Source organism: Paroedura picta, chromosome 1 (assembly GCF_049243985.1).
Source record: "Paroedura picta isolate Pp20150507F chromosome 1, Ppicta_v3.0, whole genome shotgun sequence".
NCBI lineage: Eukaryota > Metazoa > Chordata > Lepidosauria > Squamata > Gekkonidae > Paroedura > Paroedura picta.
The window spans coordinates 195,305,546-195,361,059 of NC_135369.1; the positions used below are offsets into that span (position 1 = coordinate 195,305,546).

Genomic DNA, 55,514 nt, shown 5'->3' on the forward strand with positions numbered 1-55,514 from the left:
ATCGCCAACATTTTTGTCAACATTCCCTGTACAGATTCAAGTGGGTAGCCGTGTTGGTCTGAAGTCGCACAATAAAATCAGAGTCCAGTCAGGCACCTTGAAGACCAACAAAGATTTATTCAAGGCGTGAGCAGAACTGAGCATCGTAACAGTAGGAATATGATGGTCAGTTCTTAGTCTGACGAAGGGTGCTTCCACCTGAAAGCTCACGCCTTGCATAAATCTGTTGGTCTTAAAGGTGCCACCGGACTCTGATTCCCTGTACATTTTGTGAATAATGATTTTAAGGTGCCATTGGCCTCTCCTTTTTTATTTTTTCAGCTCAAACAGTGCTTTGCAACAAATTTATACACACAATGTTTGCCTAAGGAAACCGATTCCTGTTCATTATCTGAAACTGTTTTAGACCAAGGATGCATTTTTCAAAATAATTTCCACAAGGTGTGAGAACTGAGACAGATTCAGACCACACAAAGAAAGGACAGGCTGACAGGTGGGGTTATAATTTAAATGAAACATTGTGGCCTGGAGTATGTATAGAACTAATGACTGACAGATGTGGTGGAATCCCAAATATTAATGAGGGCTGAATCCCAAATTCAGTGGCCACATTAACCTACTGGCCAGCTGAACGATCGTAGCATGCTGGATGTGAAGCAGCCTTTGAGACGTTCTGGTATTCCCAGAGCAATCTTGAGGCAGCCTCTTCACCTTCAACAGAACTGAGAAACAGCCTCACGACGTCCTTTAACTGTGCTGGGCACGTGCTCATGGCAAGGCCCCTCAGGACCAAGGGCTGGGCCTCGTTTAGAATCCTGTTTGCAGAGGCCTTTGGCCACTGCTGCCTCTGCAGATCGATCCGGGCGTCTTTGACAATCTGCCCTGCAAGAAGGAAGCAGGCTGAGCTTCCAGGGTCTGATGCGGAGTTTAGCTTCTCAGATCCGACCGGTCCGGGCACAGCGAGGTTTCCACGGCCTGCCTCTGCCGAGCAACGCTGCCCTTCCTTGGGGGCGTCTCCATGCGAGGCCGAACCGGGGCTGATCCTGCTCAGCTTCCAAGATCCGATGGGGCTGGCGACGGGGCTTTTGGACTCGGCTGGTTTGCCTCCCGCGTGAGAAGGTTCCCTTGGACGAGGCCTCGCCAAGGTTTGGGCTCCTTGGGCTTCTGACACGGGGTGGCCGGCAGAGGCGCAGAAAGAGCCCGAGCAAAGGAAGCTTTGGAGCGCGAGAGAGAGCGCGAGAGAGCGTTCCTGAAGCTCCCGGGCCAGAGGTCTGGGCAACAGGCTGCCTTTCCTCCTGCGCGGCCAATCAGGAGCGCCCGCAGCTGTCTGAAAGCCCTTGGCGGGCACCACGTTGGGGAGCGGCGCTTCGGGCTCCGCGAGGCCTGCAGTCGAGTCCATAAGGCCAGGCGGGCGCCGGCCCCTGCCTCCCTCCCTCCCTCCCTCGCGCCACCCTCCGTCCGTCTCGCCAGCCAGCAGCCAGCAGCCAGCCAGCCAGCCGGCGCCCCCCCCCCCCCCCAGCCGTGATGGAAGCACCTGCGCGCGAGCCGGCTTTTGGCGACGGCGGCCCCGGCGAGGGGCGGCTGAAGCGCCGTCCAAGGGTTGGGCGGGTTGGGCGGGGGAGGGTCCCGGGGCCGGCCCTCCTCCTCCTCCTCCTCCTCGTGCAGGGCGCGGGGACGCTGCGCGGTCAGTGCCGCGGCGCGTCGTGTGAGGCGGCGGGGGCAGCCCCACGGCGGGGGTCGGGGGCGCTGATTGGCGGCGGGGCGGGGCGGGCTGAGCCCAGAGCGCCTGGGCCTTGCATCAGCCGGGCGCCGGGGGGCGGGGCGGAGAGGGGGGGCTTCGGCCGGCGGCCGTGCGTAAAAGGCGCGAGGCGCACGGCGCGCTCTTGGGGTTGGTGGTGCCGCGCGAGCGCCGGGGAGCGCCCGTCCGCCTGCCTGCCTGCCTCTCTCTGCGGGTCGTGGTGGTGGTCGGGCGTGGCGGCCATGGCCAAGTGGTGCGCGGGCCAGAACGGCGTGGCGGCGGAGGCGGGCGGGCGGGCGGCGTGCGGGGGCCGCGGGGGGCGGCGGGCGCGGGCGCTGGGCCGGTGGCTGCGGCGGCACTGCCTGGTGCTGCTGACGGTGTGCGGGGTGGCGGCGGGCGCGGCGCTGGGCGCGGGGGCGCGGCGGCTGGGCCTGTCGGGCGCGCAGGTGGCCTACGCGGCCTTCCCGGGCGAGCTGCTGCTCCGCATGCTCAAGATGGTCATCCTGCCGCTGGTGGTGTGCAGCCTCGTCTCCGGCGCCGCCAGCCTCGACCCGCGCGCCCTGGGCCGCCTCGGCGGCGTCGCCCTCGCCTACTTCCTCGCCACCACCCTGGCCGCCGCCGCCCTCGCCCTCGCCCTCGGCTTCCTCGTCCGGCCCGGCCTCGGCGCCACCGCCGCCGCCCTCCACTCCCGCGCCCTCGGCCTCGACGGCCCCGCGCCCGCCGCCAAGAGCACCGCCGACTCCTTCCTCGACCTGGCCAGGTGAGCCCGCTGGCGCGGGGACCTCCGCACACTGGGCGCTCCCGGACCCTCCCGCCGCCCCCCCGAAGCCGGAGACGGCGGGACGGCCGAGGGATCGCCGACCTCCCGGATGCCAAGCAGAGGCTCTTCCGCGGACAGACAGCGCTGCTGAAGGGACGAGGCACCTTCCCCCTCGCTTGGCAGCTGGAGTGAGATCGCCTACATTTGGGTCCCGTAGAGCTGCAGAGACTAGCAAGATTCAAAGAGTCTTTCCTTGGTTACAAGCAGGAAAGGGGATCCCCGAGTCCTTGCAGCCCAGGGGGGAGGTAGGAAGGCACCGCGCCCATTGTGGTCGGCCAGAGTGGAGCAGAGGAGCGGTTTCAGTGTGCATCGCGCAGTTACTGTATCCTGGGCCCCTGTTTGGAACTTGATCTCGCCTTCCAAGAGGGAGAGCAGCCCTTGGCCCTTGGGCATCCCCGTTCCAGTTTGTATCTGATGAAGGGAGCTCTGAGTCTCAAAATCGCTAGCTGGGCTGGAAGTTACTACTGGTCTGGAATCGAGCTGTTCTACTGCAGACCAGCACAGCTGCCCTATGAGCCTAGCCCCACATGGAAAACCCTAAAACCCAGAGGAAGAGAGGAGGAGGAAAAGGACGATGTTAGCCATTCAGTCATGTCTGACTCCTGGTGATCCTCTGGTTCAACCCTTGTCCTCGTTTCTGATCTTGTACCACTTCTTTTAGTTGTTATAATGCTCCGTCCATTTTGATCATATCTAATTGACGCCTTTTACTGGGTCGGGCCAGTTGACACATGACAGCGTGCAAGCTTTCCGAATCCTCCAGGACTCTTCAGGCTCAGAGGCTGTTATGTTTTTAATAATAGTAATAATAATAATAATAATAGAGTGTGTCAAGTCACAGTGAACTCTTTGTGACTCAGTACCATGGTTTCCCCAAGGTAAGAAATGAGCAGGGAGATGTATTATCGCTTTCCTCTTCCTTGGTGGTCGGCTATCCAAGAAGGGGCGGTGGGCTGACCTTGCCTTGCTGCTGAGCTGGAACAGCAAGGAAGGTGCACAGTCTGCAAACATCAAATACAAAAGCAGAAGGCAGCACTGCAGGCAGATGCAAAATCATTTATGTCAGGAGCAGTAAATACCACAAATATACATTGAGTGGAGGTGTGTAAGGTTCTCCAGACTACACTAGGCATCGTTAATCTGAAATGATTGACTTTTCAAAATAGATGCTGCAATTGCTGATACAGAATAGCATCCAAAATATAAAAGTTCAAAGATGGAATTCCAGGAAAAAAAATTGTTTTGATTAAGCTTTTTCAGTTTGCCCGGCAATTATCTTCTTCAAATGAAGTAATTCAAACCGAGGAGATTCATGTGCCTATATGGAAGAGGAGGATTTTCCCCATTTAACATTCAAGGCTTGAATCCTGTTAGCAGATTACTAGGCTTGACTATTCTGTATCGACAGTCGCAGCATCTGTTTTTGCAGTGGGAACTCTGAGGAGACGAATCATTTTGTATTAACCATATCTAGTGTAGGTGTGGGCATGGGACATCGCCAGGAACGGAGTCAAGATGCATAAGTGAGCAATAAATGCTGCTAAGTGAGCAATAAACGCTGGCAGGGGCTCATGGGAATTGTAGTCCATGGACATCTGGAGGGCCACAGTTTGACTACCCCTGTTTTTACAAAACAAAACAATAAAATCTCCATCCCATCCTCCCAACCCCCAATCAGTCCTGACAACTCCCCCCATCCCCCCTGTTTTTCTGGCTCCAGGGAGATGGTCAGCAACACGCTGGAGGAGGAGGGGAAGCTCTCCCGCTTCCTCCTGTCCTCATCCAAAGGTCTGGTGGAAGAGGAAATGCTCTGCAGGGCCCTCAGCTCTTCTGGGAGCTCATTCCACCCACCTGAGGGAATGTTAAATTCTTTGTTTTCTCTGTTAAAAGAGATTCTTGCAGCTAATAAGCTATCATCGGGAAAGCTTTGTTGCCAATTACGAATGGACTAAAATAAGGATGTGGGAACTAGATTCTAGATGGGGTTCTTCTTGCCTTTCTTTTCAGCGTTTGTTCTGTGCTAACAAGCACAACTGCCAACAGCTGCTATCTCTGAAGAAGTGAGGCGTGACTCGCAAAAGCTTACCCTGGGAGAAACTTGGCCAAAACTGTTGTGTGTGAGTTTTGTTTCACCAGATTAGGCCCTGTGAATGTGGCTGTCCTTTTGAAATGATTGGGCACAGTTGGGAGAGGGCTCAGTGGCTGAGACTCCATGGGGCTGATTTAGGCGGGCACATTTCTTTTTGCTGCCTAATACGCGTGTGTGTAAAGCATCATCCAGTCGCTTCCAACTTAGAGCAAACCTATGAATTCCCGACCTCCAAAATGTCCTGCCATGGACAGCCTTAATTAAACCACCCCATCTCCTGTTGGGTCTCTCGCTCTTCCTGCTGCCTTCCGTCTTTCCCAGCACGATTGTTCATCTCCAGGATCTCTGATTGCGTGACCAAAATGCAACAGTCTCAGTTTGGTCATTTTGCAGTTTGGGCTTGATCTGATCCAGATGCCCCCCAGAGGATGCTATAAAGGAAAACACATGGCAGAAATAGGGAGAGCTACCGTGGATCTCAAGGACTGTATCTTTCCATGCCCTGTCTCAGTTTGATTTCAGTCTTCCAAGGCTGGAGCTGCAAATATGGAGGATGACCTTACGCAGCACTGACAGGGGGCTAAGTTTGATAGCACTGAAGGCATCCGCAAGAAACGTCTTCAAAGGTGTACCTTAAAAATTCTTGCAAACCGCCCTGAGCCTCTATGGAGGGGCAGGATATAAATGGAAAAATAAGTAAAATAAAATCACAAATATTTGCAAGTAGGTGTAACAAAGCACTGATGGTTGCTTCTGTTAGGGAAAAGTAGCTCCGGGTGGGGAAAGGGATCGGGAAGTTTGCTCAACTTTTGCTGAGTGACTTCCTCACTGCTAATAAAACCAGAGTCCACTCAGGCACAAAGATTTATTCAGGGCCTGAGCTTTTGAGTGCAAGCCCTCTTCCTCATGTAGGGAGTTCGTAGTCTGAGGAAGAGGGCTTGCACTTGAAAGCTCACGCCTTGAATAAATCTTTGTTGGTCATAAAGGTGCCACTGGACTCTGATTTTAATGTGCTACTTCAGACCAACATGGCTACCCATTTGACTGTTTCCTCACTGCTGTGTTGCAACCCTGGACTTCCTTCGTGGTCTCCCACCCAAGAACCTGATCACGGCCGACTCTTCTTAGCTTCCAAGATCTGCCAAACAATAGCACAGGGATTAAGGTTTAGGGCAGTGGTTCTCAACCTGGGGGTCGGAACCCCTTTGGGGGTTGAATGACCATTTCACAGGGCTTGCGGAAGGGCAAGCAGCTTGGCTGGGGGGTGGCCATCCACACAACAGCCTTGAGGGGTAGATCAAGATAGAGCGTTCGGCTGTCTGAAGCAGCGGAAAACAGCGAGATCGGCCTGGTGGGACAAGAGGCAGAACCGAACCGAGAAACCCTGGGAAAAAAACAATTTATGTACAATCATGAACACTTGCATCATTTTATGGCGGGGGCCACCCCAATGGGAGGAACCGTATTTAAGGGTTGCGGCATAAGGAAGGTTGAGAACCACTGATTTAGGGCGAGGGAGCCACAGGCTTTTAAGCTAGTGACAGGGCACTGTTTCTCTTGGTGGTGGTTATTGTGTTGACATGGTAAAGGGTGCAAAAGTAATTTCCGTGCCCTCTCAATTCCTGGCAAATAGATGGGGAAGAAATGGAGGTAGTGACAGATTTTATTTTCCTGGGCTCCAAGATCACTGCAGATGGGGACTGCAGCAAAGAAATTAAAATACGCTTGCTCCTGGGGAAGAAAGCTATGGCAAATCTAGGTGTAAACTGCACGGAGCTTTTATTCCAACCCCAGATCGATTCAGTCCCTGCCCTCTACACAGAATGTGATTTCCGTTTGGATTTTGGGCGATTTAAATTTTCCTTCTGCAGCAAGAAGGATTGATCCGGAGTGACCCTACCTTGTGCGATATCTTAGAGTGCTTTTAATCCTGAATATATTATAAAATCGCATTGATTTGAATCGGGGCTCTCTTCCGTGGTAGAGGACCCATGATTGGCCACAGGTGGTCATGTGACAAATATGCCTTAAAGGAGAAGCCCCTAATTTCTCTCAACTTCTGTCGGTCCTGGATTTTTTCTCCCTTCTCTGCCTTTTTCGATCTTCTCCCCCTCCCCTCCAAGAAAAGAAAGAGGCTCCCTGCCTGGCTCCTCTCCCCCCCCCTTCAAGAAAAGAAAGAAAGAGCCTTGGCTCTCCCCCCCCCCCTTCTGAACTACCCTAACCACGTGCAGAAGACTTCGCTGTTTCAATGGGGGGGGGAGAAGAAGACCCGAGTTCAAAGCGATCTGAATTCAACAGGATTGACAATGGAATAAACAAAGTAAGTGCAGACTCTGCCCTAGACAGCATCCTAAAAAGCAGAGACCTCACCCTGCCAACAAAAGTGCATCTAGTCAAGGCTTTAGTCTTCCCAGTTGCAATGTATGTCTGTGAAAGTTGGACCATAAGGAAGGCCGAGCATCAAAGAATTGAGGCTTTTGAACTCTGGTGCTAGAGAAGACCCTTGCGAGTCCCTTGGACTGCAAGGCGAACAAACCGGTCAGTCCTAGAGGAGATCAGCCCTGACTGCTCCTTAGAAGGCCAGATCCTGAAGATGAAACTCAAATACTTTGGCCACCTCATGAGAAGGAAGGACTCCCTGGAGAAGAGCCTAATGCTGGGAGCGACTGAGGGCAAAAGAAGAAGGGGACAGAGAATGAGGTGGTTGGATGGAGTCACTGAAGCAGTCGGTGCAAGCTTAAATGGACTCTGGGGAATGGTAGAGGACAGGAAGGCCTGGAGGATCATTGTCCGTGGGGTCGCGATGGGTCGGACACGACTTCGTACCTAACAACAGGAGCAATTGTTACTATTAATGATAGCCCTTTTTGCGAGTTGGTAGCTGGATGTGATAGAATTGCATTTGGGACAGGGGGAACTCCCGGCTGTGTTCCAAGACACGGTTCTTTTCTACAGTGATTTATATGGAGGGACACTGCCTCATATGAATTCACCCAGATTTGCCGATATCCAGCGTGTTCTGTTATTGAGGCTAATACGGTAAAACAGTGAGGGTTTCACTGTCCGTCTCCTCCCGACTGCGTGGTAATGACTGAACTGAGGAGATCTTCATATTTCTACCTATGAATATTTTCCTTGTTCGTTTTTTAAAGAATGATATATGGAAGAAATTCTTTTTCAGAACTTATTTACTTTGTTTTTATGCTCCCTTTCTCCTCAGTAGGGGCCCAAAGAGACTTACATCCTTCTCTGTGTCTCCCTTTTATCCTCACAACAACCTTATGAGGTGGGTTAGGCTGAGAATGTGTGACTGGCCCAAGTCACCAAGTGAACTTCCAGTGGGGATTCGAACCTGGACCTCCCAGATCCTAGTCCAAAATGCTAACCACTATGCAGCATTGGTTCTCAGTCCTGCTGTGGCCCGCTTTGCAAGATACGGGTCTCCTTGTAAACTAAGAAGAACACGAGCCAAAGGGGGAGAACAGTGGCCTCGAAATGACATGAAGACAAGGGGGTGGATGCTTGGCAGCAAAGGGTTGGGGTAGAGACCCTGAGAGGAAGGGAAGATGCTGTCTGGTGAAAAGGGGTTGGAGTAGCCACAGGAGAACGCCGGTGGAGCTTGCCCCAGTTAAAATCTGTCCTGAAAGGCCATTGGGGCTGAAGGCTGCAATCTAAATGGAAACATTGATCGTGTGCTGATTGAAGGGGGAGAGGCAATGAGTTTTCATGGGGTCATGGAACAAGGCCAAGCTTCGTTTGCTGGCGGCGGTATTGCTCATGGTGGTGACATGGAGTTTGAACAAGTTTAGACACGTTTCAGGATTGGGCCTTCCATGGCTGCGGCCTCTACACAGGTGCATTAAGTGCCTTCAAGTCACAGGTGACTCACGTTGACCCCGTAAGGCAGGGGTGGTCAAACAGTGTCCATGGACATCTGGAGGACCACAGATTGGCCACCCCTGCTGAAAGGTATTCAAGGCAAGAGTCAAACAGGTGGTTGACCATTGCATGCGTCTGTGGAATGACTTGGACTTCAGCGGTGGTCTCCATCCCTGTTTCGTTTCCGAGACGTGATGAGATTGGCCCAGCCTGGGCCGTCCAGGTCAGGCCGTTGCCAGGTGTGCCCTTGAGAGGATTGTGGATTAGGGTGCTGCAGCCCTGAGATCACACAAAATTTCAGTCCTGGCAGCGTAATCCTTATCAGAGACTGTCCTTCTAAGTCCATGGAAGGCAGTGGGCCCAGAATGGGCTAACTCTGCTTAGGATCCCTGGGTAAGTTTGCTGTGGGAATTCCAGAACAAGATGTTTCCCTCAGACAGGCAGCTTTTACATCCCCCCCCAACCCCTCCCTGGAAAAGAGGCTTAACGTGAACTAGCCAGGGTTGGTCTTTGATCACAATGATCTATGTACCTTGTGATTTTTCACACACATTTGAATGTTTAACGAAGCATCCTAATCCACCGTGCTTTGCTTGAGGGTCCCCGGGGTTATTGAATAGGCTAAATCATGAGTTGTTTTTGCAGCTCTCATTTTCAGTTGAGCGAGAATTCAAAAGACGCAGACACCGGGTATATTCACTGAGATTGCAATCCACTGGAGTCAGCACTGTACTCACGCCTTGGTGATCCACAATGTGGCAGTGGCCTATTTAGATGTTGCCCTTCTTTCTCGAGGGGGGGAGAACGCTCTGATACGCATTCTTCCCACAATTCATGGAGGCAGGAAATTGATTGGCAGGGCAGTGGCTGCGTACCCTCAGTCTTTTCCCTGCCTTCACCTGAAAGATCTGGGGGTCATAGAATCATAGAGTTGGAAGGGAACTGATCTGAGCATCCCAAGGTTATAATTAAGATCTGGACAGGGGTTCTTGGCTGGAATCAGCAGAGTTGGGGAGATTACCGTTTGCCGCCATCTTATAATTGTGGGATATTGTGATCAATTATGTTTTAATGGGGTTTTATGGGATATACTAGAGCCTCTTGTGGCGCAGAGTGGTAAGGCAGCCGTCTGAAAGCTCTGCCCATGAGGCTGGGAGTTCGATCCCAGCAGCCGGCTCAAGGTTGACTCAGCCTTCCATCCTTCCGAGGTCGGTAAAATGAGGACCCAGCTTGCTTGCTGGGGGGTAAATGGTAATGACTGGGGAAGGCACTGGCAAACCACCCCGTATTGAGTCTGCCATTAAAAAGCTGGAGGGCGTCACCCCAAGGGTCAGACATGACTCGGTGCTTGCACAGGGGATACCTTTACCTTTATGGGATATACTGTTTTTATGGTTTTATTCTGTAAACCGCCTCGAGGCAACATTGTCGTGAGAGGCGGGATACAAATGTAAAAATAAATAAGTAAGATCAGTGGATTTAGAGCGCTCCAGAGATTTTCCTTGCAGTTTGCCCTTTGTCTTTTGCTTTCCACACGTGTGCCTTTCTGTGTGCATTCCCCTCTATTTAAAAAGCAAATAAACTTTGTTCTTCTGGCCTCGTCTTCTCCGAGGCTGTTGGCCTTTTGCTGTTATCTGTAACTGAGGTCTCCGACCATGGGATCTTCTCTGCCAGTTACCTGGCTCGGATCATCAAGAAGAAGGCTTGGTTTTTGGAGCCATATCTGCACCCTCTGCCAATTGGTGGGGATGGCCTGTATTGGCCCATGAAGCTTTTCCAGCATAGCCTTTTGTGGCTCCCACTGGGGAAAGCCAGGAGAAAGAAGGACCCATTATTGCCCCACCAGGCTTCCAGGAGTGGCTAGAACAATTTGCTTCCAGTCATTTAGAGCAGGGGTAGTCAACCTGTGGTCCTCCAGATGTCCATGGACTTCAATTCCCATGAGCCCCTGCCAGCATTTGCTGAAGAGAAGAAGAAAAGAATTTCATTACCCTCCCTGGAAAAGGCCATGTAAAGCCTCTTCCCCACCCCTCCCCTCCCTGTCCAGTCAAACACTCCCCCCCTTCAAAAAAAGCTACTTCAAGACCTTCAGATGCAAAGAAATGACAGGGCTGCTCTTGGCCAGCAAACGCTGCCTGTAAAAGCACCTTCCCTGTTAGGAGCAATTATTCAGATTTCTCACATTGCGGATCTGAAGAGGGATTCACCCTTAGACTCCAAGGATTTTGTTGCAGATCTGGACAAAGGGGGGCCAGTTGCCTGAGCAAGTCAACTCATCTTTTTGTAGGACGAGCTTCTGGCTCTCTTTCAATAAAGCATTAAAAATCCTACAGGTAGAAATCCCCAAGGAGGAACAGGATGGTGATAATAAAGCGGCAGATCCCTGAGGTTTTCTTGAGCTTAGGGAGCTGGGTTCAACCCTTCCCTTCCTTTTTAAAAAGATGAGCGAGAAGAGGAATGGGCAGGTCCTACCAATAGCTGTTTACATTCTGGACAGGCTAAAATAAGGTACTCATTTCCTCCTGAGCTTGCTACACGTTCCTGTGGCAGATGCTCCTGTGGGTGGCTTAGCATTAGGGGTGGCTCTTCCAAAAGAGCGAGAGGGCCCCCTGAAAGATCCCAGTGATCGAAAAAGTGACCCCGCTCTCCACAGAGGCCATGAGGCCGTTGCTTTCTCCATTAAAGCTTGTGCTGCCACTTCTCTGGTGGCGAGAGCCTCGCACAGGTGGCTTCATAAATTGTCCCAAGGATGCCAGGATTTAAATCAGTGCCTGGCAAGTAGCATGCACAATCTAGAAGGGGCAGCAGCCCTCATGCCTGAAGCCAGCCTGGGCACCATCACGTTCACAGCAAGAGCTTCCGTAGTGCAGACAGAGGACACCTCTGGCTCACGTCCCAGCATGTGGACTCCCTTTCTAAGATTCTTTCTGAACTAGCAATATCATTTGAATTTGCATTTTAAAGGGTTGGCTCTTTCGTCCATTTCCCCACTGAAATTTGCTTCTTCCTGAATTGCCCCACAGCAATGGAATCCCCAGAAAACTGGGGAATTTTATCTTTTCAAGCAGGGTCTAATTCAGGGCTGCCCTGTGCTCGCAGTTGGGGTTTTCCCTGCGCCTGCCGTTTTGAGCTGTTTGGGAACACCCTCTCCGCGTTGCTGACCTCCCTCCCTCCCTCCCTCCCTCAGCCTCTTCCTTGGGGACCCCTGCAAGGTAGCCCTAAGTCGGCTGTGAGCAGAGGTCTGCCAGCGGCTGTTAGTCACAAAGCATAGGTGGGGCATTGTCTGTCCAGGGCAGTATGGGAATTCAAAGCTGAATTGCTCAGAAACCCCGGGGTTTCTTAATGGCCCTGGAAGGATTCACTGAATGGGTGGGAATTAATTAATTTGTTATATATATTTTAAATTGGAAAAACGTTTACCAGGTGATACGGCCATACACATATTGTCCTTCCCCTCCCAATGGCCAGTGAGTGGGAAGGGGAGCGACTCCGGATGGGCATGTCCACAGCTGTGCGATCCCGCCACTTCAGGGGTTTCTCAAAGCCTGAAGGATGTTTCAGGAGTTTCCTAATGGTAAAAAGTTGAGAAAGGCTGCACTACACTATGCCCCCCCCCAAAAAAAAACCCCCAGTGAATTATTTCCATTCACTTCTGGTTCAGCGACAAGGAAAGGGTACAAAACAACAGGGGACTGACAGCAGCAGGTCCGTGGCCAGCTGTATCCTTTAGGATGTCATCGTGACTGTGGGAAAGTCAGTTGCTGTGACTTGCTTAGAGAGCTGCAGAGACCAAACCGTGTGCAGAGAACAGCTCTTCTCTGTGTCCCCCTCAGTCCTCCTGGCTCTCCTTCCCTGGCCTACAATAGGCCGTGGAGGCTTTGTGGTGTTTCTGCCCCTTTGTACAGACTCTAATCTCGGATCTCTTTCAGGTCTTTCGCAGTGGGCTTTGCAGGCAACCTTTCTACTCAGTTCTGCACCTGTTCTTTTTGCCTTTCGTGCTGCATGGTCTGAATGTCTAGGATTGATCTGCAGGTGTGCAGGCTCTGGTGTGGTTTTAATGCTTGGATAGCTTAGTTATCCCACTTGGTTTTAGGGCTCTGGGATTTGCAGCACTGAATGGTGCAACGTACAGAAAATTAAACTTGTGAAGGGATGGTGGTCGTCAGCGGACTACCTGGAGGATGGGCAGGCGCAGCAGGTCAGGCAGGGGTTGAGGTTCCATCCTTCTTGACCATCACCATGGCTCAAAGGTCTCATTATTTCAGCTGAACAACAAAAAACAAAAAGGTGAGGAAATACCCAACCTGAAATGATAGAATCCTGGAATCCGAGAGTTGGAAGGGACCTCCTGGGCCATCTAGTCCAACCCCCTGCACCAAGCAGGACACTCACATCCCTATCGCTCAACTTCTGTAACCTGCCACCCCCTTGAACCTTCACCGAATCAGCCTCTCCATCAGATGGCTATCTAGCCTCTATTTAAAAACTTCCAAAGAGGGAGAACCCACCACCTCCCGAGGAAGCCTGATCCACTGAGAAACCGCTCTCACTGTCAGGAACTTCTTCCGGATGTTTAGATGGAATTTCTTTTGAATTAATTTCATCCCATTCGTTCTGGTCTGTCCCTCCGGGGCAAGAGAGAACAATTCTGCTCCATCCTCCATATGGCAGCCTTTTAAATACTGGAAGATGGTTATCAGATCCCCTCTCAGTCGTCTCCTCTCTAGGCTAAGCAGACCAAGCTCCCCCAACCTTTCTTCATATGGAGTTGCAAAAACTGCTACTTTATTGTTGTTGTTAGGTGCGAAGTCGTGTCCGACCCATTGCGACCCCACGGACAATGATCCTCCAGGCCTTCCTGTCCTCTACCATTCCCCGGAGTCCATCTAAGTTTGCACCGACTGCTTCAGTGACTCCATCCAGCCACCTCATTCTCTGTCGTCCCCTTCTTCTTTTGCCCTCAATGGCTCCCAGCATTAGGCTCTTCTCCAGGGAGTCCTTCCTTCTCCTGAGGTGGCCAAAGTATTCCCTCTCCAGTGCTTTTACAGAAATGCTGCCCGTCACTGGACGCAAATACTTGTCTATTTGACCAGAATTCATTTGTGCGTTTTCAAGCGGCCAGTGCCTTAATGCCGCGGATGCAGAAAAGTGATGACAGCTACTTTTTAAATGCTGAATTAGCGTTTTAATCGCATTAGAGAAATAATATTGGCCTAATGCAAAACCAAATAGTGAAGCTTTATATGCTGGTAATTAAACCCTAATCTGTCTGTTTTTTGTTCTTCATTCCTTTGCAGAAACTTGTTTCCATCTAACCTGGTTGTAGCAGCCTTTCGATCGGTAAAGTCATTTCTGTTGTTTTGTGTGTGATTTATAAATAAATAAATAAATAAATCATTATTCTTGTACCTTGGTTTTCCTGGTAGCTCAGGACAGGTCACCATATGGATTAAAACACTCAGGGTTATATTTTTAGAAGTATAATTATCAAACCGTTCATGTATGCCATTAGCCCCCCCCTTCACTAGAGCTTGATGGTCTTCCAGAACTTTGGGGGGGGGGGGCAGCTCTTCCTTCCATTCTAGCAGTCAGGCAGCACTTCCTGTTCCGTTTGGCCTCAACCCTCTGCCCTGATCTCTTTTGGCAGAGTGTTCCCCCAGGCCAGGGCCAAGACTGGAAAGGCCGTGGCTTTTGGACTAGGCAGGTTTTGGTCTGATGACCTCAGTGCTCCTCGGGATGAACATTGGAGGCGGCGGGGGGGGGGGGTCCCACAGATATACCAGTCCCAGACCATTGAGGGCTCTGAAGATGAATACCCAAACCTTGAACCTGATCCAGTCTCCACAGTGGAAGCCAGTGCAGTGGGAGAGCACCGGTGTCATAGGTGCTCTCTACTGAGTCTCCATAAGTATCTGAGCTGCTGCGTTCGGAACCACTTGGAGTTTTCCTCAAGGGAAGCCCTGTGTAGAGCGCGTTGCAGAAGCTCAGTCCAGAGATATTTTGTGTGTTTATGTGATTCTCCCCTCCCAGCCTGAAATTTGTGGAGCATTAGCGTTTCCCTTATCATCTGTTTGATTTCCACGAGACTAAAAGAGCCGGATTCTTAAATGCATGCGAGGAAGCAGAGCTGTGCTCAGGACGGCAGCCTCAATGTGCATAACTGAATGCAGGATCGTAACCAGAGAGCCCAGTACTTGTGGGGCAGTATGTCTTGAATGCAGCTTGATTCTCCCATCTCGGGGGGCTATAAAACAGCCCCTCTCTGTGACTGACTGGAGGGCTCTGCAGATAGTTCAGAAGCAATAGCAATGTGCAGGTGCAGTTTATTCAGTTTTATTTATTTATGTTCTTTATACTCTGGGGCTCCAGGCAGGTTACACAGAGGGTCGATACCATCGACAAAATGGCTGTTCAGTAGCTAGTGCGACAGGATTAGGGTCACAGAAGTCTGGAACCAGTTGGGAATATGACAGAAAGAATTAAAGATGACAGAGAGAATTAAAGCTTTTTACTACATGAAGGAATCTCAAAGCGGCTTGCAATCACCTTCCCTTGTTCTCCCCACAACAGACATCCAGTGAGATAGGTGGGGCGGAGAGAGCTCTGAGAGAACTGTGCATGGCCCAAGGTCACCCAGCTGGCTGCATGTGGAGGTGTGGGGAATCAAACCCGATTTGAGTCTGCCGCTCTTAACCACGACACCAAGGTGATTGAGTCTTGGTGGCAGTTTTCACCACCATCACCTTGTGCAGTGTGGGAGAAGCTGGGGTTGGTTGACTTGGCAAAATAAACTTTACTAGAGCTGTTCTCACTCCTGGCTTGTTGGGGGCAAGCCTTGATCTTGGCTCTTGCTACAAAGGGGGACTCTGAACAGAGAGCCTCAGTTATCTCTGTCCTGGGGGCCAGTGGAGACGTGGCCAGAGTGTCTCCTTCAGGAGGATTAATCAGGCCCACTGACATCCAGACGATCATGCTAGTGTGAATAAAAGTTTACTGAAGAACTTGGGGGGGGGGTTGGTAGAACGAGGGGCTCTAGCTTGAAAAAAAGATGGCTTGTTCTGGTGCATCTGTTGCTTTGTGGATTGGCTGGCAGTTTCCAAACTCAGATTATGGAAAATAAACTCATTTGCGAGTTGTAAGATAACAGACACACATAGTGTTCCATGAGGCACCAAATATTAATCAAAATGCTTATTTTATTTACAGTATGCCACAGAGTATAAAACGATAATACGGAACACAACTTTCGGGAATGTTACTGAAAAGGTAAGCAAATGTGTTTTGATTTGGGCATTTTCATTTCAGGTGTGTGTTAGAGCCCTACTGTGTTACGTCTTGTTAGCAATGGTGTAGGCCGTGGGGTGAATATCCTGCCCTAGTTGTGTTTTGCAGGAGTGGGGGGGGGGCACAGGGAGAGGGTGCCTAGGGAAGCAGCTCTGCAGCTTTTTCCTCTTAGGACATTGTCTTTTGCACTTTAGTGAACAGCTGGTTTAGGGTTTTCAGACACCCCCCCCCCAAGAGATGATTCCCCCAATGTCAGGTCCTCTTGCTGATCAGCTGGCCAGTGGGGTGAATTTGCCCCAAACCTGAAAAAGACTCCGCAAGGATGGTGGGGCTGCAGTGGAAAAAGGCGTGAGGGGTGGTGGCTGCAGCGTGGAAGGGCATTAGGAGGGATTCATCAGTGAAGCTAGTCAGATACACCCCTTAAGCCTGTCTTTCTGTACACACAAAGTGCAAAACAGCCCTGGTAGTTTACTGCATTTTTGCCATAGGCCTGCTCTATAGCCCTACGTCTAACGTATCTGGGGACAGAAGATAGGACATGAGGTCTCTCCCTGCCCTGCCCTCCAAATTAGTTGAGGAAAGCATTTCTAAGTGCTCTGGAGAGATAACAGCCCCCTCCTGATAAACTGGAGAAGTTCTGCTTCCCAGAGATATTCTTTAGGGCAGGGGTAGTCAATCTGTGGCCCTCCAAGATGTCCATGGACTACAATTCCCATGATGAAATGCTGGCAGGGGCTCATTGGAATTGTAGTCCATGGACATCTGGAGGGCCGCAGTTTGACTACCCCTGCTTTAGGGCATAAAAATAGTCCAGATACAAACAAGATATGCAGCTATTTTTCACCTTACGCTAAAGAGTGTTTTCAGGCTGTGATTGCTGGAATACTTGGAAACACAACTCCTCCTCCTACTGATCTGACCTCTGTTGCGTGGTGATTAGTCGTAATAGCTGGACCTTTCCAGCTACCACCTTGGGGTTGACAACCTTAGTCAGAGGACGAATGATGCAGACAATTCCTTGCACACTTGGCCTGTTCCAGCTGACATTTGGTTTTTGGTTCTCGACGCCACACGGGCAAACCACTTCATGGGACTAGAACACTTTTGTTGTAAGAACTGTGTCGGACCTCTGCCTGGCATGGCCTTCAATGCTCCTGCATAATAGAGGTTCTTTTTCCAAGAGTTTTTGTTGGCTCAGGGGCCGGCAAGTTTCACATTTCTTCCAATACAAGCAGTTTTCTCTGGAACAAGGGGCTTTCTATTTTGCAGCTGCATATAAGGAAAAGCCCTTTGGATTTTTTTTTTTGGCTGCCAGCGGAATGAAATGGTGTGTGTGTGTTGGGGGGGGGGGGGGGGAGCCAGGGTCTCACTGACATGTTTGTCGCTTCTGTTTTCCATAGTGGATACTCTGGCATGTGGGATTTGCTGCCAGAGGATCTAGTGATGGCCACAGGAATGAACAACTACAAAAGGGAATTGGACAGATTCTGTTTTCTCTATTTCTCTCTATTATTTATACAGTCACAGACCAGGACATAGAAATTACACATGGTAAAATGATAAGATTTTAAAACATCTTAGACTTGTTTAAAATATATTCGATTCATGAAGGATGAGTCTATCAAAGGCTACGAGCCACGGTGGCTGAGGGGAGCCTTCACATCCAGAGGCACTAGTCCTTTGATAGTCAGAGCCAGAAGGCAACATCAGGGGAAGGCCTCGGCCTCTCTGCCCTGTGGCTGGCCCTGCAGAGGAACTGGCTGGCCCCTGGGTGAGACGGGAGGCTGGAGGGACCCTCCCTGGCCTGACCCAGCAGGGCTCTTCTGAGGGTCTTCTCAGGGGAAGGCCTCGACCTCCCTGCCCTGTGGCTGGCCCTGCAGAGGAACTGGCTGGCCCCTGGGTGAGACGGGAGGCTGGACTGGAGGGGCCCTCCCTGGTCTGACCCAGCAGGGCTCTTCTGAGGGTCTTCTCAAGGGAAGGCCTCGGCCTCTCTGCCCTATGGCTGGCCCTGCAGAGGAACTGGCTGGCCCCTGGGCGAGACGGGAGGCTGGACTGGAGGGGCCCTCCCTGGTCTGACCCAGCAGGGCTCTTCTTATGTTCTTCTGAAGGCCTTGGCCTCTGTGCCCTGTGGTTGGCTGTCCAGATAAACTGGCTGGTTGCTGTGTGAGGACAGGGTGCCAGAAAAGATGGTCTGATCCAGCAGGGCCCTTCTGGAGTTTTTGTAAGTGCTGGGGTTCCCAAAGAGATTACTTCTGGTGTACACTGGAGGTGACATAACCATGCTAGTGCCCTGCAGGGTTAATCTGTGAAATGTAGCCGTCGTCAAGAGCAGTTGGAAGCTCCTAGGGCCGGTGGGCATGCCTACTTGGGCCGTCCTGTGTCCGGTCGGAGCGGGAGATGGCAGTTGTGACCAAAGCGCACCAAGACTTCGGCCGAAGGCACATTGGCAGTGCGCCATCCCCTCAACATGGCTGCAAATGTGGGTGGCCATGTCTCAGCGTAGCAGCACGCTTCATCTGTTGCGCCTTCTGAGATGGAGGGATCGCGGGCAGGATTGGAGGCACCTCCTGCACTGGACACAGCAAGGCAAACCTCTTTATCAAGTGATTTCATTTCTGTGCTGATTAAGAAGTCCGTTGACGATCAGATTCAGCCAATTTGGCAGCCACTGGGGACATACGGATCCTTCTCTCCCCGTCATGAGAGGCTAGGATTCTGAGGTTTCTCATCCTAGATGATCCTGGCCCACAAAAGCACCTCGAAAAAGATGTCACAGCCCTGATAGGAGAAAACAAACCGTGTCCTCCTCTGATTCAGATACTAACACTAAGGCTGAGATTAAGATGAGGAATTGGAAATGGATATAAACTTCCTGAACTCTCAAAAAGATTTTTAAAAATCTTTCCTTCCTAGACAAAATGCTGGCAACACTAGACCTAAAGCCCTCCTCGGTGGAAGGTCCTGAGGCAGGCACCAGCAAACCAAAGCACCCAAGAAGCAAATTTGAATTTTTTCCCCCAGAAGAAACATCCCTTAGAATTTTCCCTTGGATGCGATCGAACACCTCCTGCACATTCAAGCTATAGAAAGAGTCCCACCACAAGATCCAGGGGAAGGTGTTTATTCAGTCTTCTTCACCATCACAAAAAGAAATGGCAACTAGCAAGCCATCCTAGATCTGAAGCATCTCAGCCGCTCTGTAAGAGCCAAGAAGGTCAGGTCAGTCAAAGGAATACCTCACCTCACTGGACCTTCAAGAGGCATACTTCATGTACCAATCGGGCAGTTTCATCATCAGTTCCTCCGTTTTTTTGTAGACGATCAACATTTCCAGTTCAGAGCAAGTGGCAGTAAGGGAACCACTGGCCCTCCCAGCGATACCGGACCTACTAGAACAGGCCCCACTGTGGCGCCCAGAGCCAGAGTAGTTGCACTCATGGAGACTGAGCAGGAGCATCTCTTGAAGAAGGGTTACAGCTCAAGGGTGACCGATAGGCTACTGGCTGCCAGACGACAATCCACTAACCGTGTTTATGAGCACTCGTGGAGAGTCTCTCGGGGATGATGTAGATCGAAGCATATACCAGTATCCTCTCCAAAGGCCAAGGATGTCTTGGCTTTTCTGCAGGATGGCCTCGACCAGCGTCTAAAAGCCACAGCTCTGAGAATACAGGAAGCGGCCATCTCAACGGTCCTTTCTAAGATCCAAAAGAAGCATCCTTCACGCCGTCCACATATCGCTCAGTTCCTTAGAGGTGCTTCACTGTTAGCCCCACCGACCCAACACAGACGTCCGACCTGCCGCGTAAACCTGGTTCTCAAGGGTCTCACTCAGAAACCTTTTGAGCCCATCGCAGATATCTGTCTAAAGTGTACATCACTCTCTTCCATTATCTCTGTTAGTATGAGGAGGGATGGGGGTTTTCTGCCGTCATGTCAGTATTTTAAAGTCTTAATGGAGGTATAATGGGTTTTAATGGGGTTGAGACTACTGTGTCCCACCTCGAGCCTGTAGGGAGAGGCGGGAAATAAATCGAATACTACTACTACTACTACTACTACTACTACTACTACTACTACTACTACTACTACTACTAAAAAATTCTTTAGGATGAAGACTTTGTTTCTTATGGGGGTTACCTCGGCAAGAAGAATTTCGGAGCTCGGGGCTCTTTCTGTCAACCGAAAACTGTGCATATTCCATAAGGTCACATTTTGGCTGGACCCCTCCGTCATACTCAAGATCAATTCAGCGTTCCATAGGCGACAAGAAATCCATCTACCAACCTTATGCTCCAGTCCAAAACATCCCTTGGAAATAGCCTGGCACACCTTAGATGTACGCAGGGCACTGAAGGCCTTCCTAATGAGAACTGCTGAGTTTAGGAAAACATCTTCAATTTTGGCTCCAAACAATGGATCCAAGATGTCCAAGTCCTCCATTAGCAAGTGCTTGAAGGGCCTTATAACAGAAGCATATAAGGCCTCGGATATTCAAGTTCTGGAAGGAATCGTAGCACATCAATTTGTAGCGCAAGCAGCCACAGCCACTTTATACAACCAAGCTTCGGTCTAGGACATCTGTGAGGCAGCCACTTGGTCCTCTATATCTACCTTCATGAAGTGCTACAAGGTTGACCTTTTCAGTTCTGCAGATCCCTCCTTTGACAGAGTAGTTCTTCAAGAGGCTATTTCCTAAGTAACTTCCCACCCCAGGGACACTGCTTGTGAGGGTCCCAAGATGTCTTCCGGCTCTGGGGGAGAATGACCAGTGGTCTTACCTGTGAGGGGTTCTTCACCCCAAAGGTACAGGAAGTCTTCTTCATCCCCCCCTAGAAGCTGCAAACTTCCTTCCCTTTCTTCTATAGTTATAGTTTGTTTATTAAGCCTGTTAGCAATTTGCTCCTTTTTCTTAGCCTTTCAGTCCCCTCTTCCATCTATTTTTTTCTGGTTGAGTATGTTAATATGCAATTGTGTTCTACTGACGATGTTGGCCCTATGGGTGGAATCCTCGGTTTTTGCGCTGGAAGTCTCGAACTGGGGCAGAGAGGCCCGCCCATACAGAAAACAGGAAGAAGGGGGGGGGGAGTGAGCCTGCCTCCCTGAACCGAGGAATGAAAACACCCAAGATGTCTTCCTATACCTCTGGGGAGAAGGACCCCTCACAGGTAAGACTAATGGTCGTTCTGGAGCTTTTTCTTTTTATAAGCTTATGAAAACTTTTAAAACATGCTTATTGAGTCTTTCCTCACAATAACAATACAACATAGCTGTGTGCTTTCTCATTTACCATTTAATTAGCCTGATGTAGAGAAAATTCTTAACCATTGAAATCTTAGTGTAGCATTTCACAATCAACAAAATGTTCTTGTCTTCCAGAAGTCAGTTAAACTTTCCCATTTTCTTTTTTTTTAAATATATATATATTTTTTATATAGAAAGAACAAGGAAAAATATCTTTGATTATAATATTACAATCTCATCCCTCCCTCTACTCCCCAAAGTCCCCATTTGCTTGACGTTTTGGATTGCTGAATACTCTAGATGTCTGTTGCCTGTAAATATAAAAACAAAGTCACAACAAAAAAATCCCACTTTAACATAAGATTTTCAGCACTTACAGTCAACGGGTGTTATAAAAATTACCCTTAGAATTGAACCAAGGCATATCCTTAATCTAGAAAATCAGCTGGTTCCTGCACTTGTTTACAACAACATATTTTAAGTACTTAACATTAAGCATTTCTTATAAAACAATTTATTAAAAGAAAATAAAAAAGGGAAAGGGAAAAAAACCCTTTATCATGACATTTACAGCTACTTTAGCCCAGTATTGTTTTTTAAAGGGGGGGGAGAAGCCCGCTTTATCATAATATTTGTAGCTCTTAAATTCTTCAATTCAAATTGTTTTAAAATCTTTGCAGTTGCTGTAAGTATTAATGCCATCCATACAGAAACAGAATATAGAAAAAATGTTAGCCTCCTCCCAGGCGGGATGTTAACCCCTTGCCTCCTCCCAGTCTTCTTAAGTCTCCCAGTCTCAATTTGAGTCTTAGGAAATGAAGTTGTGCCCCTTTCCACAGAATATCTGCCAGTGATTCTTGAAACAGTTACACCTCCTGATCTGCAATCTGGGGTGTGTTAGGACCATTTTTTTCCTGGGAAGTTCTTTTAGAATAGCTACTTTCAAGACAAACCAACGTGTCTTTTGGCAGATTCTTTTGTGCTTCTGCTTTGAGATATGCCTTTTCAGTGAAGGTAACCTCATCTGGGGGAACTTGATCAGTGATGATAATAAGTTCTTGTTTCAGGTCTTGCTTTCTGAAGGACTCCATCTCCAATGCTTCACAATTTTCTTCCGCTGAAGATTTCCAATCCTGTAATTCTTCACTATTTTTTGTTCCAGTTGGTTAATATTATCATTATCATTTGGTTCATCATTCCTGTTCTTGCCATTTCGGATTTCCTTAAAAATATCTTTCAACAAATTTTATGTGAAGGCATTCAGATCTTCTCTTTGTTTTGCTGACAGACCATCTGAGTCAAAATAGCCATATTAAAAATCAGACTTAGAAGTCAACACCAGCCAGTTTTGTGAACTGTTTCAAACAGCCAGGAGAGGTCCTCCCGCAGAAGTTCTGATTGCTTAGAAAGTCACACAGCACGAAAGCCGTTATCAAGGGAAATCTCCGTATAATGTAAACAGTCCAAATTAGCTCATTTATCTTTAAAAATTGTTCATATGTTTCACCTTTCCCCCAGAGTTTGAAAAAAGACAAGAAAAACAAGCAGGAAAGTCTTTGTGAGAAAGATGAACTCACTGCCGTGGCTTGGTAGACAAGACAGGGGGAGGTGTACAAAAACAATTCGGTGTCATTAAAACGTTACTTACTGTTGATAGCAGGCATTTGAAGTTAGAGAACTCTGAAGTCTCTTCAAAGCAGTTCAGAAAATGAGAGAGGAATGAGAAAGAAAAGGTGATGAGAAAGAAGGCTCTGATGGTAGACTGCTTCTTGGCCGTAGTCACGTATAGCTTAAGATCTTGAGAATCTCCGCAGATCAGTAATGGGCCTTTTTAGAGCTCCGGAGCTTTCCGAAGCTCTTATAAGGAGAATTTAGCAAGGTTTGTGCACCTTGCTTGCTTCTGCCGGACGTAGATACGTTCAGCCCCCTATACGGACCATGAGCTCCTCATTAGGAGAAGTGCTCAAGCAGCCATCTTTCCCATCTCTCAACTTTCCCATTTTCCTTGGACAAAATGATGGAGGATCTGCTGTATTTTTTTCTGTGGTCTCTTCTCCAAAGACCCCTTTTCGTGTCCAGAAACAGGCTACATTTAGATTGACCCACATGACTCTTCATCTAAGAAGTGAATACCAATGCAGAGATTAAAACGCATTCATGTGTAGCCCAGAGTAATAAGATTCTCTTTGTGTTATGCAGATTCCCGTTGGTACTGAAATTGAAGGAATGAATATTCTGGGGCTTGTCTTGTTTGCCCTGTTTCTGGGAGTGGCCTTGAAAAAGCTTGGCCCTGAAGGAGAAGAGCTGATTCGTTTCTTCAATTCATTCAACGAGGCAACCATGGTCTTAGTAACTTGGATTATGTGGTGAGTATTTTTGAAAACAGAACAGTATTCCCTTTCAAAAATGCCTGTGTATTTTGTTTCTTTACTTCAGTTGTACCTTGTCTTTCTCCCCAGTGGGGATTCAAGCTGGTTTTCATTGTTCTCCTCCTTTTTTGTCACAACAACCCTGGGAAGTAGGATAGGCTGAGAAAGGTCACCTAACAATTTTCTGTGGCTCAAATGGAGATTCGAACCTGGGTCACCCAGAGCCTGGCCTGATACTCTTAACTAGTGCACCACATTGGCTCCCCAGCAGATAGGATTGCATTCGTCACTTCAGTATACTATACAGCAGCATGTGCTGACAGGGGCTCTTGGGAGTTGTAGTCCATGGGCATCTGGAGAGCCACAGTTTGGCCACCCCTGCTATACGGTTTTTGAAATAGTTTTGTAAAACAGATGATGCTTGGAAGGATTTACCTAAGGCTGCAACTGACCTGACTCTAAAGCAATTTCAAATTTGAGGGGTAAAACCTGAGAGGATTCCCCAAGCTGGAATTGGCCTTCCTGGAACTGACAGCTGCGTATCTTCCAGCCGTCTCAGGGAGCAGGAGAAATCTTAGGGCACTGCCCATTATAAGGCTCTACTTCTTGTGTCCTTTGGGTCATCCTCCTGCCAGTAACAGGAGTTCAATACCAGTTCCTCCTCTTGGTCTCCAAACAGAGATGCATGTGTGCCATGAATACTTTTAGTTGGTCATCCAGTATTTCCCTGGGTCAGTGATTTTTGAGACCATGTTGGGTGTGCTTTCCGCTGGACATGTGAAGCTGCCTAGCACTAAATCAAATCCATGGTCCAGGAAGGATAGTCTGGGCTACTCCACGTGGAAGCAGCTGCCCAGCGTCTTTTCATATCACCTGCTTCCTGGTTCTTTTAACTGGATATTCCGGGGACTGAACCGGGGAAATCTACCACTTCAGAGTAGGGTTACTCTGTTCCTGTTGCACTTTCATATGCATAAAGTGTCATATAGTTCAGTGTAGCAATATTGCAGCAATTTACCATTGCCTCTGCAGAGCCTTCCTTGGTGGTCTCCCATCCTTCGTAGCGTCTAGATCATGCTGTATTATGCCACCGTTCCTCCCCTCCTGCTCCCAGTAAGTGTTATTAGAGAACGACAGAGAGAGGTTGGTCCCAAGCAATGGAACAAATTCATACAGGAATTGGGCCTTTATGTTAATGTCCATAGCTGGGGATTTGTATTAAATCAGCTTATGGCTCTTACTCCCAAGTGTAATACATGTGATATTCCTCAAACAGACAGGTGAGAAGGGCTTTTTGTTCCTGGCCTCCCATGCCAATGCTGAAGTTAATCTTTCACAGTATAATCCTCCGCTTTATAGATTATGGGCATACTTTTCAATTTGGACAACGCAGGGAACAGAAATTCTCAAAACCACTTTGCTAATTTTTCTGGTATTTGGAATCTCTTTGAAATCCCAATTAGCCGTCTGCAGAAAAACCTCTCTGCCCGAGATTAAGGGGTCAGGCAATTTAAGACAAAAACCTGCTATCGGAGGTGTGGCTTTATTTCCCTTATGCACACGCACAAACTTCCCTGTGTAGACCTTGGTCAGTGTGTGTGTGTGCCCCCCACCCTTATTCCTGAGGGTTAGCTGTGCAGTTTTTAAAAAGAGCGTGCTGTTCCTTGGCCCACTCCCCGATCCAACAACCACACTAGCCTGACCTTGTCAGAGTTTCGGAGCAAAGATGGGTTGGTGAAGGAAGTCCAGAGTTGCTATGTAGAGGCAGGAAATGCTAATCACCGCTGAAAGTTTTTTGTCTTGAAAACCCTGTGGGGCTGCCATAAGCCAGGTGAGGCCTGATGCCACTTTCCATCACCAAACAGTTTTCAAAAACAGTTTGAGAGCCAGTGTGGTATAGAGGTTAAGAGCAGCGGCCTTTATTCTGGAGAGCTGGCTTTGATTCCCCGCTCCTCCACATGCAGCCAGTTCCCTCAGAGCTTTCTCAGCCTCACTGGGTGTCTGTTATAGAGAGAGGAAGGGCAGCTGATCGTAAGCCACTTTGAGACTCCCTTGGGATACACAAGCCAACTCTTCCTCTTCTCAAACGACATAGAATCACAGAATCACAGAGTTGGAAGGGGCCATACAGGGCATCTAGTCCAACCCCCTGCTCAACACAGGATCAGCCCAGAGCATCCTAAAGCATCCAAGAAAAGTGTGTATCCAACCTTTGCTTGAAGACTGCCAGTGAGGGGGAGCTCACCACCTCCTTAGGCAGCCTCTTCCACTGCTGAACTAATGACAGGCATGATAGTCTTCGATTGACACCCCAATCTTACACTGTCACCATACTAAATGGGACAGGGGTAATCGTTTTGCCAATAGAACGGATGAAGGAAGGGGCATGATTCTGTTCCAGCAGGGGGATAAGTGGTGCGCAAGGAAGCTCTTCTTAAAAATAGTACTAATTTATAAAAAGGAGAAGATTTGGAAAGTTGTAGTGTAGCATGGAACTGTTTTTTTTTAATGCCATCCTTCTTCCAAGGAGCTCAGAGCAGTATTGGGGTTCTTGGGGTTCCCAGCTCTGGAGCATTTCAGATCCTGGTCGGGGGAGATGCTGATGTTGGCGATACTTCCGGGTAAACACTCGAGGTCATGGCAGCTATGATGCTCGGGGGCAAATTTCTAGTCTCTGGAAGTGAAAACCACAGAGATTTGGGGGGGGGAGATGCTTTGACCCCCCCCCCGTCATAATTTTTCTCCGATTGTTCCATTAAATGTGTGGGGGGGGGTCAGGAGGGGGGCAACCTTCATAATAACGAGCCTGGGAGGTAGGACTGGCTGAGAGTGCCTGGGCGAGGTCACCCGGTGCCCTTCTGTGGCGCTTGACTGTGCTGAGTCCCACAGGATTGAAAAGACATTTGGCTTCACAGAAAGGAGGTGTTTAATTAACACAACGATGCAAATCTTAGTAGTCATTTTTGCGGGTTGTTAAAACAATTTTAAAATATTGCAAAGATTGAGCTGTCGGTTCCCTTGCAGCGTTCCATCAAGCTGCTGGTTAGCATGACAAGACGTGCTTTGGTTCTGCATTGCACCAGTGGAAATGGGGATCCGGTTCTGGTCTGAGGTCTGCCGTTCCCTCTCTGCAGGTATGTTCCTCTGGGCATCATGTTCCTTGTCGGAAGCAAGATTATGGAAATGGAAGACGTCATGCTGCTGGTGACAAGCCTCGGAAAATACATCTTTGCCTCCATTTTGGGCCACCTCATCCACGGAGGGATCGTTTTACCCCTTATTTATTTTGCGGTCACACACAAAAACCCTTTCTCTTTTCTCCTGGGGCTCGTAACACCCTTCACGACGGCTTTTGCCACTTGTTCCAGGTTGGTTTGTTTCGTTCTTTTTGCCTTTATTCCTAAAACAAGAACCACATTGCTGTCCACCAGCGTAACCCTGCCCACTCTCTTGCAGGCAGAAAATCCTCGTGGTGTGACTTTCGCAGTTGGGGAGATGGGCCTTTTAGAAGTCTGTGTAGATGGTCCACATCTGAATACTTTATATTACCGTGAATTACACTGGCTGCTCATCTGCTCACATGCCCAGTTCAACATGGTGTGGTTTTGTTCTTTTAAAACTCAGCATAACTTGAGATTGTGAAATCTAAAGGACCGGTGGGAAACAAAAGAGTTTGAGATAGAACTAATCCTGGAAAAATACAAACAAAATGTATAAAAACCATAAAAGAATTATCTATTTGTCACACATAAAATGTCTTCAGTGAGTACATCAGTAATACCAAAAAGTCAAGACCTGGACCTATCATGTTTCTATCTTACGGATCTTCATCAGAGGTCAATTATGCACACAGATGTAAATAACAGATTTTTACAATTTTCAACGGGGGGAGGGGGCGGGGGGCGTAAAAACTTGCTTGATATGTTATGTCTGGTTCTGGCCCTGCAAGGCATTCATAGTGGCAGAATCCTCAGCCACTCAATATGTCTTATTTTTCCTGGAGAACCCTACTCTCTGCTTCTCTGCAAAAAGGTCCAAACCCTTGACCTTGATTGGCCAATTGTCTAACTTAGGGTAAAACTGCTGCAACAGTTGTAGCAGGAATCAGAGTTCTTCAGAAGTGAGCAGTGACTCATAAAGGCTCACACCCTGCCACAATTTTTGTTAAGTTTTTAAGGTGCTGCGGGACTCTTGCTCTTTTCTACTGCTACAAACAGACTAACTCAACTACCCATCTTGATCTGTACGTATGCATGCTTTCTGAAAGCATCTTCGGCAGAGAGACTAACAATTCAATGCTTTCTGCAGATTTCCCCCCCTGAGCTGGCAAGAAGATTCTTTCGTAGTTCTGACTGTCAGCTTGTTTCTCACTATGGTACATCTCGTAGTGCCTGGCTTGCATTTCCTGTCCTCAGCCCTTCCGGTCTACTGCCCATGGCTCTGGCTGGACACCAGTGAGGTCATAACTCCTGTTTCCCCTCTCCCTGTCAGAAGACCCTGAGGGCACCTAACTTCCTGTCACCTGCTTACAGCTCACGAGGAGCCTTACTGAGTGAGCCCCACCTCTGGACAAGGTTGAAGACCATGGCTTAGATACACCGATGTCAGGACTTAAATGGCTGACTTAAAAGGGATCCCAGTTGTGGGCTAGGCTGGAGACGTGCAGGTTCAGTCAGCAGAGACGTGTCTGTTAGTTTAAGCCTTGTCCATTTTTTGCTCCCCAAGAAAACACTGGAATCCAGTCCAGCCTAAATATTCTTGGGTTTAAACATGTATCTCCCTCTAGCTAAAATAACAAGTGTCAGATGTATTCCAGACCTCTTTGTTTTCCTAAGCACAATCGCGATGTGTCTTCTGGATGCTGGCCTCCTGGCATTGCAGGGACCCGGAATGCTGCTGTGCTCTGACCAGGCTAGATCAACCTCGTTAGAGCCTGGAAGCCAAGCAAGACGGATCTCGGGGTTGTGGTATGGAGGTGGGCATTGGAAGACCGCTTCTGAGTGTTTCTGGCCTCGAGAGGCCTACTTGCCGTAAATCAGCTGTGAGTCGACAGACTATCTCACCAGAGTTCTTTATCCTTTCCGCCTGGTCCACGTGTAGCTCTGCCACTCTCCCATCCATGATCAAGTGCATCGAAGAGAACAACGGAGTCGACAAGAGGATTAGCAGGTTTATTCTGCCCATCGGGGCAACTGTGAACATGGACGGGGCAGCTATTTTCCAGTGCATGGCCACTGTGTTCATTGCACAGCTGAACAATTTCGAACTGAATGCTGGGCAGATTTTCACCATCCTGTAAGTTTACAGATCATTCATACCCACGTTTCTCTGACTGTGACATTTATTTGTTTTCTTCATCTGTGCCTTGCCTTTCAGCCCAATAGGGACTTCAGAGTGGCTTACACGGCCCTCCTCTCCATTTTCCCCTCACAACAGCCCTGTGAGGTTGGTTAGGGGAGAAGGTACGACTGGCCCAAAATCACCCAGTGACCTTCCATTGGCATGAGTGGGGACTTGATCCCAGTTCTCCCAACACTCTTAACTGCTGCAGCACACGGGGTCTCAAAATGCAGTATGGATTTCGGTGGCCACATAGGTCAGATTGGAGCCCTTAGTCCAGTTATACAGATCTGCTGGAGAAACGCACCGCATGTATTCGTGCGTCTTGCTGTGGCTCAGTGGAAGGAAGAGCCTCTGCTTGGCAGGCAATTTCCAGCATCCCTGGAAACAGAAGGGTTCGTTATTAGGGGGCTGAGGAAGCCCCACTGCCCGGGGCCCTGGAGGGCCAATGGATGGCAGGGTCCGGCTCAGGAGAAGGCAGCTTCGGACCGCTGGGGAAAGCATCCCTTCCTCAGGGAGGGGGCAGGTATCTCTGGGGTTCCCTCCCTGCCCCAAAACTCTGAATTTCGGTGATCTTTGGATATGGGCTGCAATTTGGGGCGAAGAGCTACGGCCTGTGTCTCTGCTCAGCTAACAGTGGTGCTTTCTCAAATGTACATCCTGCTTCTCTCCCTGATTGGGGACCCAAAGTGCCCTTCAAGATTGTTTCTCCCACTTAACCTCACAACCACCACCTTGTCAGGATAGATTTTTAGGGAAAAAATTACCTTTTATACCACCCCTCCCTGCGAGCTGGCTTGGGTGGTTTATATACCGTATTTGCTGGCGTATAAGACGACCCCCCAACATTTTCACTCAAAATATAGAGTTTGCTACATTACATTGTAGTACTATGGGCCACTCTGGGCAGCTCTGTCTATCCCAACTGAAGTGCACCCGGCGTATAGGACGACCCCCCCACTTGGAGGCATGTTTTTCAGGGGGGGAAAGTAGTCTTATACGCCAGCAAATACTGTAATAACCATAAAACATAGTATTAAATGTTCAAGAAACACACAACGATAATAAAAACAAAAACAATCCCCTCCTCCCTGTGGCCACCAGCAGCACCCCTCCTGCCACCGGGGGGGGGGGGACAGACCCACAGTATTTAGGCCACTGTGACCTTGACTGAAGGCCTTGTGGAAGAGTTCCATCTTACAGCCCCCGCATAACTTTGACAGTTCCCTCAGGGCCCGGATCTCAGCTGGCAATTCATTCCATCAGGCTGGGGGGCCAAAGCTGAAAAGGCTCCAGTTGAGACCAGACTTTGGGGCCAGGGATCACCAGTTTAGGCTGAGAGATTGGGGTGGACCCAAGGTCACCAGGTGGGCTGCCATGTTCAAGTGAGAGATCTGAACCGTAGTCTGATGCTCCAACCACTGGGCTGCACCCACCTGACCGTGTCTGCTTCATGGGGCACAAAGGTCCATCCTGTGCAAGAGGTCCAAATCCATTATGAATTGGAGAAAGGCATCACCCTTAACAGTGTGGGATGGTAGATAACAGCCCGGTATCCCTGGAACGATAGAAGAGCAGCGCCTATTGTAATTAAGCTAAGTAAGTGTCGAGGGTAAGTACTTGCTAAATAGTGCTGACCTTGAATTTACACACTGGAAACAGCATCCAGTTTTACAAGTTGGTTTATTTCATTTCTGGGGCCAAGGGACCAAGCCCTATGAAGATAGGTTGAGGGACTTGGGAATGTTCAGCCTGGAGAAAAGGAGGTTGAGAGGGGACATGATAGCCCTCTTTAAGTATTTGAAAGGTTGTCACTTGGAGGAGGGCAGGATGCAGTTTCCGTTGGCTGCAGAGGAGAGGACACGCAGTAATGGGTTTAAACTACAAGTACAACGATATAGGCTAGATATCAGGAAGAAAATTTTCACAGAGTAGTTCAGCAGTGGAATAGGCTGCCTAAGGAGGTGGTGAGCTCCCCCTCACTGGCAGTCTTCAAGCAAAGGTTGGATACACACTTTTCTTGGATGCTTTTGAAAGATGTGGGTACCACAAGTCAATTTACCCAACTCATCACTGGGAGCAAATCACCTGTTTGCTTACATTTATATATAAACTAGGGGCCAAGCCTGTTGCATTCCGGAATACAATGGGTGCTAGATTAGGTGGGTGGGGTGGAAGAAGTCTATGGACAGCCTCCCCCTCCCCCTTGGCCTTGGAAAGGCTGCAGGCAACTGTTGGGGAACTCACTGGCAGGGGCAGATCTCACGCGGCAGGGATCTGCAGCCTCCGAGCCTCAGAGGGAAATGGAAGGAGGAGGGGGTGGTCAGGGGTGGGGGATGGAAGATGATTGGCTGGCCACTCGACAGTCAGGCAAGCCGGCTGGAGGAGGAGGCACTCAGGGGCGGGACAGCTGTCCTGTGTGGGTGTTAAGCGCTGAGTGGCACTTAAGCCATAAGACTAGCTCCTCCTCCAAGGCCTTACCAGAAATATATTATGTGGAACAGACTGGTAAAAATCGGCTTCTTGGGCGTCTGTTGTGTGTGACAAAAATGTCCACGGAAAGAAAAGGTTTGCATACGTTAAGATTTTTTAAAATGCACGTATATAAATAGAAGGTGACCGTAACCTATCTTGGTTTGGCAGCGTGACGGCCACTGCGTCCAGCGTGGGGGCGGCTGGAATCCCGGCAGGAGGAGTTCTAACCATTGCTATTATCTTGGAGGCCATAGGGCTTCCCACCAATGACATCTCCCTCATTTTGGCAGTGGATTGGATTGTGTAAGTACCGCCTATCTGTCCTCTTTTATGCAGGTGAGAATGTGGGGAGAATCTGTGGCTCAGTGGAAGAGCTTCTGCTTGGCACGCAGAAAGTCTCAGGTTTGATCCCTGGTTTCTCCAGTTAAAAGATGTGGCGATAGGAGACGTGAAAGGCGTCCGCTGGAGACCCTGGAGAGCTGCTTCCAGTCTCAGGAGACAGTGCTGACTTTGACCTGCTTCAGTGCAAGGCAGCTTCTGTGTTCATGGTGTCACTGGGTGGTGTGCCCTGGATGCAGGAACACGAGACAGAAGGAGCTCATACTTCAGAATAACAGAACTTGGGTTGGGTATACCGGTGAGGCACCTTCGGACTGGGAGGGCACTTTAAATTTCATGTTCTAAAATGAGGGAATCCTAGAGATCCTCGGAGGAAGAACAGGACAAAAATATGATAGACAAGCAGCCGGTATGCGAGCCAGAGCCCCATTCTGACCATCCAGCAGTCACCTCCAGGCTAGAGTACTGCAGATCGCCCAAGGCTTCCCCGGGAGCTCCAGGGGGTCCACAATGTAGCAGCGAGGGTCCTTACTGGGCCCCTATTCAGCCTGTGCTCTCCCAGCTGCACTGACTCCAGATTGGAGACTGGAGTAGTCCTAAGCCATTTGGGACCCTCGTATCTGCGGGACGGCCTCTCTCATTATGCCTCCCATAGGACACTACATCCCTGGCCCCGAGGAAATCAAACTGGCTTCAACCAGAGTCAGGGCCTTTCTGGCCCTGGCCCAGCAGGCGGAGTGCTCTGCCAAATGAGACCAGATCCTGACATGGCCTTTGACAGTTTTGCAGGGCTTGTGAGACATTTCCATTCTGCCAGACCTGGGGGTTGAGGTCTGGACCCTCCCAGGCGGAAAACCTGCCTTCTCCCCTTCCCGTGTCCATAACAGAAAGCACTATGGCCAATTTTAATACAATATTTATCATCTTCCAATAAGACTTTAATGGAAATCAGAATTGGTTTTGTTTTTAATCTTGATTTTTATACAGGGATTTTATGTATTACACAAGTATGTCATCCACCATGGCTTGTTGAAAACAAAGCAGAATATAAATCCCCAAATAAATAAAATAAAATAAATTATACGAGATGCAGGAAGTAGGGGCTATTTATCTGCAATGCAGGAGGCAAAGCAATGCAGTCAGTCCTCTTAGTGGTGTGTGTCAAAACTGGGATCCAGTTAAGTCAGAAGGAAGCCTCATCCGGTGCTTGTGTCTCTCCTGGCGTGCAAATGCTGTCTGACAGACTGTGGCTGGCAGAGATGGAGAATTCCTAGGCCTGCTTTGTCAGCCAGGCAGAGCCATTGGGCCTGTGTGTTTTGCTTCCTACCAGGAATGCCTCTTCTGTTTGCATGCGTAAAAACAAAGCAAAAGGCCTCAAGGTAACCTCTTCACTGCTGCCTTTGTCCAGGGACCGGACCACCACTGTCGTGAATGTCGAGGGGGACGCATTTGGGGCCGGCATCCTCCATTACCTGAATGAAAAGGAAGCAAAGGCGAAAGAGGCGGAGCTCAGCGAAATCTGCGTGGAAGCCACCCCAAACTGCAAGGCTGAGGCGGAGACCTCTCCTCTGGTCACGCACCAGGACCCGTCTGCCGTGATTCCTCCGCCCTGCGCGACAGACGTCGAGTCCAAGGAGTCGGTCCTCTGAGGAGGCAGGAGGATTGCGGGGAGACGGGGAGGGGCTGCTCTCTGGGGCGGCCTTCTGGAGGCGCCCGGGACGGACTGTGCTGCTGCGTGGGTTGAGGGCATGGTTTTCTTTCTCCGTTCCACTGGTGCGGAGCACAATGGTAGCCAGCCACAGCTTGTTGTGTGTGTGTTTGTGTGTGTGTGTGTGTGTGTGTGTTTGAGAACAGATGAGTTTTTAAAAAGTGGTGGAACAGCGAGGCTTTGTATTTATGCACGTGCCTGAGACAAAAGTGATTTAGAGCAAGGCCCTGCCACCTTTGATTTGCAAATAACAGCAGAGGCTTGCTCTGCAAGGTGGGTTTTTTAAAAGTCAGTGGTGGAGGCTCTCCTGTCCTGTCTGGCTTGTGCTGTTGTTTCGGCTAACGGGAGTCAAGTCCCGAATATTGAATCAAGCCCCGGAATGCTTGTTTTGGAAGGAGAGCCTCACTCTGGGTTCTCTTGATCTTTTTTTTAGAATGCCAATTGGGGACAGTTCCCTTGGTCCATGCAGCTCTGTGGTTGTCTTCAGAGATTCTTGTTTTTGTTAATGCACCGTTCCCTTTGTGGCTGCGGTACTGGAGTAAAAAATCAGGGTGGGGAGATGGGCTCTTGTAATCCTTTCCTTGTCTGCCGTGTTTTGATGAAAACCATGTTCATGTCTTCGCTGGTGGCAAAAGTGCAGAACTTTGGGTGTCCTCATTCCGGTGAAGGTAAAAAGAACTGGGGAGTGAGGGGGGATGGCAGAAGGGAGAAAACCTGAAACATTCTCCTCCTTTCTGTGCAAAGTTTTGGTGATCTCCGAGCTGCTACTTCTTGTCTTACGGAAAAAAGGCCATCTTTCAAAGCCCTGCCCCCAAGAAACACATTTTGGTGGGTGGGGGAGAAAACATGTTTACTTTCTGCACAGAATGGTGCCAAGGCTCCTCTGCCACTCCCCTGTGCCACAGGCCAGTTGGGTTCAGCTGAGCACTGCCCAGTGGCAAGGGAGAGTCTTCACCCTGCCCTGCCTTCAAGTGGTTGTAACTCCCCCCCCCCCCCCGTTCCCCAGTCCTGCAGTCAAAAGTCCGTAGACTGATTCACAGAAGGCACCTTGGTAGATGCAGAAAGCGTCTCGGGGAAGCCAGTCCTGTTTTGTGCCACTACGGAACAAATGGCCCAGTTCTTTGTTGCTACATCGATGAAACCTGTAAATAATCCCATGTCCTTTCATCTTAGACAATAACTAATGTGAAAGGCTGTATTCATCCCTTTCTTCATCTGTCAGACGCTTTGTGGGAGAGGACAGGTTTTATTTGACTCCATTTTAACCCAGGCTGGTTCGATCCAGGGCACTAAGCAGTGTCCGCTCTGGTGATTACGGGGATGGAAGACCCCCAGGGACATCCAAGGGCACGAGGCAGAGTCAGGCAGTGGTAGAACCACCTCTGCTCGCCTGCCCTGCATCGCCTAGGTAGCTCAACCTTGTCAGCTCTCAGGCGGCAAGCAGGGTTAGCCCAGGTCAGTAGTTGGAGGGGCTGCTCTGCAGAGGCAGGGAAGGGCACCCTGCCTCTGTTCATCTCTTTCCTTGAAAACCCCTTCGGGGGGTTGGTTGCCTGAAGTCGGCTGTGACTTGGTGGCACTTTACATGTGCACACATTTCCCTTCCAGTTTTGGGGTTCCCCAGGCAGGAGGTGGTAGCAAGACTTAAGATGACGTAGACACATGTCATAAAGGGGTCACCAAGTTGGTCTGAAGCAGCAGAACAAGGTTTGAGTCCCTTGGAAGACCAGTGGAATTGTATTCAGGGTAGAGGCCGGCCACACACACAGCAAGACCCGTCTGTCTCCCACGGGCTGAAAGGCTGTCCGTCTGTCTGATGCTCTCTCCCGTGCCTCTTAACATTCTGTAAGCCTTCTGGGAAAACAGATTAGGATCTTTTGACATCAGGCAGGCTCTTGGGCAGAGCCTTGGGCTTGAACAGGACCAAAAAGCAAATGTAGCAGTCCAAAAAGAGGGTGCCCCCCCACACTGCTTTTCCTTCCCTTCTGACAACCCACTGACCAGCTCTTGCGTCTTAATTAAGGGACCTGGGAATGGTGTTTGGGGGGGGGGGGTTACAGAGGGCTGTGGGTGCAGCTGATCTCACCAAGGCTGGCCCCAGGTTCATGGAAAGTCACTAGGTTTGCCAACTTCCAGGTGGGAGCAAGGAACTAATGGGGATGTGTGGATATGACACAACAGACCAGAAATACTGTGCAAAAAATCATGATAAACTCAATAACAAATTTTAAAAATGCAGAGTTCAGTCTTGAAAAGCAACTTGACTCTGCAAGCCCTGGTCCCAACACCTTCCGCATCAAGGCGGCAGAACGGTTAGATCTGAGCCCGATGTAGCACCTTCGAGACCAGCAAGGGTTTCAGGGGGTCTTCTTTTGAGAGTCAAGACTCCCTTAGTCAGATACCAGCAGGGATGGAAATCTCTTGAGTCTTGATATACAAACAGCATCCAAAGGAGCTTAGATTCATAGAGCATAAGTCTATCAATGGCTACTTGCTGTGGCAATTGAGGAGAACCTCCACAGGTAGAGGTGCTCATCCTGTGAATCTCAGAGCCAGGAAGTCACATGAAAGGGTCTCAGCCTCTCTGCCCTGCGGTGGCTGCCCAGAGGAACAGGATGCTGGACCAGATGGGCGGTTGGTGTGAGGCAGCAGGGCTCTTCTTACGTAGTGAATTGTGTAGGACTCCCTGGCTGAATTTGGGAGGCTTTAAAACAAGAACCCTGTTTGCCCCCCAAGGACAAGGCCTGCGATCTGTGTCCGAATGTGAGGCTAATTCAGGAAAGGAGAATAGAGTACAGACTGTAGTCGAGGGGAGAACAGTTGACTTTGTCCTCCTTGACTGAAAACTGGGGTAAGCGCCAGCAAAATTTCTGAAAGCAAGCAGACTCTTTCCTTGTTTTGGAAAAAAAAATACTTCTTTCCTCCCACTACGTCCCTCTGGCAAATGCTTTCTAAGGGCAGCTTACATTTCTTTTGGCTTTTTTGCTTTTGTCCGGCAGAACATCATGCTAAAGTGCAAGAGATAAGGCACAGGACAAATGTTCTTGGCAGCTGACAGGCGTCCTACTGGGCAGGCGCTGGATCAGGTCCGAGGCTGCAGTATCGTTGCCCTCTTCAGTCCTTGCATTATGTGTTCTGCCAAAGCATAAATGCAGCCGCCTTTTGCACATGAGTGGTGTCCTTTATGAACCTTTATTAAGGTTGCTTGTGTCCATTGATATTCCATGCTCTTGATACAGGTCAAGAGTTCACACTCAGGCCAGTCATCTGGTTTGTTAAGTGTATTATGGTTAGGGATGCCAGTCTCCAGGTAGAAACATATACCCTAGTGGGAAGTGGCCATGCAGGCCATCCAGTCCCACCCCCTGCTCAGTGCAGGATCAGGCCCAAGCTTCCAGGATGAGGATCTGTCCAGCCACTGCTTGAAGACGGCCAGTGAAGGGGAACTCCCCACCTCCTTAGGCAGCCCATTCCACAGCTGAACTAGACTCCTAGAATCCCAGAGTGGGAAGGACCCATAGAGGCCATCCAGTCCCACCCCCTGCTCAATGCAGGATCAGCCTCAAGCATCCAGGAGAAGGATCTGTCCAGCCGCTGCTTGAAGACGGCCAGTGAGGGGGAGCTCCCCACCTCCTCAGGCAGCCCATTCCACGCCTGAACTAGAATCCCAGAGTGGGAAGTACCCATAGAGGCCATCCAGTCCCACCCCCTGCTCAATGCAGGATCAGCCTCAAGCATCCAGGAGAAGGATCTGTCCAGCCGCTGCTTGAAGACGGCCAGTGAGGGGGAGCTCCCCACCTCCTCAGGCAGCCCATTCCACGGCTGAACTAGACTCCCAGAGTGGGAAGGGTCCATAGAGGCCATCCAGTCCCACCCCCTACTCAATGCAGGATCAGCCTCAAGCATCCAGGAGAAGGATCTGTCCAGCCGCTGCTTGAAGACAGCCAGTGAAGGGGAGCTCCCCACCTCCTTAGGCAGCCCATTCCACGGCTGAACTACTCTGGCTGAAAATGTTGCCTGATATCTAGGTGCTATCATTCTATACATAGTCTAAACCTGTTACTGGATGCCCTAGCCTTTCCTGCCAACTCCCTAACCTCCTTCAAGTGACAATCTTTCACACTCCAGGCTGACCATTCCCAGGTCCCTCAGCTTTTCCTCCTAGGGCTGGGTCCCCGGGCCCCGGATCCTCCTCCTCACTCTCCTCTGAACCCTCTCAACGTTGGTCTTTAACTGGGCTTGAACATGTAAGGTATATGGTTTGTAATAACTAATGTGTTAATGTGTGTGTGATGTTTTGTGTCGATGTTGTGAGCCACCCTGTGCCCTCAGGGAGGGGCAGCATAGAAATATGAAAAGTAGAAGTATGTGGTGGCCAAGACCTACGGTGGCGCCATGGAGGTACCGAAGCAAGAAGCCTCCAGGGGTGACTCCCCACTACCTGCCTCTGCCGGGCAGCCCTGCTGTTTCTTCGAGGTCTCCCGCCCCAATACTCGCCAGGGCCGGCCTCTTAGCTGCTCAAACTCAATCCGATCGGAGTAGCCGGGCCAGGCGAGACTCAATCTCCGACAACCACTAATCGTTCAGTGTCACAGTGATTGGCGGGCGACTTCAACAGGACACTTTGTGCTGTAGGCCCAGCCTCGGCTATAATTTGGGTGGAGTCTTCCAGGTTTGCAGAAGTAGATGTGTTTTAAGCAGATATAAATTTGGGAGTAATCCTTCCACTTCCAAGAGGTAAGAGCACCTCTTAAAATTAACAAAAAAAATCACTTGCATCAGAAGGAATGAGGAACACGCAAAGAATGGCTAAGGGGGAATCAGTGTTATGAATTAAAGGGGACCTAGAATGACTTAACAGGAGAAGTTTTTGAAAGCTCATCCCCCCCCTCCCAATTTTGTTGACCTCTAAGGTGCTACTAGACTTGAAGCTAGCTGTTCATACGTGTACATACACCCTTGAGTGCTGCTGTAGAAGGGCTGTGTAGTAGATGTATAAATAGCAGGCAGGGGATTCCCTGCTGATCAGTATTTCTAAGCCGTGTAATGTATTATTGACTGACTGTTGCATTCTGTTGCACTGGGGGTCCCAAGCAGACCTTCAGGTCCCTCCAAGTAAAGAGAAGGAGCTGCTTCAACGCGTGTTCATTAAACTGGCTTGACCTTTGAGTAGAGGAAGCGTTTTTGCATTAAACATGAGATCATCAAGCATGCCTGACATTTGAGTAGAGAAGGCTTTTTAAGTCAAAAAATCGTTGTGCTTTCTTGGAAATTGAATTCTGTGGCTGCGCAGCCTCTGATTGGTTGCTTAGGACTGGTTGCGTGTATTTAGATGTCTCTACTGTGTAGGGGAACAGCCGTATCCCGTGCTCAATGGACTGCCGAAGCCAGGCAGCAAGAGATGGTGGGTTGTAAATGCTTAAGGCAGTGGTTCTCAGCCTTCCTAATGCCACGGCCCTTTAATGACCCCCAACCATAAAACTATGCAAGGGTTCTTTCACAGAAATTAAACCGAAACTGACCAATGGCCTGAAGATCCGTGGTTCAGGATTGCATATAAACTGGTTTTCCTCCGGGGTTTCTCAGTTCAGGTGTGCCTTTTGTCCCACCAGGCTGATCTTGCTCTTTTCCACCTGCAGGAGGAGCAGCAACAGTGGTGGCGCCCCCCCCCCCAGCTGCTCGCCCTGCCGCGACCCCTGTGAAAGGGTTGTTCAACCCTCAAAGGGGTCCCGACCCCCAGGTTGAGAACCACTGGCTTAGGGGGGCAGGTTCATATTGTAAGTCAGACACTCGTTGGAGGAGGGTTGGCGGATGCAGAGACCCTGTTATGGGGAGGAAAGAAAAAGAGGGGACAGCTGCGGGAAGACCAGAAGGAAAATTGGGACTTTAAGATACAGGTTTCTCAAGAGTGGATGTAATTTAACATTAATTTACTATATTATGATTCCAAAGCAGAGCTCCGATGCCACCTGCCTTACTGCACGAGACGGCCCTCTGATGGTTTCAACTTCATTCCTGCTTAGAATTGTACTTCATCATTGTGGGAAGTCGGTTCTGCTGTTTAGTGGGGGAATTCAGGCAAAATCTTTTAAAATTTTTGGTTTATCCAGTTATTTCCTTCCATGGCCTTTTCAAGCCTGTGGCCACCTTTGGGATTCTGGTGCAGCATGGTGCTGCAGTGCGCTTTCAGTCCCACCCTGAAGATCCTTGTGCGGTGGGGGCAGCTGCTGTCAAAGGAGTTTTACAAATCTGCACAGCCAGTCAGCGCTCTGCTGGCCATCAGCAGCCATGCAGGGGAAAAGCCCAGCCTGGACATGCCCCCTTTCTAGAAGTCCTTTCCAGGTGTCGGGAAAGGCATGAGTCATCATGTTGTGGACCTTTGGGCTAACCGTTGATGGAACAGGGCTTTTACTAACGACCTGCTGGCTCCCTGCAATTATTTTTTTGGGGGGGGGGAAATTAGTGGAAAGTGGGTGGGGAAAATTGATGGCATTTGTCATCCACTCTTCCTCAAATGGAAATGCCATTCCGTTAGAGCAGTGGTACTCAACCACTCTAGTGCTGCAACCCCTACAGCGGGGGAGGCAGCGGTTTGCGTGCATATGTGCACAAGCACATGCGCGCATGCTTGCATGCGCATGCACCGCTCCTGCTCGCTATGATGCTGGTCTCCTCTGCACCGCCTCAGTGAGCTCCGAGGTGGCCAGCGCCATGCTGCCGCCGCACATGTGGTGCTGGCCTCCACGTAGCCTCGGTGAGCTCCGAGGAGGTGCGGAGGCCAGTGCCATGCTGCCACCATGGCGACCGCTGCGACCCCCAGGAGAGGGCCGAACGACCACTCGAGGGGTTTCGACCCCTGGGTTGAGAACTGCTGCATTAGAGGAACCTTGTGGTTGGACACATGCACATGAGCATCAGTCCACACCAGGGGTAGTCAAATTGCGGCTTTCCAGATGTCCATGGACTACAATTCCCATGAGCCCCTGCCAGCATTTGCTGGCAGGGGCTCATGGGAATTGTAGTCCATGGATATCTGGAGGGCCGCAGTTTGACTACCCCTGGTCCACCCGTTCTGCTGGGGCACATTTGACGGGTTTCTGGAGCTTATCCCTAAAAGGAATAATTCCCAGATAGGGCATTATAGACTGATCAACCCACAGAGAAGCACTCCCTTGTGTCTTTTTCGTTCTCTTACGTGGTTCTGTGTGAAAGAAAGTTTAAGATGTATTTTTTTTCCTGTGCATCTGTCATGTTCAGATGGCTGGTGTCATGAACACAGTTGAGTGTGCGCGCGCGTGTGCTGTATATATAAAGATAGCAGTGTGATGATTCTTGTGGTTTTACAGCCGATGTTAACAATGCTTGTGTGTTGGCTTTTACGTCCGAGCGGATTCCTGCTGATTGCGGAGACCTTAGTGAATCAAGGTGGTTGATGACTTGATAATTTGATATACGATCACAAGCTTTGGTTGTTTCACTCACCCCCCACCCCTCCCCCCAGAGTCTGAAATAAAAATCTTTTAGAACAAATGCTGTCTCTGGATTTTACCTAACGAGCCATATTATTTTTCATGAAGGTATTAAAAGAAGCACAAGGTGTCCATTTGTGCTAGCGAGAGCCCCCCCCCCAAGGTTCCCACCAGTCAGAGGACTTGGATGAGATACTCCCAGACCAATCACGCAATTCTCAAAGAGGAGGGAGACAGTGGTCAGGGGTGACTTCAATTACCCAGATATCTGTTGGAAGACCAACTCTGCTAAAAATACAAATTCCATTAATAAGCTGACTGCCTGCTAAGGATCTCTGTCCCGGCCCTGCTAACAAGCTGTCCAGCCCCCGCCCGCCCCACTTGATTTGGCTGCGAGTTGCAGCCCAAAGCCACCTTAAGCTGCCTGGTCAGGGGGCCCTTTCAAGGCCCGTTCTAAGGAACCGGCTTTGAAGCTAGTCTTTAACCGCTACTGTGGAGCGGATAAAATAAAGCCCTAAGGGCTATTGGGGAGGAGTTAGGGCAGGCTCTGTCCATGATAAAAACTCCAAGTGTCACTCAAGGGCCAAGTGGCCAATGGGGAGGCGCGCAAAGTGCCTTCCTATTGGCCCCTCACCAGGACAGACAAAAATTCCATTCACCCAGCCCAGTCTGGCTGCCAGTCTGCTCCTGACCACCACAGGGAGAGGAGATCAGTAGGGCTGCCAAGGGGGGGGGGGTGAGAACAGAGGCTTGGACAGGCTGTGCCAGCCCTTTTTGCCCCAAGGCTGTCCTAACTGTCATGTCCAACTGCAAATTGCCTCAGAACCCTGACAGAGCTGGCAGGATGTGAGTATCCTGCATAGTGCAGGGGGTTGGACTAGATGACCGACGAAGTCCCTTCCAACTCTATGATTCGATTCCTTTTTGTGAAGCATTCTGTGCTCCCTCCCCCTTCCTTCAGGACTGCTGTGAAGGAGCCTCTGACAGACCCTGACTGAGAAGAGGGAGGCATTTTCCTTTAGAGAGCAACGCAGGGGAGCCTGAGGGCATGCCTTATGAGTGGGGGGACTTTCCCCTTCTGCCAAACAGTTGGCTGACAGGGAGGCCACAGAAAAGCCCCTTATCACTTAAAATACTGCTCTGCCCGGAGGTTAGACACAGCCAAGTCATGTGTTTTTCTTCTTTGCAACTCTCTGCAGATTTGAGGCCACTGCACAGCATTATTCTGCAGAAGAAACTGGCTCTTTTGTCCCCTGTTTCTTCTGCACAACAAACCTGTGCAGTAGGCCTCAAATCTTTCAATTCAACAACAACCTGTGTGGGAGGCCTTAAATGTTTCTTCTCTACCACAACCCTCTCCAAAGTAGCCCTTTCTGCCTGGGGAGCTGATCTTTATACTCTGCAGGTGAGCTGTAATTCCAGTTGCTCTCCAGTTGGCTACCTCTGGGTTGGAAATATTCCTGGAGGTTTGGAGGTGGGACTTCAAAATCGTACAATGCCTCAGAGTCCAGCCTTCAAAGGAGCCATTTTTGCCTGCAGTTGGTAGGGAGTGGTGCAGGTGAGTCCTGGCCTATGGGTTATGGCCAGCCATTACCAGCAACTGTTTGTATTCTGGGGCACAGACAGGCAGACCAGCATCAGTCCTGTGAGTCTGGAAAGTGCAGGAAGATCTAAATAAATATTTACAGCCTGAAACTGTAAATAGAGAACAAGTAAATGTCTGGAGACACATGGTAACTGAAATGACTTATTGGCCTGGCAAATAACCTTGGCCTGGCAAATAAAAAACAGTATAAAAAACCTTACTAAGGTCAAGACTGCTGTGCACAGAGAGTCTTCCTCTTAGCGTTGCCAGCTTCCCTGTGAAGCTCGCTACCCCACCTCCCTGATGGGGAGTCTGCTATGGGGAGAGAAAGGGAAGACATTTGGAAAATGCTTTGAGACAACTGAGGCCTGCTGGGTCACTGCGGCCCATTCCCAGTTCTCTCAGATCTCTCACAACCCCACATAACTCACAGGTTGACTATTGTGGAGAGACGAATGGAAAAGGTGTTTGTAAACCGCTTTGAGACTCCTTTAGGTAGTAAGCAATAGGCTACAAAATCCGTTCTTCTAAGGAGCAACCATGAAAGAAGCATGTGGGCACATAACATTTTATCAACAGTGAAAAAATGGAAAAGAAGGAACGGGGTGGACACCTGTGTACTGTGACTACCCCATGTGTAGAGGGGCATTTCAGTGAATGTGGCCTAATTCACACAAGAAGGGAAATGACGCAGAACTGGGAAGAATTGGTTGCTGTGTAATCTCCCCGTAAGAAGAGTCTCCAGTCTGATTTTCCCTTCACATATCTGAGGACATGGCTCTGGAAAGCTCATCTGAAGCCACTATGCCGCAATTCCCAAAGGTCAGTCTTCTCCCACACTCAACAAACATTCCACACCACAGGTTCTTGACACCCATATCTCCACACCCATACCCTCATTTGTCTCCATGCCACCACAACCTCCCACACAACACACACATTCAACCCCATGCCCTTACAGACTGGACAACTCCTCCCCTTCCTCTTCCCACTGCCAAGCTCTAGTGCTCGTTGTCTTCTTGGATACAACAGGCTTTGCCCCTAGTAATACTATAAAACACAGAATATTAGATATTGAATTTCAAATGCTGAATGAAGCAGCTAGAAAAATGTGCTCTCCACTTTTTTTTAGGTATCTCTCCTCCATCTGATAAATTAGCATTCTGTTTCTCCCACCTTGTTATTCTCCAACAATGCAGATCTTTTACGCTTGCCAGGTTTAACATCTTTCCATCAGCAGTTATGATGGGGAGATTTCAGAAGATCCCTTACATACAGAGACACTGCCCATGGAAACAAGGTTCTATAAAGACCATACAGCGTGTTTTTTTTTTTACTGCCCCATATACGATGCTATTCAGGCTAAAGCCCTAGATTTACTCTTCGTTAAATGTATTGGCTACTCTGATAAATGCAAGGTACAGTTCCTTCTCTCCAATCAGGATCCAGATATAATAGATAAAGCTAAATTCTTAAAAATGGCAATTAAGCTGCGTGAACTTAATTGAATTATAATAATTTAAGAACTAATTGATTGTATTCTGGTTTGCCTTATTTTTTATGCCAATAAAGATTGCTGTTGTTATAAACATGAGAACTGGAGAGGAGAGCCAGAAACCAATGCAGAAATCTCCCTGGCCCCAGTTTCCCAGGCATCTGACTTCTTCTGTGTGCCCTGTGGCTGGGCCAGCAGCCTCCAAGCGGTAGCTGGAGATCTCCTGGGATTACAACTGATCTCAGGGTGACAAGATCAGTTCCTCTGGAGGAAATGGCTGCTTTGGAAAGGGGGCTTCATGACAGTAGACCCTGCCAAGATGCTCATCATCACCCACCTTCTCCAGACCCCAGACCCCCATATTCCCCACCCCAGAGCTCGCACTTCTGCCTCTGTAGAAGTGCTGGAGGAAATCCCTTTTTATTTAACTGCGTTTCACGCTGTTGTGAGGAAAGGGAGTGCGATTGGAAGCCGCTTTGAGACTCCTTCAGGTAGAGAAAAGCGGCATCTAAGAATCAACTCTTCTTCAGTAATCTCAGGGCTATCTCCCCTCCTTCACAGGGTGTCTGTTGTGGGGAGAGGAAGGGGGAAGACGACTATAAGCCCCTTTGAGCCTTCTTCAGGTAGAGAAAAGCGGCATCTAAGAATCAACTCTTCTTCAGTAATCTCAGAGCGCTCTCAGCCCCACCTCCCTCACAGGGTGTCTGTTGTGGGGAGAGGAAAGGGAAGGTGGTGGGAAGCTGCTTTGAGACTCCTTCAGGTAGAGAAAAGTGGCATATAAGAACCAACTCGTCTTCATCATAGTCTTCTTTGTGAGTGGACGTTTTCATTGCTGATGGCTTTAGTTGAATAAATGAGGCTTCAAACAATGGTGGGAATACATTAACGGGAATCTATTAATGAACCCCGGCCACCCCTGTTTGAGATCCCTACAAAAGAACCTTATTTTCTACTCATAATAAGAAGGGCGCCATCTGGTGGACCACAGGCAAATATACTCTGAAATAGGAAGAGGAATTATAATAATTTTATATCATTGCAATGAGACTATGGTCTTCTCCAGAATGAGCCCAAGACACCGCCACCCCATACGCTGCCAAAGGAAAGGGGAGTCATCTTTAATTGGCATCCAATTGCCCTCCATATGCAATGGTCAAGCTTGTTTCCTGGCACGTTGCGGGGTAGAGGAGCAAGGCCAAAAGCTTCATTGAATACCTTAAAACTTTTGACATAGTCCTTTTACAGGAGTTGCGGGCTTTAACACTGATGAACCTTGAAGGATTTAAATCCTATTCCCTCCCAGCATCGAAAACTAGCAGAGACCGATCTTTAGTAAGTTTAAAAACTCTTATTTCTCCCAATTTACCGTATATACTCGCATATAAGGTGACCTTCATATAAGCCGGGGCCCTTAAGTCTACCACAGAATCTGGGCAAACGTACTGACTCGCATATAAACCGAGGATGGGAAATGCAGCAGGCTACTGGTAAATTTACAGGGTGGGCTAAGTGCTTAGCCGGGCATTTTTCCATCTTCGCCAGGCTCGGCTACTAGCGCCCTATCTGTCCTCCGAGCACCTGGCCACAGTGATCCATGCGACGGTCACCTCCAGACTAGATTTCTGTAACTCGCTCTACACCAGCCTGCCTCTGGGCTTGATCCAGAAACTGCAACTCATCCAAAATGCGGCTGCTAGGGTCCTCACAGCTACACCATGGAGGGCTCACATCCAGCCAGTTCTGAGGCAGCTGCATTGGTTACCGGTCGCCTTCCGGATCAGGTTCAAGGTTTTGGTTTTGACCTTCAAGGCCATCCATGGTCTAGGCCCAGCATATCTAAGGGACCGCCTTTGCCCTATATCCCCCGCAGGGCTTTACGCTCTGCGGGGGCTAACCTACTGGTCATTCCCGGCCCCAAGGAAGCCCGCCTGGCCTCGACCAGGGCCAGGGCCTTTTCGGTCCTGGCCCCAACCTGGTGGAATGAGCTCCCGGAAGAGCTGAGGGCCCTGCGGGAATTACCAACATTCTGCAGGGCCTGTAAGACGGAGCTCTTCTGCCAGGCTTATAACTGAGGCCAGGCGGAAAGAAGATCAGCCCCCCCCTCACAAACTGGCGGTAGAGAGCGTCACCCCCTTCCTGTAGTTGAGGATGCGGAGAGCAAATGAGTAGATTACGCCATCGCTGTTGCCATTACTGTAAATTATCGGATTTTATTGTCATTTTATGGTTTTAGGGGACGGGGTTATGTAAGCCATCTCGAGCCTTCGGGGAGAGGCGGGGTATAAATATAATTATAATAATAACAATATTTAATCCATGCTCAATCGTCACAAGCTTTCCCATCCAGCCTCCCTCCCAACAAATACAGAAAAGTCAAGAGGATGAATAGCTGCTGGTTTTTGTACCCTGCTTTTCACTAGCCGAAGGAGTCTCAAAGCAGCTTACAATTGCCTTCATTTTCTCTCTTGATGTCAGACACCCTAAGAGAGCACTGGCAGGAGAACCAAACAGTGCCCCCCCCCCAGGCCAGCAAACTAGAGCAGAACAATAGTACCCAAAGTTGTCAACCTACTACAACAAGTACAACAGCTACCAAACTGGGGGCTACAGTGCCCCCCAGAACAAAGCACTGAAATAAAGAACCGTAAAACTGAAAACTGAGAGAACTGTAAAAATCAACTTTTATAAGAAACACAACCCGAAGAAGAAAAGGCAAACAATGCTGCCCCTCAGATAAAAGAAGAAAGAAACACTGAAGAAACAGTAAACCGCAAAGCACCCCCAAAACCCACCCCACCCTACCCACAGAACTAAAAGAATAGTTGGGAAGAAGTTATTAGGAAAAGGAGAAAAATATCAAAACCCCTCAGTCAAACCATTTATGTCCTACAAGCTGCCAGAGTAAGTTTTCAAGATCTTTGCAGAAGAGGAGGCCACTAGCTCACTTGCAAAGAGCCTAGTTTTTAAGATCTTTTCAGAAGGGAAAAGTTAACTGGGAGCAATTAACTCACTTGCAAAGAGCTTAGGTTGCAAATGCAATTGTGCAATTGGCTAGCTGGGGGCAGGCTGTTAATCAATTACCCGCGTTTAAGCTGAGGAGGTCTTTTAAATGCTAAAAACTGTGTTCGAATTCTCGGCTTATATGTGAGTATATACCGTAAGTTTAAGATCTTCCAACCTTGAGGACTACAATTCCATTGCTCAAGTCACTCTACTTAATTGTGGAAATCTCACTTTAATTATATTGAATATTTACATCCCACCATCCTCACATCGGCTAACTATGGCCATTCATTGGAATAGCTTGGCCATTTATTTAGAGCAAAAATTTCCTCATGCAGAAAAAATTCTCATCAGGGATCTAAATGCTAGAGTTGGTAATGATATTCTGGCTATTCTTGGCATCTTAGGTCTTAATCAAGATGACCTTTACTTATTTAGTCCCTCCTTAAGACAGTCTACAGATACTTGCTCAAACCCATTATGCTTGAATTTAATGAGATTTTGTGCTTCGTTTTTAAAGATCAAGTTGGATGGTCTGACAAATTTCAATAACTCTCATGAGTTTACTTGAATTTCCTCTATGGGTTGTAGCATGATGGACTATATTTTAATTTCTCCTTCCTTTTGGCCTTGTTTATGACTTTATAGTTGGAGAACAGACATTTAGTTATCATTTAATGCTGATTTTTATCTTTTATATCAATGGATATTCTAAACCAGCTATGAGTCAGGGTATGGAATTTCTTTCCAAATTTGATTGGTCCCCTGATTTAAATAAAATAATGGTTAATTTACTAAAATCTAATCCTAATCCAGACCTTAAATCCCTATTATTAAATTCTTCTGACTTTACTGAAACAATTCAGATTTATGAATGCCCCTTGGGTTGATAGGAAGTGCAGAAATTTTTTAAAAAACTCTAATTTGTACCTTATACTGTAACTTTTGTAATTCTGCAACTACCCAATTGCCAAGTGATTACCAGTCATTTAAAAATCATTTACACCAGTTTATAAAGATTAAAAGGAAAACATTTTTTAAACCTTGGGAACATTTCTTTTTGCTGTCTCCTCAAATGACTCTAGGAAGTTTTGGACTACAATAAGTGGGGCTACATGTTCTGAGCTTCCCCCAGTTTCCATTATCCCATCTGAAACATGGTTTCAATAATCTTCTGATTTAGTTTTTGAGGTATCTCCAGTCAATAAAGAGCTTCTTAATTCTCCTCCAGTTGATCTCCCTGGGTTGATCTCCCCTCCAGTTGATCTCCCCTGCTGCTGCTGAAGAAATAAGAACTCTCATAGATCAGCTAAAAACAGGCCAAGCCAGACTTGATTATCCCTGAGTTACTGAAAGCACATCCAGAGTGGTGAGCTCCTCTGTTCGCCACTTTCTTTACGATGGCAAATAAAACTGGCCAGATGCCAATGGCCTCGAGAAATGGGATTATTGTCCCTATCTACAACAGGTTCTGTCATCTTAATCCCTCTAACTATAAACTGATAAGTCTGTTATCTCTAATTATATGCTACGTTTCTCCAAATTAACTTAAATGGCTGAATGTTATCTTGTAAAATTCTAGGCCCAGAACAAGTGGGGTTTTGTCAGGGGGAATCTGCCCTGAACCATTGTTTAGTTCTCTCCCATCTGATCTGTAAGTTTACAAGAAGGAATAGATCAAAATTATTTATTGCTTTTTGGGCTTGAAAGGGGCCTTTGATTCTGTTTCAGTGAGTCTTCTTTGGGAGAAACTTGTGAATAATTCTTTAAATAAAAGGCTACTATTCCTCATTAAAAGACATCATGTCATGTTAGATGTCCTTCATATGTGAGACTTTCTCCAAAGATCTCTATCAACAAGGGACAAGAATAGGGACTTGGTAGGACTATTGCAAGGACCAGAAACTGACATTATAAAAGACCACTGCTTAACCCTCTATTCTCTTGCAGACAAATATCTCCATACAGGTAGGAGGAAACTCTATGTAGCTTTTGTTGACCTCAAGGGTGCATTTGATTCTATCTCCAGGTGTTTACTATGGAGAAAATTGCAAGACCTTAATATTGATTTGCGCCTATTACTACTTCTAGTGAACCTCCATTCCAACAATACCTGTCAGGTTAAACTTACTGAAAAGGGTCATTTAACTAATCAAATTCCCATCCTGAGAGGAGTTAAACAAGGCTGCGTCCTTGCTCCTCTCTTATTCAACCTCTTTTTACATGATCTCCCAAAAACCCTAAGACTCATAAATGGTCATCCACCCAAACTAGGTAAACTGCCAATCCCACTTCTTCTGTATGCTGATGACACCGTTTTGCTTTCCCATTCCAGAATTGGTCTGAATAGATATCTGAATGCTTTCCACGAATATTGCCAACTCAATGACCTATCGATAAACTTTAAAAAAACCAAAGTGATGGTCTTTGCACAGAAGTGGTCTCCCTCAAACTGGCGCATTGGTAGTCATAAAATCGAGCAGGTCAAATGTTTCAAATACCTAGGAATCACCTTTCAACATAATTTGCACTGGACCAAACACAGAAATAGGATTACTTTGCAGGCTAACTGTTCCATTACCCATCTAAACCGTTTTTTCTTCCTTAAAGGCAACCAGTTTGTCCCAGCTGTCTGTCGTGTGTTTGACTCTAAAATTCTTCCCCAAATTTTATATGGTATCCCTCTGTGGATTTCAGGTTTTAACAAAAACATAGAGAGGTTACAGTCTGCCTTTCTCCGGCAGATTTTGAGAACTCCAAATTGCGTCCCTTACTCCTCTTTATGTCTTGAAACTGGACACAATCTTCTCGAAACTAAGGCCTGGATTTTCACCTTTAAATATTGGCTGAAACTGCATTTTAGGGTTCGATCAGATAGTCTATTGGCCTATTTACTGAGAGACACTTTTAAATTTAAATGGTTCTCTACCATCCTGACTACACTCCAACAAATTGGCATTGACTACGATTACATCTTATCTCTGAATGAATCCTCCATTATGTACCAGATCAAACAAAGGCTACTTGATCAGGAATTTCAAAAAATCCATCCCACTGTGCCAGCAATCTGCTCTCCTTGTGCGCTTGGTCTCCAAGTGAAGCACGGGATAATGCCAGCTTATTTCCATAACTTGGCAAATCCCCTCCATCGCAGAGCGTTTTCACTTGCTCGGCTTAACGCCTTTCCATCTAAAGTATTACAAGGGAGATTTGCCAAGATCCCCTTTGAAAACAGACTATGCACCTGTGAATCAAGTTCTCCTGACACCATCCAACATATCCTACTGGATTGTGCCTTGTTCACTGAACAGAGAAGGCATATCATACCTCTCATACCAAAACGGAGAAACCATTCAAGAGACCTGATTTGCCAATTTTTACTGAGTGATAAGGATGCCAACGTCACTTTTATTACGGCTGAATTTCTGTCCTCAGTTTTTAAATTTAAACTGTCTGACTTATCCTGACTAACTTTGTTTATCCTGCTTATCCGCTTTATGCCAATAAAGGTATTGTATTGTATTGTATTGTATAAAAGATGATGAAGATGATGAATTGCTCAATTCCAACTTCTCCTCAGTCTTCTCTTGTGAGGGGAATCATGCTCAACATGGCAAAATCATTTCACGTGATGGGAGATGGGAGTTGTGGCTTAGGATCATTATAGAAGTAGTCCATAAACACCTACTAGTTTCTTTAAATGAAATCAAATCCTCTGGGCCAGATGAACTGCATCCAAGGGTACTAAAAGAATTGCAGATGTAATTTCTGAGTCTTTGTCCATTATTTTTTACAATTCTTGGAGAAGATTGGAGGCAGGCAAATGTTGTCCCCATCTTCAAGAAGGGGGGAAAGGAGGATCCAGGTAACTACTGATTCATCAGCTTGACTTCTATAGCTGCAATGGGTCGGACATGACTTTGCACCTAACAATAACAACAATCCTCTTGGAGAAGAGTGACAAGTGGAGTGCCCCAGGAATTTGTCCTGGGGTCTGTATTGTCCAACATATTTATAAATGATTTGGATGAGGGTTTAGAGGGGATACGTATTAAATTTGCAGACGATACTAAACTAGGAGGTGGAGCAAACACAACCAAAGACAGAATCAGAATACAGGATGATCTTGATAGGATAGAAAACGGGGCTAAAATGAATAAAACAACTTTCAATAGTGATAAATGTCAAGTTCTTCATTTAGGTAGGGAATATCATAGGCAATAGCATGTGTGAAAAGGATATTGGGGTCTTACTAGATCAGACATCAAACATGAATTAGCCGTGTGACTTGGTAGTTAAAACGGCAAAGGGGATTGAGGGCTGTGAGGTAAGGTTACTGCTTTACTCCGCTCTGGTAAGACCTCACGTGGAGTCCTGTGTTCAGTTTTGGGCATCACAACTGAAGAAAGATGTTGAGAAACTGAAGTATGTCCAGAGGAGGGCTACAAAGATGGTGAGGGGTTTGGAGATCATCATATGAGGAAAGATTTGTCTGTTTAACATGGAGAGAAGATGACTAAGAGGTGATCTGATAATTGTCTTCAAATACTTGAAGGGTTGTCATGTAGACTAGCAGTTCTCAACCTGAGGTTCATGACCTCTGGGAGGGTCAATCGACCCTTCTCCCAGGGGTCACTGAGGCCACCACTCGGTGGGTGGGAGCTGGGAGGGAAAGGGAGGCAAGACCCAGCCTAGACACTGTGCAAGGGGGGCTGCCTCCATGGGGAGGCAGGGAGGAGGGCCCTTCCAACTCTATGGTTCTATGATTCTAAATTCTCTCTAAACATCCGGAAGAAGTTCCTGACAGTCAGAGTGATTTCTCAGTGGAACAGGCTTCCTTGGAAGGTAGTGGGTTCTCCTTCTTTGGAGATTTTAAAGCAGAGGCTGGAGAGCCACCTGACAAATGCTGAATTTATGATCTTAGGCAGGTGGTGAGTGGGTGGGCAGGAAGGGATGTGCCAGTGTCGGTCTCTTGTAGCCCTTCCTGGCATGCCCAGGGAATTGCTGATTGCCACTGTGGGATAGGAGGTGAATTTCCTCCCGGCCAGGCTGGATTCTGGAGATCTTTGGTGGGAGGGGGAACACTGAAAAGCTGTGGGTGAAAATGGAGCTGAGCTGGCCGCGCCCCCCACCCCCACCCCCACTCCCACCGGCATCCTCCTCCTCCTCCCCACAAGGGAGCATAGTAGGTAAATGACATTCTGTTCAACCTCTTTAAGTTGTTTTTTTTAATTTGTATGTCATTTGTGTATGTAAAATGTTTTTGGTGGCGTAGTAAACAATGGTTTGTAAAAGCATAGTAATACTTTTATTAGCTTGCCTAAATTGCATAATTTTAATCCTGTTGCTTTTGGTGGCTGCTGCAGGGCATCCTGATATGTGCATCTGAACTGCTCTCCCAGGGGAGTGTTTTTGCAATGCAAGGAATGCTTTTATGGGTCTCTGGCCTTTTAACAAATGCGTGTTTGCTCTGTTTCCCTGCTGGAATATGCTGTTCTTTTTTAATTTCTGCATTTCATGAAGCAGGAAAGGGGTGTTATGTCCTCCAAGCAGTGGTAAAAACAAAGAGAAGAATCTGTTCACTAGTGGGACTTGTGTTCTTTCTATATCTGAAGCTGACCGGGTAGCAGGAAATGGCTTCAAACAATGACTTGTTCGCTTTAGAAATGCAAGGACCACCTGTTTTTTTTTTTTTTAAACCCTCTCATCAGCAACAGGTGTTAGGACTGATTTCTCCAAAGTAGCAAACTATCAAAAAGTTGCATTTTTTCTCTGATGGCTTAATGTTCTTTGCTAAGTCATTATCTTGTAACTTCAAACACCATTAAAAGTTATCTATCTATACTTAAAATAACTTCTTAGAATATATACAAATATAAATAAATACTTCATTCTTGCTACTTTTTGTTTTAGCAAGGTCTATTTAAAATGAAAGAGCCTCTTGTGGCGCAGAGTGGTAAGGCAGCTGTCTGACAGCTTTGCCCATGAGGCTGGGAGTTCAATCCCAGCAGCCGGCTCAAGGTTGACTCAGCCTTCCATCCTTCCGAGGTCGGTAAAATGAGTACCCAGCTTGCTGCTGGGGGGTAAATGGTAATGACTGGGGAAGGCACTGGCAAACCACCCCGTATTGAGTCTGCCAAGAAAACGCTAGAGGGCCCCAAGGGTCAGACATGACTCGGTGCTTGCACAGGGGATAACTTTACCTATTTAAAATGATTGCTATTTTCTCATACATGAATCTTTTGGCCCTCCTATCCTTGAATCAGATTTTCACTTCTGTGGAGTTAAACAGTCTTGCCATTCTCAGATGCTTTTGAGCCTGTGCTTCCTTCACGTCAATCTCCTAGTCCTCATGGGACCCAAGGGAAAGGGGAGGGGGTAGCACCAGCATGCCCACAAAGGCTTATGACTTGCCATTCTTGCCTGTTCTTTTAAAATGTTTGGCTTACTGAGTAACTTAAAGAAGCTAGTTTCTAACATATCTCTTAATAAGGGGAAACCTATACAAGAACTACTACTAGCTGAAATAATTCCTAAATGTGCATAAAAACCTTTTTATTGATTGTGTCTTTAACTCTGGACCAATAAATCTCAAGGTTACAATAAATAAATCTCACTAAATCTCAAGGTGATTCCAGACCTCCAGGCCATGCCTGGAGGTTGGCAAGTCCCCGTGTCTCCAAGCTGTGCAGGCTTGAGTGGTTATTCCAGAACACCAGGCTGTTCCTGGAGGTTGGCAACCTCCCGGTCAATTGTGTCCCTCTTTTTCAATCTTAAAATCTGGTCACCTTATGTTAGCCATAAGGGATAGATGAAACTCTGTGTGGGCCAGTGATGCATGATGTCATTAGTGTGTGGGGGAGAAGAGTGTGGTGTGTTCTGGAGTTTTGGACCCATGGGTGGACCTCCTCAAGGCTCCTGAGTTTGGCCCCTGTGTGAGACACAAGGGCTTTTCGCACGCCTTCAAAATCGCACAATGGTTGCCAATTGAAAACGCTACTGATTTGCCATTATGCACAACGTCGTTGACAATCTGCCACACACCTGAAACCGATCCGCAAAAAGCGCTTCCTTGTAGCGCTTTCAGGGAAATCCCCAAAAGTGGATTCACCCTCCGGAAAGCGCTACACTCCTGCAACCAATCTGCAACACTAGCGGGAAAGTTCTGTGCGTTACCATTGTTGTGGTTTCTACAAAGTCCCTCCCCCTGGCTCTCTCCTCTGATCTTCCGGCGAAGCGATCGCCATTTTTTTTTCTCCGAGCAAGCGGAGATCAAATCACCGGCAAGCCTTCGTTTACCCAGTGAGGCTTCCCCGGCTGCAGTCCCTCCCCAAAGCACTTTACAGTCTCTTTACAGTCACTAAGCACAAACAACAGAGAAGCCCGTTTGCTGATGTATTTTCCCTTTATTTTTTACACTGTTTTCGGCCGAAAATCGGGCCCGTGAGGGGGGGGGGATTTTTTTTTTTCACTCGGGAGGAGCGTGGCAACGATGAAATGACAGCTCAAACACACCTGCCAGCTGGATGGGTCTCTCCGTTGCAACGAATCAACACAGATTCGTTGCAATGGGTGTGTGTTTTTTTTTTTAAAAAAAACCTTTCTTAAAGGGAAAGGGGCTGTTTGGGAGCATGCTAACGGCTGCCCATTGGCTGCTTGACGGCCAGGGGTGGGACGAGCTTGGCAATAGCGCTTCCTTTCTAGTGATTTTTGCTGAGACCGGAAGCTTGTGGGAAACGATGGAAACGCAACTGGATTCCACTACAAAGTCAGGTATGCATAATGACGAATTCCACTATTTTAAATGGCGATTTTTCGTTCAGCAAACAATTTGCTATAAGGATCCCGGTGCGGAAAGCCCCACAATGTTGGACAGAATGGCCCACTAGCCTGATCCAGCCTGGCTTCTCCTATGTCCTTATGTGTGGGGCAGGGATGTTATGTGCTCTTGGGGGACAACAAAGAGGGCTTCTGGGCTTCTGGTTTTGCTGGTGAACTCCCTGATGGCTCTTGGGTTTTGGCCTCTGTAGGACACAGAGTATTGAACTGGATGGGCCATCAGCCTGATCCAACATAGCATCTCTTATGTTGTTACGTTCATATGACATGCTCAAGATAGATCCTGTAATAGGGCTTAGGGTTATGAAGTCTGTGCTTGCCAGTCTCAAGAGGATGGGGCCTGGGGTGAGGATGAGGTCACAGATGGTCTGACCTTTATCTCTAGTGTAAAGGCAATAGAGATTAGGGGAAATTCCTAGAGCAGCCTGAATGCTGTGCTGAAGGGTATGGATGAGGGATTACCTGTTGTGCATTAACAAACGGCAGGCCTCGTGTTGCCTGAATGTAATGGGGGACGCAGATTTATTACAGGGCCTGGTCCGTGGATTTATGCCTCTTCTCCAGGCTCCATGCTGGGTGGGCTTGGGTCATAGGTAAGAAAGTGCTATAGGCTAAGGAGCTGCTTGTAAACATGTAAAAGCCTGCTTCCCACCCCAGGCCTGTGAAAAGCTTGATCTTTACGTAAACCACTGGAAATATATAATATGCACAAATCCTCGTAGGCATTTTGATTTTGTTCATGTGACAATTTGCAGCAGTGGCCAATAGATGGCACCACTGGTATATTGTTCCAATGAATGGAGGGTTATTAAATATTTAAATAACAAAACTCTGTTAAAAT

General features: G+C 48.3%; 1 protein-coding gene across 2 annotated transcripts; it reads left to right on the forward strand.

The window, feature by feature from the left end:
• Positions 1-1,842: 1,842 nt before the first annotated feature.
• On the forward strand, positions 1,843-40,812 carry SLC1A4 (solute carrier family 1 member 4). Of its 2 annotated transcripts, none has more exons than XM_077315790.1 (8): positions 1,843-2,498; positions 13,824-13,866; positions 15,733-15,792; positions 23,254-23,420; positions 26,558-26,791; positions 28,524-28,718; positions 31,407-31,541; positions 32,986-40,812. In XM_077315790.1, exons 1-8 carry the CDS (start codon positions 1,981-1,983, stop codon positions 33,224-33,226), a joined length of 1,593 nt encoding a protein of 530 aa, XP_077171905.1. In that variant the 5' UTR covers positions 1,843-1,980; the 3' UTR covers positions 33,227-40,812. The 2 variants fall into 2 exon arrangements, with proteins under 2 accessions (XP_077171905.1, XP_077171914.1); XM_077315799.1 differs by lacking the exon at positions 1,843-2,498 and adding an exon at positions 4,695-6,967.
• The last annotated feature ends 14,702 nt before the right edge of the window (positions 40,813-55,514 follow it).

Coding starts and splice junctions, on each gene's coding strand:
- SLC1A4 (XM_077315790.1), top strand. CDS start 1,981: ATGGCCAAGTGGTGCGCGGGCCAGAACGGCGTGGCGGCGGAGGCGGGC. Junction 23,421..26,557: donor TTAGTAACTTGGATTATGTG/GTGAGTATTTTT, acceptor CCCTCTCTGCAG/GTATGTTCCTCTGGGCATCA. Junction 31,542..32,985: donor TTGGCAGTGGATTGGATTGT/GTAAGTACCGCC, acceptor GCCTTTGTCCAG/GGACCGGACCACCACTGTCG.